Raw genomic sequence first — 72089 nt, forward strand, 5'->3', positions numbered from 1 at the left:
TGGAAGTGTAAAATAAACCATTGGTACGGCGTACCACTAGTCCTTCTCATTTTTACAGATTGTACATTTAGTTCAAATGCTCAAGTTGAAATGCATCCTAGGTGCTCTCTCTTTCTCCCAAGCCAACTAAAGAATCGAGTCAGGCTGGACATGCAAGTACTGCCAGTTTCCCAAGTCACAGCTAGGCGGACACACTCACACACATAGCATCTGTGGCTCTGTGGTGGTTAAGGTGCCCAGGATGCAAACATGTATCAGTGGCAGAGCCTTTCATAGGCATGATGGAGCAATTTCAACTCAAAGAGCTTGCAAAGCACGGCAAATCTGTGATGGTTAAAGTGAGCAACCCAAAGCACCCATGTAAAGGTGTGTTTATATCCAAAATGTCTATTATCTTAACATGCAAAAAATGAAGTTGCTTTAAGTCACAATTCATATGATTTGAACATCATGAATAGCAGCGAGCTGGAGGTTTGCAACAAAGTATCTGCATATCTATCTATCTTTGTTTATTACACACACAACTTAAATCACCAAAAGTACAGTGGGGTTAACTAGATTTTTCAGGTTCACATTATCTTGCATTCTGGGATTTATAGTTCACTATTCAGGATGTGAAAATTAAAGCAACAATTATATTCTTTACTTGGATTACTGGTCTGTCTCTAATCTACCTTCACCGCGCTGGAGATGAGGCCTCCACATCTGCATGTTGTGCTCTAGGTGAAGCCTCTGGGGATCGGGATTGGGCACAATACCCCTGGTGTGGCTTCCAGACCCGGATAGAAAACGGGACTATGGACAATACTCCAGATGTACACAATGCCCAACTTTTCTAAGCTGTCTATTTGAGCAATTCCTAATGAAATGGCACTCAAGCTTTAATTTTGTATGTATGTAATGTATGAGGTATGCAGGGAAAATAGGGACACTTTAAATCAAAATGTGAAAAACATTATACTTGCTGTCATGTGTGATGGCATATGTCCTAACAGAGAAGGCAACAATAAACACAGATACCAATACTCGAAATGGAGTCCTTTTGTCCAAAATCCACCCTAAGCAAAGAAACCATTCAGCACCCACTTTGCCACCATTGCACCTTGCAAATCTCAGTAGAACACCAGGGTACACCCCTCTCCATGGTCACTCCTTGACAGTTCTTCTGAGACAGGATGACCTGTGGGTGCAATGCCATTTTGGACCATGCATTCACATGTAAAGTGAATGGCCACCTACCCACTACATGCAAACTCAGCACCCACCAATGCATATCACAAAGGCTGCAGTACAGGTAGCCAGACACTGTTGGCTTATTTCATCACACTAACAGTAACAAGAGAACAAACGTACATTGCAAAACTGCAAAACAAATGGTCTCCTCTTAGCGGCATCCCTACAGTGACTTATAAAAGCAGCAGTGCTACAAAGGGAGATGGGCAGTTGTGTGGGAAGGATACTGCAGAACAAGGGAAGATACCTCTTTCTTATGTATCCCGTAAAGTCTGCACAAAAGAGCTGTAGCCAATGGCCCAGACTTCCCAGTCTCGCATGTGCAAAAGGTTCCATCTCCCTCCCCATCTTTCACGCCGTACTAAACAGACAATAGTTTTCACTGCAATCCCTTCCAGGCAGAAAATGCTTGCTACCCTTCGCCCAACATCCATTCACCAATTCGAACGGGGGGAAAGGTGCAGGGCATCTGGGCTCGCGGAAGGGGAGCTTTGATATGAACAAGCCTCCTCCAGCATCTCCCATGTTGTCATTTTATGTTCTCAATCTCCAACCATACCAGTGTCACTACAAAAAATCTGATAGCTCGAACCATCCCAAAATGCCCCATTGCATCAGCCACAGACCGCCAGATATGAATCCCAAACCTACGGGACACCAACTGGTCAATCCATAGTCTCCCCATGGCTCTAATTTTCTCGCCCAAGCTGCATACGCCACCCAAGTCCACTGACAGCCCACCCTGGCACTGATGCAGTCTATGGGCCTACTATACACTGGATTAATCTCCACACCATGCCACCCACTTCCCCCTTCGTATATCATGCAAGGCCTGCCTAAAACACAGACATTCTAGCACAGAGCGAGGGGGACAACAGGCTAACCGCAGAGTAAATACATCAGACAGTCAGACTACGAGGTTCCTGGGCCTTTATGCATACATGCATTCCTGCATGAGGCTCGCCTCTCACTGTTGTTTGTCTTTTTATAACCTCTTAACACAACTCCCCCTGACTTGTTTCCGTCTTCTGTCTGTCTTTCCCTTCACCCCAAGTAAAGCCGATGGTGTCTGTGTACTTATTATCACTCAAAACCACCTCTGGATAAGGGATGAAATGAACCGCCCACCCGCTAGAAGCACAGATGATCATCATGACTGAGGATGTGTGGGGCAGGATTTTGGGGTTATAGAACATGACTGAGATATGCAGAGTGTATCGAAAGTGGCTGAGGTTATGCAGACTGACAGGTGAACAAGTGCAGAGTTACTGTAGTTCCGGGTGTTCATGGGAGTATGGCAATAAATGGTGAAAGGTTCAGAGATCATTTTTCAATACAAAAATACTGTGGGATCCCAGTTGATGGTATGTGTTTCTAGTGACAAGACGTGCTTGGGGCACGTAATCTACAATGAAAAAGGTCATAGAGTCTAGCACTGTCAGGTTTTCATTAAAAATCGAAATAACTTTGAAGGCACTCACATTATTAAACAAATACAAGACTTTTGGGTAAAGGCCCATCTCGAAATGAAGGCATGCATAGGTTTTCCCTAATATTAGACTTTTTCAATGGTTAACTAGATTGAGAATATGTGGGCCCAGACTAAGAGGCTGCTCCTTTAGAGGTGGAAAATTCTGGTTCTCATGGTACTCAGCTGTGGAGAAATCTCTTTTATGGGTTAGAACCCCATTTGGAAATGTTATTCGTAAAGAAAACTCAAAACTATACTATTCATACAGCTTTGCAGATATCGCTATGCAGCACTTGGAAAACACCGGACCAAAGCGCTTCACAAGTGCACACGCATAAACCTGCACTGCCATGCCACTAAGGTAGTCACAGTGCGAAGTTATGCCTCGTGCATTGCGCTTGAAATCAACAATATGCCTATACCAAAGTAGTGCTGTGGAAATGCATTGAGACTAGAGGAGCTTTGCGGCACAGCAAGTCTTTTCATCAAAATGATGGCATCAGTTGTGTGATTGGCGTCTTACTACACGCAGAGCTACATGCTCAAATACCGCAAAAACATACCAAGGTGCACCCATCTCTAACATTGAAAAAAAGCTGTGGTTTTACAGCGGCACCCCACTGCAAATCAGGGACAAGTCTGCCAACTGGCACCGCAATATTGAATTCTGTTGCAACAACATGTGTGCCTGTGTGTGTCGAGAACGTTCTTTGTCAAAACGCTACTTGTGTGCATGCTCATATCTGCTGCCCATTCATTGTGAATTGCTCTGATTTCACTACATTGATTCCAAACAATAAGGACTGCATTCTGCAGCTCTATTGTTTCTCCTTGCCATTTTCCTACAGCTGGAACTTTTGCTCTTTTATGGTTCTCACGTGCTTCCCGCGCTCATGTTTATGCTAACAATCTACTTTAATTGATTCAGCCACTGCTTTTATTTGAACAATGTAGTTCCTTCAAACTACATTTCCCAGCACCACCGGTTCCTCAAAAACATGTCAGCCGCACGTCAGCGCCAGTGCTTTTGCGAGGCCAGTTAACGCCGAGCTTATAAGGATCCCCCACTGCGTCCTGCATCCATGTGTGCTTGTGTGTGTCGAGAACGTTCTTTGTCAAAACGCTACTTGTGGGCATGCTCATATCTTCTGCCCATTCATTGTGAATTGCTCTGATTTTACTACATTGGGGGTCATTACGAGTTAGGAGGTAGCCATTAGCGACATGGCTACCCACTTACCGAGTACCGGGTTCCTTAAATGAGGAATTACCGGGCTATTCCAACCTTGGAGGGCCCGGTAATTCCTCATAAAAGGAACCCAGACCCAGTACATCCCCATTCCCATTCGAGCCCCCATAGGGCTCAATGGGTATGGGGATGGTGCTAACAACGGGGCCATTAATAACGGGTCCATTGTTAGCACCCTGGACTGCTCGTGGGACTCGCGGGACTCGCGGGACTGGCCTGCTCGCTGAGGCCGCCAGGTTTTACCTGGCGGCCTTAGCGGGTCCCGCGAGCAGAACTCGTAATGAGGCGGTAAGGGGTTGACGGCTCCAGCACCTTTACCAGCACCGTTAACCCCTTAGCGCCTAACTCGTGATGACCCCGTTGATTCCAAGTGGTAAGGACTGCATTGTGCACCACTATTGTTTCTCCTTGCCATCTTCCTATGGCTGGAACCTTTGCTCCTTTCTGGTTCTCACGTGCATTCCATGCTCATGTTTCTGCTAACAATCTCCTTTAATTGATTCAGAAACTGCTTGCATTTGAACAGTGTAGTTCCTTTGAACTACATTTCCCAGCACCAACGGGTCCTCAAAAACACGTCGGCAGCGCATCAGTGCTGGTGCATTTGCGAGGCCAGTTAACGCCATTTTATGGCCAGAGTGTGGCGTGCATGCTTAGACCTAGTACTGCTTCTCCACCAGGTACTACATTTGCTTGCTCCATACATTTTTTGGGACCATGTTTAACATCCATATTACCATCGCCAGGCTGCGTGCCTCAACCATGACATGCCATCCGTCGAATCTGTCCAATTACAAAAGGAGACAGGCTGTAATTCTGGCAGCACATAGCCCCTTGACTACCACCTCGTGCGCAGGGACTTCTGGACCGGCGAAGAACTCAATGATTAAGCTTGTAACACCTCTGACCTCCCCATCTGTGTTACCTGAAAACACACTCCACATCACCTTCATTGATCAAGAACGCAAAACACCAACTCGGTCAAGGCAGTCCCTGCACACTTCTATCCCACTGAGTTCCTAGAACATGCACTGGGGGGACGCCCACTTGAACTCCTGCCCTGACAGCCAGGCAATAAAAGAACCCTCACCAAACCCCTCGCTGAACGACTCCTCATTCCTTCCGTCTGCCCTGTCCAGTTTATCATTGGCAGACCTGTCCAATTTTTTTATTTAAAAAAAAACAACATTTCACACACAACACCACTTTGTGGGATCCACTATTGAGTGTAGAGGTTTTTCATTCTTTTTTTACCATTTACTGTGTGCCCTCAGTGGTTATTTCTTCAGGGATGTTAAGTGACTTCAATTCAGCAATCCCACTAAGTCAGTGCCTCGTCTGGGACGCACAAGGGAAGCCCTTATTTATATATTTGTATGACAAGTTATACTCTGGATGATAAACCCTTATATAACGCCCCTCTCTTTGAATCCCCCTGACCTCACTGTGCCAAGAAGTAGGTTTGTTTTGCAATTTAAAAGATTTATTGGAAACTTTAAACAATATATATATCACATTTTTATAATAAATTAATATTTGATATCACACTTAAGTATATGATGTAGATCAACAATGGATAATCTTACACTAGCACACTTATTTTATTACTTAGGAGTTGGTATGGAAAGAACAAGGTAGCTGGGAATGCTTTATGGTTTCAAGGAGATGCAAAGATGAATAAAAGGCAGTACAGAAATAAACTTGATATCATTTCAGCAAAAGATAATATGATTACTTTTTCTCTGACAATTTACTCCCCCCCTATGCAATGTAAGGAGATGGAAGTAACACACACAGTCTTCAGGAATACAAACACAGTACAATCCGAATTCAGTTCCCCCCTAGCAAGCCGAAAGCACCAGGGATGATTTTTAAACACAGGCCCAAAATACTCTAATGTGGTGGCATGCAAAGAAGGGAAAAATATGCTAAAAATGATTTTAATTTCCTATAAGAGATTTAGGGTGGGTGATAGCTACTTTAAATTAGTTCAGGATCACTTTAGCAATGCTCTATGAATGAGTGTCAGGTTGCAAACGAATTTCAGCAAAGGAAAGCAAGAAGCTGCAATTTTGACAAGTGAAGAAATTTGAGCCAAATCGCAAATCGCGGCACTTTTTCCGAGTGCGTTGAGCGCGATAACGGAAAAAGTATAATGAATATAAAGTCGGTTGGAAAGCATAGAACCTTAGCTTTAAAATGAATAAATCTAGCTTCTAGCACAAACGGTTCCAGAGATACGGAAGATTTTGTGAAGGTGTTTTTTTCAGAAATGAAATAAGGATTCAAAATGGCAAATGACACTTTTACAGGTCTAAAATCGGAGAAGGGACACATGATTCTATGGTGCAGTTTTGGACAGGTTAAATGTTTTGAATCAGATTATTTTAAGCTAAGAGATGGGTTCTGCACAGTTCTAGCTGGGTACTCACACTATAAATTTGAAAGGAATGGCCTCGTCACGGATCTGGTCAACAAGGTTAGCTGCGGTTCTCTCTGCTCGGCGGGTCAATCAGGCACCGGCTCTGTTCACAGCGGTCTGGTCTGGGTCTCTGGTTCTGCTCACAGTGATCTGGTCTGGTCTCTCTGGATACAGCACTGCTTTCTGGGTATTGGTTCTGTTCTGGATACATAGGACTCTTAGTAAGCAGCAAACCGCACAGCCCGGTGGTTGAATAGTTTGCAAAAGATGTTGAGGCCTGCTGAAGAGTTCAGCTCTTTGGAGTTTTTGTTCTGGAGTTAGTCTGGATCTCTGGAGTTCTGGAATCTGGAGTTCTCCGTCAGCGTGCTGCGCAGGAATTCAGTTGAAGGTTGGAAAATGAATGTCCCTGTCTAGCTTCCAGTGGCTCTTTTTATGTCTTTTGAAAATGGGTGTGGACGCTAACTTTCTATGCCCAACCCACTCGTGATCTGATAGGTCAAGGATTTCTCTTTGACCTGATTTGAGAAGGGAGCAGTGAGTCAAAGTGAGTCAGAGTCTTACAGTCTATTGAAGAAACGCCCCTTTGCTTTTACTTAGAAAATGAATTTTTCATAAATAACAGGTTTCCTAGATACACACGTCATTGAAATTACATACACATTTCACAGATTAATTTAGGATACACTCTCGCCCAACTCTGATGTTTCTAAGAGCTTGGATTAAGAAATGACATTTTGCGCTTTTTGGTTGGTTTACCAATATTGGATTTTTACCAAAAATGACACAGATGTACACCGCCTTTCTGCACATATTCAAGAAAATTTTAATTTTTCTAGCGTGAACCCCGTGTCTGCAATTTCCATAATTCATGGGGTTTTGCCTCAGAACATGGTACAGAGATCTAACACCTCTTAAAATGTGCACAGAAAAATCACAAGAATAATGATATTAATTATATAATTTTGACAAGTCTGTACTATGAATTATCCATCTTTTTAAAATTATGCTCTGGCCAAGAGGGGTGTGGTTTCCCAAAGCACATGGTGGAATTTATGGTTTGTCCACTTCCTCCAACTCAAGTTGCTCACAGAGGCACTGCCCCTCCCTGTTTCTCTCAAGAGGAAGCCATTTACGACCCCCCCTAATTTAACATTTGCCTGAGCCAAGGAAGGCCCATTGTTCAGTTTCCTGCAGTCCCCAGCTGCTCCTCCCCTAGTCCAATCAGGGAGGTGTCATCTCCTTTTGGTGGGGGAAGCAGAATGCAGCCAGGCCTGGGAAGAGTGGCTGAGCAAGTTTCAACTCCTGTCAGGGGTAGTTGCCGGGCAGAATTCACTCTATTTAGCCAGGCTTCAGCTAAATGTCACTTTTGTTCCCAGTTTTTCTTCATCCAAATCAAACTTACAATTTTTACACATGCAGCTAGAATACTGATTCTAAGTTCAAAACTATGACATTTAACAGTTGCAAACTATGTGACACTCAACAGTAGGTCACTCATTTATTTTAAACATTTAGATTTTAGTGTCTTTCAGTAACTTAGGCTGCTGACATCCACAGCTCAGCCAGTTTCATTATGAACATTATTTTAGGCTCTTTCTTTTCCCAGATTTTGTATGCACACAAGAATACATTATGCCAATTGTCTGCTGGTGTTCATTGAGATTTTTGAATATCTTGCAATGTTCAAAATAGGCATTTTTAGCTTGCATTTCAGAGAAACAAAGGTGATTTCAAAGTGCTTTTTGAGCCAACCGGCACTGCTGTTTTAGCTTTGGCACACATTTCACCCATGGCACTCCTGGCCCATCACGCTCAAACTGGTGGGTGGCAGGTCAGGGGAACATTTTGGGGTGCGCCAAAACTGCGTGGTTTTCCTGGATTCTGGCGCAATGTGGGCTTTTTCGGCCATCTTGGATTTTCTAAGCCCACAGCACCAAATGTTGCAGCATAATAGTCCAAACGTGGGTCAGGACACCCAACAAGCCCCCCGCCCGACTGCGCTTTGATTTCAAGTCAAGGGGGAGTCGGGTGCAAAGGATGTTTTGATCCACGCGCTGGGATGTCCGCATCATCTTCTTCCAATTCCGCAGATGGCACAGTTCAGCATCTTTTCCTCCATCCAGTTGGATCGATCGGTTCTCCTCGCTAGTCCTGATGGGAATATTGGGTGGTACCCCGGCCCCCCGGATCTTTGCTCTCGGTCCCCGGGTCGTCCTCCTTGGTCAGTCTCCATGGTTTCATCTCTCCTAGGATGATAAAGCAAAGTGGCAATACACATTCGTAGACATTTTTCCACCACTACTAATGGTGTGGCGAACATATACATTTTATAAATCATGATACATGTTGCAGTCTTATTTTAAAAACAATATATAATCAGGAGACATTTTCCTTCAAGAATCATAATATTTTAGAGACCATATGTGGGATATTTTAGGGTTGGAACTGAATTACTCTGGAGCGGCCCCCTCTGGGATTCCAGAGGACTCCTCCAGTTGCTGAAGAGTGTGCCTGGGATGGCAACACTTTAGCTGATTGATGTGCACCCACTTGTCTTCCTCCTCTGCCAAACTGCCTTTGGGGGGGAGGATCTTGTATGCAATTGGGGAGATCTTATCTATAATTTCAAAGGGTCCCTTCCATGTAGGCAAACATTTTCGCTGTTTGGCCTGGTTCCTTTGGAAATTGTATAGATAGACCCGGTCTCCCACATTATATACTTTCCTGAAAGATTTCAAACCGTAATGGGTCTTCATGCTATCAGCTGATCTTTCTAGATTCCGCTGAGCATAGGCAAAAGCATGTTGGAGGTGTTTCCTCAAATTCTCCACATACTCATGAGTTGTGGAGGCATTTGACAATGTCTGCTCTTGGGTCCTGTAGAGCAAATGCTGGGCAAGCACCATCTTGTGTCCAGTCATCAACTTGGTTGCAGATGAAGGGGTAGATCTGATGGCCATTAGGACCAGAGGTAATCGGATATCCCAACTTGGCCCAGAATCTGCCACAAACTTTTTTAATATGCTCACAATGGTTCTGTTGTATCTCTCCACTGCACCAGAAGAGGCTGGCCGGTAAGCAATATGTAGCTTCCTTTAGACCTCCAGTATCTCCCACATCTTTGTCATTACCTCGCTGGTGAAATGGCTACCTCTGTCTGACTCAATCCTTTGAGGTAGACCAAAATGGGAAAAGATGTGGTTAATCATCAGGGCAGCTGCTGTTTCTGCCTTGCAGTTTGGGACCGGGAGACATTGCACCCACTTGGTAAACAAGCATGTGACCGTCAACATGTACTTGTTTGCCCTAGACGAGCGAATCACAGGGCCTACGAAGTCGATTTGCAAATCTGACCATGGCAGTGTCATCCCCCTCTTTTGGAGAGGCGCACGGTGTTCGAGGGATGTCGGCTGTAATTGTGCACACACAAGACACCCCTTCAAGTATTGGTCGAGGTCTTGCCCCATGTGTGGCCAGTATGCAACCTCTCTTAAGATTTCCAGTGTTGTGTGAAACCCCCTATGCCCGGCAGTGGCCGCATCATGGCTTCGGAATGAGGTAGGCACCACCCACTAATCGGGGCCAGCTTGGGATTTCCTTACCAACAAACCGTCTTGGTTTCTGAAGATTTTTGGATATTTCATCAACACTCTTAGGTCCTCTTTCCCAATGTAGATGGTATCCGTCAGGGGAAAGTTCTCAGGGTCCTCAATGTGTTGGTAAAACTTACCAATTATGGGATCCCCCTTCTGAGCCGTGATCAAATCAGCATCTGGGGTCTCCTTACTCCATTGTGCAGATGAAAGATCATTGTGAGAATTTGTCTGGGACCTAGTGATAGCAGTGACCTGGATTTCCCCCAACAGGGACTCAATCTCTATTAGATCACCTTGGATGTCCCCGGTTTTGGCCAGCTGATCAGCTTAGTCATTTACAGTTTTGTCTGGTCCCTCTACTTTGGAATGACCCTTGATCTTTTTCCAGTAGATGGTCATCCCATTCGAGGTGACCAGATCATCAATGTTTTGGATTAACTTCCCATGTTTCAACGGTTTGTTATTAGCACATAACATGCCTCTGGTTTTCCAATTAACCAGGTGCTCCACAAACCCGTTCCGTGCATAATCTGAATCTGTGATTATGACCAGTTCGTGGAGTTGATGTTGGACAGCAGTGAGGATGGCCTGATGCACAGCCATCACCTCTGCTACTTGACTACTTTGGGGACCGATTCTGTACCCAGCAGAGGGTTCTGGAGACTCATTCACCCATGCATTCCCTACGCCGGCCACCAGTTCTTTTTCCCCGTTGTTGTCAACATTGTAAGAGCATCCATCCACATAGACAGTGGGCATTCCCTCACACTTGTCTTCTTCAAAGACTTTGTGTGGGGAACTAAGGGATGCCTCCATGTTGTCCTTGATTTTTAGACTTTCGTCCTCGAGACAGTTTTCTCTTGCACAATCATGCAAGTCAGCCAGACCTTGCGCGAGGGGACTCTTCTTGTTTTGGCCATATCTGAACTCCACAGGAAAGCCTTGCATTGACATAATCCAGGAAGTAATTCGGGAATTACTCACATTTCCGGCTCAGATTCTGTCACTTTGGAGATATTGCAGAGGCAGGTGTGGAGTCTCCACTATGATGTGTTCCCCCTGGATGTACCGGCGGTAATTCTTCAATGCCCACACCGTTGCTAGGAGTGCCTTCTCACAATCGTTGAATTTTTCCTCCACAGAGGATACATTTTTGCTCGCATAAGAGATTACTTTATTGGTCTTGTCATGCTTTTGGTATAATACTGCCGTCAAGCACGTATTAGAGAACCCTGTCTCCAGGAAAAACTCCTTATTTCTGACAGGATAAGCTAGGCAGGGCGCTTGTGAGAGGCTTCTTTTAAGCTGTCTTACTGCCTCGGATTGTTCTGGACCCCATTCCCACTTGACCCCCCCCTTCAAGAGATGAATCAGGGGTCTGGTGATCTCTGCGTAGCCCTCAATGAACTTTCTGCTGTAATTAGTCAGTCCAAGGAGGCTCCTTAGTTCCCGCAGAGTTGTGGGGTCTTTCAGTTTCTGAAGTGCTTACACTTTCTTTTCCTGGGGACAGAGCCCCTGAGGAGTAATCTCATGCCCCAAGAAATTAACACGGGTTCTACACCACTGTGCTTTCTAAAAGGAAAGTTTGGCTCTGGCGGCCCTCAACTGTGTCAGAACATAACGGATCTCTGCTATATGTTCCTCCACAGATGACCTTTGATGAGGACATCATCTACATAAGCCAAGTTACCCCTTGCACCCAGGTCGGGCATGGCCTTGTGTAGGAAAATGTTGAACACATTGCCGGAGTTAAGGTACCCAAAGGGAGTCGGGTCCATGTGTACTGCTGGCCCCCAAAGGAAAAAGCCAGTTTTTATTGGAACTCACTACTGACAGGCACGGTCCAGTATCCATTGGTCAGGTCTATTGCAGTAAATACCTGTGACCCCTGAATCTGCCCTTGGTCAATGTAGGGCAGAGGCCATCGGGAAGTATGGACCCGTTTGTTGAGTTTCAGTAAGGGACTCCATGGATGCGAGAGGCAAGTGATATTGCTTCACAAACACTGGAGTCATGCCAGGGTCTGTGGGAATTGTTGTTGTGTGGATGTCGGTGCGACCACAGTCATATGAGTGTACCGCAAAGAGATCTTGGAAATCCAAGAAAACTTGTTTCAACTTTTGCTTCTGTTCCAGAGTCACGCAGGCATCAGCTAGGTTGACTCTCTCTTCCACCATCTGTCTGAAGCCTGGAAAGACTTCTGGTTTTGCTATCTCAGCGGCCTCCTCCAGCTGGGTGGAGAAGTCCCTGGTAAGAGTGCTGATTTGGACTGGAGGCTTCAGGTGGGAAAGGCAGCCCTCATGGACCTGGAAAATCACCTCATCCCCTCTGAAGTTGCAAGTCACATCTTCCTTACCATAAGGGCAAGAAGTGTACACAAGGAAGTTCCCCCCATGCCGGGTAAAGATCCTGTCTGGTTTTGTATTGTCATCACTGTCACTGTCAACACAGTCCTTGGGGATTGGTCCTAACAGTTCATTTCCTAAATCAATGGAGAAATGTCGGTCATCAACCGCCATTCCAATAATGGTGCCAGCGGCTAGAGTAATACTCAGTAAGTCGCTGTTATCCACCTCTATTGGAATGGTGTCATGTTCTATGTTGACTAATGGTGTTAGGTTTACCCCCAACCCTTGCTGTTGGAGAGAAGCATTTAGATGAATATAAGCATCAGGGTTTTTCAATGTTTTCATCTTTTAACTTTCACTCCCAGGGAGAATTGTCAGGTCCTTTCTGGGATGGTGACTTCCTCTTCAACATGAATTTCAACTGCATAAGGTAGCGATTGAGCAGACCTAAATGCTTTTTCTGGATCATCAAAGCCCATGGAATTATCCGCTAATCGGGACCAAGCTTTGAAGTTTATTAGGTCCAAACTAATGGCAAAGCGATTGAGAATGTCACTGCCTAAGTAAAAGGCTGCAGTGATGTCTCGCACGACCCAACAATTATGGACTATGCTCTTGTTGCCAATGGAGATTTTGAGCTTAGACCTGCTTGGCAGGAGATGTTTCGAATTGGGTGTTTCCAGATCCATTTCCCATTTGTCTATCAGTTTGAATGTGGGAATGGCTGGATCTTTTGGGAGTTGGCGGAACTTGGCTTAGCTGATGAAGCTCTTACCGATGTTCATATACACTCGGGCGAGAACAGAGTCCTTCCCATCATTTAACTGAACAGGGATGAACAACTGCTCTCCAATTTGCTGAACATCAGCCAGGCTCTGAGCTGATTTCACCTCTTTCTGGACTATAGGAGTGGGAGTTTCTGATTGTGGATTGGTAAAGAATACCACCTTAAACTGGAAGGAAGGTTGATTTTCAGAAATAGAGAGGACCCCCCATCACCAGTCTGTTGTCCTACTGCTATTACTGTCACGTCTGGAATTTGGTTGTTCTGGAAGTGAAATTCTACTTGGTCAGATTTTTGTTCAACCATGTGGCAGGTGCCGTTTAAACTAACATGGTTGACACTCTGTTTGAATTTTATTGGTCAGCTAGTCTGGGTCCAGAGGACCTTGTTTACGCAATCTATTAGGGGTGACAACCTTCTCAGGAGATCATTCCCTAGTAAACAATGGGTGCCCTCTGGAATCACTACTATGACTGGGTGTTTCACCTTGTGTCGCCCAATTTTGATGTCCAAATCTGCAGTCCCCTCGACGGGAATTTCCTTCCCGTCAAAGTTCTGCAGTTGTCCAGGAAGAGAGGTGAGATGAATCTGGTATTTCTCCCCCTTTCCTGCATTTAGTTCATCAAAGGCCCTTTTGGACAGAAGAGTAGCTTGGGATCCAGTGTCCACCAGTGCCAAAATTGTACCCTGCCCCTGTACTTGTACCGGGGCATAGTATCTTCCCTCCTTCTCCTCAAGGGGGCACAGATAATGCACATGTTTGGACATCTGGTGGGCTCATTTTCTGGTTTTGGACATTGGGAGGGGAGAGATTTGGGCAGAATTCTGTGGAGAGTCATGGGAATCTGCAATAAAAAGTTGGCAACTTGAAAGAGGATATTCGAGTTCCCCTGGTTCCGGTCCTGGGCTGCCCCACCCTTTTTGGAGGCAGTCACCAGAATGGGTTTGAACCCGGGGATTTTGATGCTGTTGGTTCTGGGATAGAATGATGGGTGGCGACAGCTCAATCCCCACATCTACCCAGTCTATTGATGCGGTTTTGGGTTCCCCTGGTTCCGTTTCTGGGCCGCGCCCCCCCTTTTGGAGGCAGTCACCAGGATGAGTTTGAACCAGGGGTTTTCGGTATTGTTGGTTCTGAGATAGAATGATGGGCGGCGACAGCTCAATCCCCACATCTACCCAGTCTATTGATTCGGTTTTATGTTCCCCTGGTTCCGGTTCTGGGCCGCCCCCCCTTTTTGGAGGCGGTCACCAGGATGGGTTTGAACCAGGGGTTTTCGGTCTTGTTGGTTCTGGGTTAGAATGATGGGCGGCGACAGCTCAATCCCCACATTTACCCAGTCTGGGTTGGAATACCTTGGGACCCATTTTTCCTTGGGATGAGTTCCCCCATCTCTGAAGGAGAAGATTTTTTTCCCAGGATCCTCTGAGGATTGTGCCTCCTCCCTGGGAACTGGTGGGTTATCGGGGTGCTGCCCCCGTCATTGTTCTGGAGCACCAGGCCCAGAGTTTGGGGCATTCCGCGGTGGCATGCTCATCTGAGGGTTCTGTTGAGCCCTCAGTATGTGACCCAGATCCCGTGCCATATTTTGGACCTGGCGCTCTAACTGTGAAACCCGCTCAGGCTGATAGGGGGTTCTGTTTTCTCCCCTGGGCTGATCACGGGAAGGGTAGCTATCCCTTCTCTGGTAGTACCCCGAATTGGGAAGATTTGTGTACCCCTCCACCCTTGGATCCCCTCTCCCGGATTAGGTTGTCTGGGCTCAGGGAATTGGGGAAAGAAGGATGGATGATTTGGGGGCTGGAAGTTGGGTGGATACCTGGGGAACAAGTTCTGCCCCGGATTTGGTGAATTTCTGCCCTCCTGGGGGAAGTGTGGAGGGAAGTTCCCTGGGTTGGGCGCTTGGTTGGATGCCCCCCTTGGGCCGGAGGAGTCCATACATAACCCAGTATGGGTCGGTTTCCCTTGTAACGGGGACTTACATAATCAGGGGAGCGAGGGACCCCATTTGTGGGACTACCTCCTCGACTCCCTGTCTGTGACTGGGCCGAGGGCCTTCTGGGCTTAGAATTATTTGGTGCCGGCAGGTTTTTAGGTCCCCTCATCTCCAAATCTAAAACGGGGACAACCTTTACCTCTGCCACCTTGGCAGCAGCAGCGGTGCTGTTGGTTTTGGGGTTTTTGGGCTGATTCTGATTTCCCCCCGGTTTCTGAACCTCATAGATGCGGGTGGCTTGCTCAATGACACAGTCTAAAGATCTTTTCTTGTGAAAGTCTCTCATGAGCTGGGTCATTATGTATTTGGGTAAGGCATGGAAAAACGTATTAACAAATTCTTTACTGTCCGTGCGTACCCTTTTTGTAGTCTGCGCAAAAGCACGCTTTAACTCCTGCACAAATTCTTGTGGGGCCTGATCCTCCCTACATTGCAAATTGTAGGCTGCCTTGCGAGCCTCTTGGGGATTTCTGTGAACAGAAAAATGTTTCAAGATGGCCGCCCTGTAGGTGGACCATCTTGAATGAGTTTGGTCCTCCAGCCCCGCAAAGAAACTGGAGAATTCTGGTGAGAAAGTCCATTTTACATACTGAATGCAGCTACTGCTGTCTTTCAAATGGAAAGTCTCCATCATTTGCTCATAAAGCTCCAAGTGTTCCCAAACAGAATACTTGGCGGTCTTGTGATAAGGGGTGATGACACTCCTTATTGCCTTGATCTGCTTTAAGGGTCCTTAAGCAAGGCCCTTTTTTGCCTTATTGGCCTTTTTGGTTCGGGTAACCCTGGTCCACTCATCCTCTGACTCAGAGGCACTGCTCCCAGAGTTGCCCGTCTGATCTTCCAGGTTTTCCCGGATTCTGCAAGCCTGGGAATGGCTGGCAGAATGTGGGGATCTAGTCTCCTGTGTCCTGGGCCGCTCAGAGAAATCTTCAGATCCCTCCTTGCTGCCAGGGTTTGATGGGTACCCCCCACTGACCTAACTGGGCAGAGGTTTTTAGGATGCCCTTAGTGGGTCTACTTTCCTGGGGTTCCCCACTAAATTGCACTGTGCTTGGGTGCCCATACCCGGATGCCCGCCCATCCATTCCTGGGAGGTACTGGCCTATGAACCCCATACGTTTGGCTGGATATTAATCTGCCATCCCTGTGGCCCTGTGCTCATGTGCGCCAGGGCACATGGGGGTGGCAGAGTCCAAGGACTGGGAGAGATGAAGGCCTCTGTTACTAGGGCTCCTGAGGTTATGCTCAGGTGTTTCCCTTTCCCAGCGAACTTCATCTCTGTCATCCCCTGCTCCCTGTTGCAATGCAAGAGCCTGCGCTTTCAGTTCCTCAGTTAAGGCCTTACTAGACTCTATCATTCTCTCCTGCATGGCTACCTGTTTCTGGGGCCTATCATTGTGCTGACAGAGAGCCTCATTTTCTCTCTGCGCCTCCTGATTGGTCCTGGAATACTGGGCCAGTCTTTGCTGCAGGGTGGTTACCTCCTGGGTACCATCCCTACTGGCCTGCTCCTTTCTTGCCAGAGCATCTTCCACCCTCCTGGTGTGCTCTAACAAGTCGTGGTGCTCTTTTTGAAGGTCACCCAGTCCCTGGATGGCCAGGTGATTTTCTTCCATTTTCCTTTTAAAGTGGCATACTTCCTGGACTAAGGTGTCCCTTTCCTGACTAAGAGCCTGCATCTGTGCCTCCAGGTCGTCCCTCTGCCTTTGAATGGCACCAGCCTTCTGGCGTTCTAGATCAAACTCTGCCTGAATATCCAGGTCTTTCAAAATCAATTTATTGCTTTTCCTCTTTCTCTCTGTCTAGTCGGATTTGCAGGGTGGCTACCTGCTCTGTGCACGCCCTGTTAAAATCTAGTTGTTGCTCCAGCTTTTTCTGGCTCTGCAGTAGGGAGTCCAAACCTTCTTGGTACTCCTTCTGCAAGGCCAGAAATCTGGTATCCTGGTCAGCCTTTTCCTGTTGCAGGATATCCATATCCTCCGTTATTTTAATAATATACTGCCTACTATCATTTTCTGACTCCTGGCTCCTCGGCAACCTCTGCTCAGAAGAGACCAAGTCAGATTGGGCCTTCTCTAATGCCATCAGTTGCCTATTTGCCAGATCTTGGCCTTCAGCACATTTGTCCTGTATGGCTCCCATATATAAATATAACTATGCTGCTACCCTGGCAATCTTGTTGTGCTCATCCTTGGCCTTAGGGGCCATATATAGTTCACTCAGGGCCTCATGTAAGGGACCCTGATCTATCCATATATCTGACCCTGTTTCAGTGATCTGGGGTGCGATTGCCTGCAACCAGACCGCCTGGTCCTGATGACCCCACTCACCTCTCACAAATAGCTTATGTAAGAGGTGTTCTCTGGCTATTTTGATATCTACCAAGGTCGTCATTCATTTGATTTCCTTCCTGACGTACAGAAGTTTGTATTTTCCTTTGAGGGGGTTTTTTACAGTGTAACACGACGTGGTGATCCAACAGAATTTATATATCCTGTCAGTTAGCACACTGTATTAATCTACACAAGTGATAGATCTAATCCAGAATCCCCGGCTACGAGCCCCCACTCTGTTAAGTGACTTCAATTCAGCAATCCCACTAAGTCAGTGCCTCGTCTGGGTCGCCCAAGGGAAGCCCTTATTTATATATTTTTATGACAAGTTATACTCTGGATGATAAACCCTTATATAACGCCCCTCTCTTTGAATCCCCCTGACCTCACTGAGCCAAGAAGTAGGTTTGTTTTGCAATTTAAAAGATTTATTGGAAAATTTAAACAATATATACATATATCACACTTTTATAATAAATTAATATTTGATATCACACTCAAGAATATGATGTTGATCAACAATGGATAATCTTACACTAGCACACTTATTTTATTACTTAGGAGTTGGTATGGAAAGAACAAGGTAGCTGGGAATGCTTTATGGTTTCAAGGAGATGCAAAGATGAATAAAAGGGGGGCGCTGCTGAGCAGCCGGCAAGATGGCTGCCTAGCTCATCAGCTCTGTGTCCCGACGGCAAACTATCCGTCGGAATCAGTGGATTCCTCCACCATCCAGCGTTGGGGACGAGTGCATTATACTGCAGACTCCCTGCCCCGTGCACTGATCCGTGTCCGGGCCGAAAAAGGAGCTCCAGAACGGAGTGAGACCCCTTCTCCCGTGTGACGTGCCTGGCGCCTGCGGCCTACCGAGCTTGGGACGACTGCCACGAGCCCCTGCCCCCTGTGGCCTGCCGGCCCGCCGAGTTGCCAGCTCCTCGGCGAACCTCTACTGGTGGGCGCTGGTGATCGGGCATCGGGCCGAGCTCCTCTCTACCTTCCCGACATGCGCCCGCTTCCCGACGCGTTGTCGGGCCGGCGACTCTTTGCCTTCTTCGCCGTCCCTGGCCCCTCGCGGCCCGGCACGCCGCACGCTGCTCCTGGTGCGGCCCGTCCTCTTTGCCCACCCCTGGAGGGGTTCCGGCACGGGGACCGCACCGCTCACGGCGACCTCAGATCCCCGGACGCTGTACCGCGGGGGCGGTTGGAACGCGCCCCCCGCACTACTGCCATCATCTGGACCCGCAAGCGGATCTACACCAGGGATCACTGTACTCTGTGAGGGACGCCTCATCCCCACAGGCTGGGACCGCAACATCTGCCTGCACATCACCACACCTGAGACTTGCTTCCGGCCTCCACACTCTGTCCCCTAGCTGCCAGCTCAACTGCAACCCCACGGAGTCCTGACACTTTGCCTGCAGGTGAGAGATTTGGGGCCCAGGACTGCCATATACTGTGCCCCTGGGGGGCCTACTTGCCCGCACCCTCTGCGCACGTGGACCACGTGCGCTTTCCACAAAGAGGGCGGCCGTGGCCTACCAGGCCCACCATCATTCACGCTGACTTGTTTGGGTGTCCCCCCCCGGGCTTCATGATTCCGCGGCTCCTTTCGCAGGGGCAACCAATCCTCCCTGCTTGGCGTGGCTCACTTACTGGACACCCCTGCGGAACCCTGATACCTGTGTGCCGAATCACTGGATCCCTTTGACTGTGCTCCTGGATTGCACCGCCCCACGCCAGCTTCACTCTGCCCGCTCTTCCCACGCTGGTGCTACCCTGGGCGCTCCATCACCCCCTCTCTCATACTGCGCAGACACTGAGCTGCTCTTCACTGCTGGTTATCGCTACCTTGCCCTGATCTACCCGGGTGGCGTGCGCTGGCTGTCATTCACCTTCCCTGGTCGGGGTTACTCGAGACATTTAGCCCGCCGCCCCAGGGTGAGCCTGCAACCCTTGAACCTACCGGGTCGGTGTACTGGTCACCCAGACCCCTCACATTAAACGTCCCAGAGCAGACCGGGACCCTAAGATCCCTCTGGTCCCCCGAGACCCCACTGGTATACTGCATCATCTGCCCTGCTGTTCTGGGTGGGCCTTCAAATATGTCAGGCAAGGCTCGCGGGGCTAACAAGGCCAGGGCGATGGACAGGTTTGCTAAATCACTTGCCAAGCAGGATCAGGGAGAGGCCGTCCCCCCTCCGGACGAACCTGATGTACCCTCATGCCCTCCTCAACCCGACCTCACAACGCTAATGGAATCCATGGCCAAAAACTTTGCAGCATTTCATGAAAAACTAGATTATATAAATGCAAATGTCGCCTCTTTACGTACTAAGCTGGACCAACACGGCACTAGACTGGTTGAGGCCGAGACCAGGATCGGAACCACTGAGGATGAGGTACACATGCTCCAAGGCACGGTCTCCGACCTAGTGCGGGACATGAAACAGGTCAAGGCGAAGTGCGATGACCTAGAGTCCAGGTCCCGCAGGAACAACATCCGCATTGTGGGGGTTCCGGAGTCGGCCCTCAAGGGCAAGATGGAAATCACAGTCGAGACCCTTCTGAGAGACCTGCTGGGGAATCCACAACTCTCACCTTTCTTCACCATCGAGCGGGCTCACCGCTCGCTGGCCCCGCGTCCTAAGCCGGGCGACTTCCCCAGACCAATCATAGCCAAGGTGCTCAGCTACAGGGATAGAGATCACATCCTATGGCTAGCCCGCGAAAAGGGGGAGTTGAGATTTGAGTCCCAGACTGTTCGTATCTTTCCTGACTTCTCGGTCAATGTTCAAATGGAACGCAGGCAATTTAATGGCGTGAAAAAACTGCTGCGGGAAAGGAAAGTGGAATATGCCATGTTATTCCCTGCAAGGCTGAAACTCACCCACCGTAATAAACTTTACTTCTTTACGGTCCCGGAGGAGGCGGTCAAGTTTATTGAGTCTCATATCCCTGTCCCTGATCCGGCAGACAATCCTGCTGACGAGGGTTGATTTGATCTGCCCTGCACTCATTACTTGAAGCATGTACTGAACCAATCCAACGCTTACCGTCTGAAATTTCCTTGTCATCTCATGTATTTTTCTCTTGTGCATCCATTGTCTGTCGTAACTTGATTTGAAAGCCTCACGAAACCCATACTGGCCACTAATGTGTGATATACCTGATGCGACACTTTGTTTGGGCTCTTCCATCTCAATACCCCCCCGCCTAGTGCATCCCGTACTGGTGACCCCTCCAATACTTAACATGGTCACTGCTGCACTGTATTTCGAGTAGCCCATCGTTCAACCGCCCAATCGGGCTCACGGCAGCAGCTCCCCCGCTGCAGCTGCAGCACCTCGTTTGGCTTGTCATGTTCACTGGTTGCACCCCTGTTGGGTGCTGGGGCTGCCCTTGCCCCGTTGGGCTCGGCACAGGTGCCCTGGAATTCTGGGTGGGCTTTTGGGCACTGCTCCGGTTGGGGGGGCAGTGTGAGAGGGGGTGGGGACACTGTTGGGGTATTATGGCAAAAATGGCAGGACAGTGGTGGCTACAGATACAGCGCTAAGGGCCACTGAACTGATGGTCGGCATTTATGTAACACTACTCGGATCCCCCCTAAAGGGCCACTGAATGGCTATTAGGCTAATGTCCTGGAATATCAGGGGGCTCAGCAACTTCACAAAGGCACGCCGGATCACTGCTTATGTCCAGAGGCACGGGTCAAAATACTCCTCCTGCAGGAAACCCATGCACTTGCCCACCTCTCATCCTCCCTCGCCCCCTAATGGGGCTCCAACAAATACTACACGGTGTTCTCCTCGCAGTCCAGGGGTGTCCTCACTCTGATCCATAAGTCCTTGGAATTCTCCCTTCGCACCAGCCACATTGATGCCCAGGGTAGATACGTCAGCCTCCATTGTCTCCTGGCGAATACCGAATGCCTACTGGTCAACACATATGCCCCGTGTATTGATGCACCCGACTTTTTCAACCACATCCTTGACATCCTCCTTAGATATGTTGAGGTCCCCATTATCTGGGGGGGACATGAACCTTATTCTGGACACGGACTTGGACAGATCTGGTGTCGCACCTAGAACTCTGTCCAGAGCCGCGCGTTGCCTACATACACACATGATCACTGCGGGATTGGTAGATGACTGGAGGGTACTCCACCCCCTGTCGAAAGAGTTCACGTTCTACTCTTCCGTTCACGACAGCCACTCCAGGATTGATCTTTTCCTCCTCTCTGCCGGGCTCATGGGCAAAACGCTCACCACTCAAATTCTCACACGCACACTGTCCGACCACTCCCCGCTCAGACTGGACATCGCCCTACAACCGGCCCTCCCCACCACCCTAACTGGCGGTTCAAGTCAGACGCACTGCATGATATTATTTTCAAGGCTGACATCCTCTCGGACATCTCCCTGTACTTTGATAACAATAAGCGCCACGATACTATGGATGGGGTGAGATGGGAGGCCTTTAAGGTTTGCATCAGGGGCATGTGTATCTCTAGGGAGGCTGGTGTCCTGAAGGACATTAGAAACTCTCTGCGCCGCTCCGAGACCAAACTCAAGGAGCTTGAGCGCGAATATGCGGCCACTCCCTCTCCACCCAAGCTCGCGCAAATACAAACTGAACTAGAGGCGTTTGAGGCCTATGCTCTCAGTGAGATACGTTATCTAACCCGACCAGTTGCGGCTCAGAAATATGGCCGGGCCGTACCCTTGTGCGCCTCGCCCGTGTCGAGGGAGGTAGAGCACGGATTACCAGTGTAGTCGACAGTGGCGGAGTGCGACACTGGTCCGACCGCCCCATTCTTGATACCTTCGCAGATTTCTATGCGACCCTCTACGCCTAGCAACCAGAGCACAGCCCACAGGACCTGGACGATCTCCTGGACCGTATCCCAATGTCCCTTATATCCTTAGCCACTAAAGAACAATTGGATGCACCCTTTACCCTTGACGAGATCACTGCTGTCATCCCCGCCCTCCCTAAAGGTAAAGCCCCCGGCCCTGATGGTCTAACTGTCGAGTTCTATCAGGCACATGTAGCCCTCCTTGCTCCACATCTCCACGAGGTCTGGGAGGAGTCGCTGAGTCTATTAACCCTCCCCCGATCCCTCTGCGAGGCTGTCATCACTGTTCTCCCCAAACCGGGTAAGCCCTTGGATGAATGTGGCTCCTACAGACCTCTGTCCCTCATCAACACCGACACCAAAATCTTTGCCAAAGTCATTGCAAATAGGTTCCTCCCCATCATGAAATTCCTGATACACCCAGACCAGAGTGGTTTTGTCCCTGCCCGTTCCACAACATTAAACATTCAGCGGCTGTTTAACGTTCTCTCTAGAATAGACCCTAGAGCCAATGCTGTGGCTGTGACACTGGATGCCCAAAAGGCGTTTGACATGGTCTCGTGGCAATACCTCTGGGCGGTGCTGGAGAGGATGGGCATTGGTCCATACATGATGTCCTGCATTAAGTTGTTGTACACTAACCCCGTGGCCAGGGTCCTGGTTAATTCTCACCTGTCGGCTCCCTTTTCTCTCCACAGGGGCACACAGCAAGGATGCCCGTTTTCCCCCTTGTTATTCGCGATGGCCATCGAGCCCATGGCGGACAGCGTCCGGAACAACCACGTGCGCAAGGGGATTCGCCTGCGCGATACCCCCGAAATTATATCATTGTATGCCGATGATGTGCTGTTATACATCAGAGACCCCTCAGTCCACCTTGACCAGATCATGCGCGAAATTATAAAAATTGGCACCTTCTCGGGCTTTACCATAAATTACACTAAGTCGGAAGTCTTTCCCCTCACTCCCGCAACTTCCCAACCTGCATGCGAATTTCCCCTCAAGTGGCCACCCGAGGGCATCAAATACCTCGGGGTCCAGGTGTCCCTCTCAAAATCCTCATTACTGTCTGAAAACTACGTGGCCGCTGCGAAATACGCCGACGCCAAGATGGAAAGGTGGCGGAACCTCCCCCTCTCACTATCATATAAAAATGATCATAGTCCCGAAGCTCTTATACATATTCACTAACGTCCTACTTTGGCCTGGGAAACAGTACTTTGCGGACCTGCATGCAGGGTGTGCCCGTTTCCTGTGGCACTCTGGGGCCGTGCGCAGAAAATGGCAACACATGACCCTACCTTATGAAAGGGGTGGCTTCAACGCACCTGACCTCACTCAGTACTGGATAGCCGCTCAAGCGCAGAATGCTACATATTGGTACGAGCACCAGGAACCCCCCCCCCCATGTTAAGATCGAGACCCTGGCAACCGAGGAGATAAACGTCATGTCACTGATCCTCTTTCACACATACCGCTTGGGGGCCCCCGCTGACCCAGTGGCCCAGTGGCCTCCACTATTATGGCATGGCGTCAGATTCTGAAGTCTGCCTCGGGTTCCCCCCGTATTACAAATGGCTTCCCCTCTGGTCGTTCCCGGGCCTCACCCCCACACAAGATAAACTCCTCATGCGACACTGGTCGGAACTGGGATACAGATCACTCTCCGACCTGTTCCCTGATGGGAAATTCATCACCCCAGAAAACTGGAAGCCAGGGCACTCCAAGTCTTCATTGGAACTGCTCCAATACTTTTGTCTCAGAGCAGCGGTCCAAGACATGTGGCCTTCATATCCTGCCGAGCCCCCTGAGTCCCCCAAGGTCTGCTACATTTCCGATTCCGCGGGGGCCAAAGGCATCGTCTCCGCCCTATATAAAATGCTAATGGCGCGTGCTGTAGAAGCCACCCACACTGCCCGAGAGGCCTGGAACCGTGATCTGGGATTAGACATTACCGACGAAATGTGGACTAAAATGTGCATGCACACACGCAAGGTCTCTCTTAATTCCAGAGTTAGATGTATTCAATACAAGCTACTCAACCGCTTGTACTACACTCCCTATGCGATTGGGAGGTTCGCCCGCGACCAGTCCCAACCCTGTCAAAGATGCAAATCCACTGATGCTGACCACGCCCACATGTTCTGGTCCTGCGCGACACTGGCCCCGTTCTGGGATGCGGTGCTGGGTACCCTCTCTGAGATAGTGGGCTTTCCTGTCTGCCCTGACCCCCTGTCCCTTCTGTTCGGTCTGTGGGAGGGGGCTGAGATGAAACGGGAGGCTAAGTTTTTGAATGTGGCAGCGAGTGTGGCCAAGAAATGCATCCTGCAATGCTGGAAGCGCAGATCCCCCCCTTCCCTGGAAATGTGGCTGAAAGCCCTCACATGGACACAATCTTGTGAAGAAGACTATATTAACATGTTGCCCAGTAAGGCTCGGCCTAAGAATATATGGACAGAGTTCTGTAGCTACCTGAATGGTAAGGTGGATCTGGGGCTTCTATCCTCTCCCCCATCTCCGGATCCGGGGACGTTGCAAACCACACCATAAACACCTGTAGTGTTATTAATCGCTGTTTGAACTATATGTGAACCTCTGTTTAACATGCCCTTTACTATTCATGATTTAAGTGTGTTATGTATGTTGCTGCTGTGACCTGTAATGTGCCTGCCACTACTGCTTGCCAATAAAGACAAGTTAAAAAAAAAAAAAGATGAATAAAAGGCAGTACAGAAATAAACTTTATATGATTTCAGCAAAAGATAATATGTTTACTTTTTCTCTGACAATTCACTCCCCCCTATGCAATGTAAGGAGATGGAAGTAACCTGCACAGTCTTCAGCAATACAATCACAGTACAATCCAAATTCAGTTCCCCCCTAGCAAGCCGAGAGCACCAGGGATGATTTTTAAACACAGGCCCAAAATACTTTAATGTGGTGGCATGCAAAGAAGGGAAAAATATGCTAAAAATGATTTTAATTCCCAATAAGAGATTTAGGGTGGGTGATAGCTACTTTAAATTAGTTCAGGATCACTTTAGCAATGCTCTATGAATGATTGTCAGATTGCAAACAAATTTCAGCAAAGGAAAGCAAGAAGCTGCTATTTTGACAAGTGAAGAAATTTGAGCCAAATCGCAAATCGCGACACTTTTTCCGAGTGCGTCGAGCGCGATTACGGAAAAAGTATAATGAATAGAAAGTTGGTTCGTTGGAAAGCCTAGAATCTTAGCTTTAAAATGGAAGTTAAATCTCGCTTCTAGCACAAACGGTTTCCAGAGATACGGACGATTTTGTGAAGGTGATTTTTCAGAAATGAAATAAGGTTTAAAATCGGATAAGGGGCACATGATTCTATGATGCAGTTTTGGACAGGTTAAATGTTTTGAATCAGATTATTTTAAGCTAAGAGATGGGTTCTGCACAGTTCTAGCTGGGTACTCACACTATAAATTTGAAAGGAATGGCCTTGTCACGGATCTGGTCAACACGTTTAGCTGTGGTTCTCTCTGCTCGGCGGGTCAATCAGGCACTGGTTCTGTTTAAAGCGGTCTGGTCTGGGTCTCTGGTTCTGCTCACAGCGATCTGGTCTGGTCTCTCTGGATACAGCACTGCTTTCTGGGTACTGGTTCTGTTCTGGATACACAGGACTCTTAGCAAGCAGCAAACCGCACAGCCCGGCGGTTGAATAGTTTGCAAAAGATTTTGAGGCCTACTGAAGAGTTCAGCTCTTTGGAGTTTTTGTTCTGGAGTTAGTCTGGATCTCTGGAGTTCTGGAATCTGGAGTTCTCCGTCAGCGTGCTGCGCAGGAATTCAGTTGAAGGTTGGAAAATGAATGTCCCTGTCTAGCTTCCAGTGGCTCTTTTTATGTCTTTTGAAAATGGGTGTGGACGCTAACTTTCTATGCCCAACCCACTCGTGATCTGATAGGTCAAGGATCTCTCTTTGACCTGATTTGAGAAGGGAGCAGTGAGTCAGAGTCTTACAGTCTATTGAAGAAACGCCCCTTTGCTTTTACTTAGAAAATGAATTTTTCATAACTAACAGGTTTCCCAGATGCACACGTTGTTGAAATTACATACACATTTCACAGATTAGAGCTTGGATTAAGAAATGACAACATTGTGCGCTTTTTGGTTGGTTTACCAATATTGGATTTTTCCCAAAAATTACACAGATGTACACTGCCTTTCTACACATATTCAAGTACATTTTCATTTTTCTAGCGTGAACCCCGTGTCTGTAATCTCCATAATTCATGGGGTTTTGCCATGAATTATGAACATGGTACAGAGTTCTAACACCTCTTAAAATGTGCACAGGAAAATCACAATAATAATGATATTAATTATATAATTTTGGCAAGTCCGTACTATGAATTATCCATCTTTTTAAAATTATGCTCTGGCCCAGAGGGGTGTGGTTTCCCAAAGCACATGGTGGAATTTCTGGTTTGTCCACTTCCTCCAACTCAAGTAGCTCACAGAGGCACTGCCCCTCCCTGTTTCTCTCAAGAGGAAGCCATTTACGACCCCCCCTAATTTAACATTTGCCTGAGCCAAGGAAGGCTCATTGTTCAGTTTCCTGCAGTCCCCAGCTGCACCTCCCCTAATCCAATCAGGGAGGTGTCATCTCCTTTTGGTGGGGGAAGCAGAATGCAGCCAGGCCTGGGAAGAGTAGCTGAGCAAGTTTCAACTCCTGTCGGGGGTAGTTGCCGGGCAGAATTCACTCTCTTTAAGCCAGGCTTCAGCTAAATGTCACTTTTGTTCCCAGTTTTTCTTCATCCAAATCAAACTTACAATTTTTACACATGCAGCTAGAACGCTGATTCAAAGTTCAAAACTATGACATTTATCAGTTGCAAACTATGTGACACTCAACAGTAGGTCACTCATTTATTTTAAACATTTAGATTTTAATGTCTTTCAGTCCAATTTAACTTAGGCTGCTGACATCCACAGCTCAACCAGTTTCATTATGAACATTATTTTAGGCTCTTTCTTTTCTCAGATTTTGTATGCACACAAGACTACATTCTGCGAACTGTCTGCTGCTGTTCATTGAGATTTTTGAATATCTTGCAATGTTTAAAATAGGAATTTTTAGCTTGCATTTCAGAGAAACAAAGGTGATTTCAAAGCGCTTTTTGAGCCCACCAGCACTGCTGTTTTAGCTTTGGCACACATTTCACCCATGGCACTGCTGGCCCATCACGCTCGCACTGGTGGGTGGCAGGTCAGGGGAACATTTTGGGGTGCGCGGTTTTCCTGGATTCTGGCGCAATGTGGGCTTTTTCGGCCATCTTGGATTTTCTAAGCCCACAGCACCAAATGTTGCAGCATAATAGTCCAAACGTGGGTCAGGACACCCAACAAGCCCCCCCGCCCGACTGCGCTTTGATTTCGAGTCGAGGGGGAGTCAGGTGCAAAGGATGTTTTGATCCACGCGCTGGGATGTCCGCATCATCTTCTTCCAATTCCGTAGATGGCACAGTTCAGCATCCTTTCCACCATCCAATTGGATCGATCGGTTCTCCTCGCCGGTCCTAATGGGAATATTGGGCGGTACTCCGGGCCCCTCGGATCTTTGCTCCCGGTCTCCGGGTCATCCTACTTGGTCAATCTCCATGGTTTCATCTCTCCTAGGATGATAAAGAAAAGTGGCAATACACATTCGTAGACATTTTTCCACCACTATTAATGGTGTGGCGAACATATATATTTTATACATCATGATACATTTTGCAGTCTTATTTAAAAAACAAGATATAATCAGGAGACATTTTCCTTCAAGAATTATAATATTTTAGAGACCATATGTGGGATATTTTAGGGTTCGAACTGAATTACTCTGGAGCGGCCCACTCTGGGATTGCAGAGGACTCCTCCAGTTGCTGTAGAGTGTGCCTGGGATGGCAACACTTTAGCTGATTGATGTGGACCCACTTGTCTTCACCCTCTGCCAAACTGCCTTTGGGGAGGCGGATCTTGTGTGCAATTGGGGAGATCTAGTCTATAATTTCAAAAGTGCCCTTCCATGTAGGCAAACATTTTCGCTGTTTAGCCTGGTTCCTTTGGAAATTGTATAGATAGACCCGGTCTCCCACATTGTATACTTTCCTGGAAGTTTTCAAACCGTAATGGGTCTTCAGGCTATCAGCTGATCTTTCTAAATTCCGCTGAGCATAGGCAAAAGCATGTTGGAGGTTTTTCCTCAGATTCTCCAAATACTCATGAGTTGTGGAGGCATTTGTCAACGTCTGCTCTTCGGTCCTGTAGAGCAAATGCTGGGGAAGCACCATCTTGCGTCCAGTCATCAACTCAAATGGTGACATTTTGGTTGCAGGTGAAGGGGTAGATCTGATGGCCATTAGGACCAGAGGTAATCGGATATCCCAACTTGGCCCAGAATCTGCCACAAACCTTTTTAATATGCTCACAATGGTTCTGTTGTATCTCTCCACTGCACCAGAAGAGGCTGGCCGGTAAGCAGAATGTAGCTTCCTTTTGACCCCCAGTATCTCCCACATCTTTGTTATTACCTCGCTGGTGAAATGGCTACCTCTGTCTGACTCAATCCTTTGAGGGAGACCAAAACGGGAAAAGATGTGGTTAATCATCAGAGCAGCTGCTGTTTCTGCCTTGCAGTTTGGGACCGGGAGACATTGCACCCACTTGGTAAACAAGCATGTGACCGTCAACATGTACTTGTTTCCCCTAGATGAGCGAATCACAGGGCCTACGAAGTCGATTTGCAAATCTGACCATGGCAGTGTCATCCCCCTCTTTTGGAGAGGCGCACGGTGTGCGAGGGATGTCGGCTGAAATTGTGCACACACAAGACACCCTTTCAAGTATTGGTCAAGGTCCTGCCCCATGTGTGGCCAGTATGCAACCTCTCTTAAGATTTCCAGTGTTGTGTGAAACCCCCTATGACCGGCGGTGGCCGCATCATGGCCGTGACTTAACAGCAGGCTTCGGAATGAGGTAGGAACCACCCACTGATCGTAGCCAGCTTGGGATTTCCTTACCAACAAACCGTCTTGGATTCGGAACATTTTTGGACATTTCATCAACACTCTTAGGTCCTCTTTCCCAATGTAGTTGGTATCCGTGAGGGGAAAGTTCTCAGGGTCCTCAATGTGTTGGTAAAACTTACCAATTATGGGATCCCCCTTCTGAGCCGTGATCAAATCAGCATCTGGGGTTTCCTTACTCCATTGTGCAGTTGAAAGATCATTGTGAGCATTTGTCTGGGACCTAGTGATAGCAGTGACCTGGATTTCCCCCAAACTCAAACTCTATTAGATCCCCTTGAATGTCCCCGGTTTTGGCCAGCTGATCAGCTAAGTCATTTCCAGTTTTGTCTGGTCCCTCCACTTTGGAATGACCCTTGATCTTTTTCCAGTAGATGGTCATCCCATTCGAGGTGACCAGATCATCAATGTTTTGGATTAACTTCCCATGGTTCAAGGGTTTGTTATTAGCACATAACATGCCTCTGGTTTTCCAATTAACAAGGTGCTCCACAAACCTGTTCCGTACATAATCTAAATCTGTGATTATGACCAGTTCGTGGAGTTCATGTCGGACAGCAGTGAGGATGGCCTGATGCACAGCCATCAACTCTGCTACTTGACTACTTGACTACTTCAGGGACCTATTCTGTACCCAGCGGAGGGTTCTGGAGACTCATTCACCCACACATTCCCTATGTTCTTTTTCCCCGTTGTTGTCAACATGGTAAGAGCATCCATCCACATAGACAGTGGGCATTCCCTCACACTTGCCTTCTTCAAAGACTTTGTGTGGGGAACTAAGGTATGCCTTCATGTTGTCCTTGATTTTTAGACTTTCGTCCTCGAGACAGTTTTCTCTGGCACAATCATGCAAGTCAGCCAGACCTTGCGCGAGGGAACTCTTCTTGTTTTGGGCATATCTGACCTCCACAGAAAAGCCTTGCATTGACAGAATCCAGGAAGTAATAAGGGAATTACTCACATTTCCGGCTCAGATTCTGTCACTTTGGAGATATTGCAGAGGCTGGTGTGGAGTCTCCACTATGATGTGTTCCCCCTGGATGAACCAGCGGTAATTCTTCAATGCCCACACCGTTGCCAGGAGTGCCTTCTCACAACCGTTGAATTTTTCCTCCACAGAGGATAAAGTTTTGCTCTCATAAGAGATTACTTTATTGACCTTGTCATGCTTTTGGTATAATACTGCCGTCAAGCACATATTAGAGAACCCTGTTTCCAGGAAAAACTCCTTGTTTCTGATAGGGTAAGCTAGTCAGGGCGCTTGTGAGAGGTTTCTTTTGAGCTGTCTTACTGCCTCGGCTTGTTCTGGACCCCATTCCCACTTGAACCCCCCCTCTTGAAGAGATGAATCAGGGGTCTGGTGATCTCTGCGTAGCCCTCAATGAACTTTCTGCTGTAATTAGTCAGTCCAAGGAGGCTCCTTAGTTCCCGCAGAGTTGTGGGGTCTTTCAGTTTCTGAATTGCTTCCACTTTCTTTTCCTGGGGACAGAGACCCTGAGGAGTAATCTCATGCCCCAAGAAATGAACACAGGTTCTACACCATTGTGCTTTCTGAAAGGAAAGTTTGGCTCCAGCGGCCCTCAACTGTGTCGGAACATAATGGATCTCCGCTATATGTTCCTGCACAGATGAACTTTTGATGAGGACATCATCTACATAAGCCAAGTTACCCCTTTCACCCAGGTCGGGCATGGCCTTGTGTAGGAAAATGTTGAACTCATTGCCGGAGTTGAAGTATCCGGAGGGAGCCCGGGTCCATGTGTACTGCTGGCCATCAAAGGAAAAAGCCAGTTTTTATTGGTCCTCCCTACTGACAGGCACGGTCCAGTATCCATTGGTCAGGTCTATTGCAGTGAATACCTGTGACTCCTGAATATGGGCCAGCCCTTGGTCAATGTAGGGCAGAGGCCATCGTGAAGTATTGACCCGTTTGTTGAGCTCCCTAAGGTCGGCACAGAGTCTCCACTTGCCATTTGGCTTCAATATTCCCAGCACCGGATTATTGAATGTGCTGTGTACTGGACGGATTATTCCCCGGGACTCAAGGTTCTAAATTATTTCAGTAAGGGACTCCATGGATGCAAGAGGCAAGCGATATTGCTTCACAAACACTGGAGTTATGCCAGGGTCCGTGGGAATTGTTGTGTGGATGTCGGTGCGACCACAGTCATATGAGTGTACCGCAAAGAGATCTTGGAAATCCAAGAAAACTTGTTTCAACTTTTGCTTCTGTTCCAGAGTCACGCAGGCATCAGCTAGGTTGACTCTCTCTTCCACCATCTGCCTGAAGCCTGGAAAGACTTCTGGTTTTGCTATCTCAGCGGCCTCCTCCAGCTGGGTGGAGAAGTCCCTGGTCAGACGTCTGATTTGGACTGGAGACTTCAGGTGGGAAAGGCAGCCCTCATGGACCTGGAAAATCACCTCATCCCCTCTGAAGTCGCAAGTAACATCTTCCTTACCATAAGGGCAAGAAGTGTACACCAGGAAGTTCCCCCCATGCCGGGTAAAGATCCTGTCTGGTGTTGTATTGTCATCACTGTCACTGTCAACACAGTCCTTGGGGATTGGTCCTAACAGTTCATTTCCTAAATCAATGGAGAAATATCGGTCATCAACCGCCATTCCAATAATGGTGCCTGCGGCTAGAGTAATATTCTGTAAGTCGCTGTTATCCACCTCTATTGGAATGGTGTCATGTTCTATGTTGACTAATGGTCTTGGGTTTACCCCCAACCCTTGCTGTTGGAGAGAAGCATTTAGATGAATATAAGCATCAGGGTTTTTCAATTTTTTCATCTTTTAACTTTCACTCCCAGGGAGAATTGTCGGGTCCTTTCTGGGATGGTGACTTCCTCTTTAACCTGAATTTCAACTGCATAAGGTAGCAATTGAGCTGACCTAAATGCTTTTTCTGGATCATCAAAGCCCATGGGATTATTCACTAATCGGGACCAAGCTTTGAAGTTTATTAGGTCCAAACTAATGGCAAAGCGATTGAGAATGTCACTGCCTAAGTAAAAGGCGGCAGTGATGTCTCGCATGACCCAACAATTATGGACCATGCTCTTGTTGCCAATGGAGATTTTGAGCATACACCTGCTTGGCAGGAGATGTTTCGAATTGGGTGTTTCCAGATCCATTTCCCATTTGTCTATCAGTTTGAATGTGGGAATGGCTGGATCTTTTGGGAGTTGATGGAACATGGCGTCGCTGATGAAGCTCTTACCGTTGTTCACATACACTCAGGCGAAAACAGAGTCCTTCCCATCATTTAACTGACAGGGATGAACAACTTCTCTCCAATTTGCTGAACATCAGCCAGGCTCTGAGCTGATTTCACCTCTTTCTGGACTATAGGAGTGGGAGTTTCTGATTGTGGATTAGTAAAGAATTTCAGAGTATTTCCTTCCAGTGTGGAATGCCACCTTAAACTGGAAGGAAGGTTGATTTTCAGAAATAGAGAGGACCCCCCATCACCAGTCTGTTGTCCTACTGCTATTACTGTCACGTCTGGAATTTGGTTGTTCTGGAATTGAAATTCTACTTGGTTAGATTTGTGTTCAACCATGTGGCAGGTGCCGTTTAAACTAACTTGGTTGACAGTCTGTTTTAATTTAATTGGTCAGCTAGTCTGGGTCCAGAGGACCTTGTTTATGCAATCTATTAGGGGTGACAACCTTCTCAGGAGATAAGTCCCTAGTAAACAAGGGGTGATCTCTGGAGTCACTACTATGACCGGGTGTTTCACCTTGAGTCGCCCAATTTTGATGTCCAAATCTGCAGTCCCGCCGACGGGAATTTCCTTCCCGTCAAAGTTCTGCAGTTGTCTAGGAAGAGAGGTGAGAGGAATCTGGTATTTCTCCCCCCTTCCTGCATTTAGTTCATCAAAGGCCCTTTTGGACAGAAGAGTAGCTTGGGATCCAGTGTCCACCAGTTTCAAAATTGTACCCTGCCCCTGTACTTGTACCGGGGCATAGTATCTTCCCTCCTTCTCCTCAAGAGGGCACAGATAATGCACATTTTTGGACAACTGGTGGGCTAATTTTCTGGTTTTGGACATTGGGAGGGGAGAGATTTGGGCAGAATTCTGTGGAGAGTCATGGGAATCTGCAAGAAAAAGTTGGCAACTTGAAAGAGGATATTCGAGTTCCCATGGTTCCGGTCCTGGGCCGCCCCCCTCTTTTTGGAGGCAGTCACCAGAATGGGTTTGATCCCGGGGATTTTGATGCTGTTGGTTCTGGGATAGAATGATGGGCGACGACAGCTCAATCCCCACATCTACCAAGTCTATTGATGCGGTTTTGGGTTCCCCTGGTTCTGGTTCTGGGCCGCCCCCCCCCCTTTTTGGTTTTGGACATTGGGAGGGGAGAGATTTGGGCAGAATTCTGTGGGGAGTCATGGGAATCTGCAAGAAAAAGTTGGCAACTTGAAAGAGGATATTCGAGTTCCCATGGTTCCGGTCCTGGGCCGCCCCCCCCCTTTTTGGAGGCAGTCACCAGAATGGGTTTGATCCCGGGGATTTTGATGCTGTTGGTTCTGGGATAGAATGATGGGCAACGACAGCTCAATCCCCTCATCTACCCAGTCTATTTATGCGGTTTTGGGTTCCCCTGGTTCTGGTTCTGGGCCGCCCCCCCCTTTTTGGTTTTGGACATTGGGAGGGGAGAGATTTGGGCAGAATTCTGTGGAGAGTCATGGGAATCTGCAAGAAAAAGTTGGCAACTTGAAAGAGGATATTCGAGTTCCCATGGTTCCGGTTCTGGGCCGCCCCCCCTTTTTGGAGGTGTTCAGCAGGATGGGTTTGAACCAGGAGTTTTCGGTATTGTTGGTTCTGGGTTAGAATGATGGGCGGCGACAGCTCAATCGCCACATCTACCCAGTCTATTGATTCAGTTTTAGGTTCACCTGGTTTCGGTTCTGGGCCACCCCCCTCTTTTTGGAGGCGGTCACCAGGATGGGTTTGAACCAGGGGTTTTTGGTCTTGTTGGTTCTGGGATAGAATGATGGGCGGCGACAGCTCAATCCCCACATCTACCCAGTCTGGGTTGGAATCCCTTGGGTCCCATTTTTCCTTGGGAGGAGTTCCCCCAGCTCTGAAGGAGAAGATCCTTTTCCCAGGATCCTCTGAGGATCCCTCTTCCTCAAATTGGAAGATCTGTACCACCTCCACAAAGTGGGTCTGTTTGGGTACTTTGTTTCTATTACCCCCCCTTCTGTTCCTTGGGTGGCATACTTTCATGGGTAGGAGATTTTGTTTCCGGTTCCTGGGTTTCATGGGGCTGTTTACAAGTGGGGAAGGAAGCTTCCTCCAAGGCTTTACACCCGCCTTCCCCTTGTGCCTCCTCCCTGGGAACCGGTGGGTTATTGGGGTGCTGCCCCCGTCATTGTTCTGGAGTACCAGGCCCAGAGTTGGGGGCATTCTGCTGTGGCATGCTCATCTGAGGGTTCTGTTGAGCCCTCAATATGTGACCCAGATCCTGTGCCATATTTTGGACCTGGCGCTCTAACTGTGAAACCCGCTCCGGCTGATAGGGGGTTCTGTTTTCTCCCCTGGGCTGATCCCGGGAAGGGTAGCTATCCCTTCTCTGGTAGTACCCCGGATTGGGAAGATTTGGGTACCCCTCCACTCTTGGCCTCTTCTCTCCCGGATTAGGTTGTCTGGGCTCAGGGAATTGGGGAAAGAAGGATGGATGATTTTGGGGCTGGAAGTTGTGTGGATACCTCGGGAACAAGTTCTGCCCTGGAATTGGTGAATTTCTGCCCTCCTGGGGGAAGTGTGGAGGGAAGTTCCCTGAGTTGGGCGCTTGGTTGGATCCCCCCCCTTGGGCCAGAGGAGTCCACACATAAGCCAGAATGGGTCGGTTTCCCTTGTAACGGGGACTTACATAATCAGGGGAGCGAGGGACCCTATTTGTTGGACTACCTCCTCGACTCCCTGTCTTTGACTGGCCCGAGGGCCTTCTGGGCTAAGAATTATTTGGTGCCGGCAGGTTTTTAGGTCCCCCATCTCCAAATCTAAAACGGGGGCAACCTTTATCTCTGCCACCTTGGCAGCAGCAGGGGTGCTGTTGGTTTTGGGGTTTTCGGGTTGATTGTAATTTTCCCTCAGTTTCTGCACCTCATAGATGCGGGTGGCTTGCTCAATGACCCAGTCTAAAGATCTTTCCTCGTGAAAGTCTCTCACGAGCTGGGTCATTATGTATTTGGGTAAGGCATGGAAAAACATATTAACAAATTCTTTACTGTCCGTGCGTACCCTTTTTGTAGTCTGCGCAAAAGCACGCTTTAACTCCTGCACAAATTCTTGTGGGGCCTGATCCTCCCCACATTGCAAATTGTAGGCTGCCTTGCGAGCCTCTTGGGGATTTCTGTGGACAGAAAAATGTTTCAAGATGGCCGCCCTGTAGGTGGACCATCTTGAATGAGTTTGGTCCTCCAGCCCCGCAAAGAAACTGGAGAATTCTGTTGAGAATGTCCATTTTACATACTGAATGCAGCTACTGCTGTCTTTCAAATGGAAAGTCTCCATCATTTGCTCATAAAGCTCCAAGTGTTCCCAAACAGAATACTTGGCGTTCTTGTGATAAGGAGTGATGACACTCCTTATTGCCTTGATCTGCTTTAAGGTGTCCTTAAGCAAGGCCCTTTTTGCCTTATTGGCCTTTTTGGGTCGGGTAACCCTGGTCCACTCTTCCTCTGACTCAGAGGCACTGCTCCCAGAGGTGCCCATCTGATCTTCCAGGTTTTCCCGGATTCTGCGAGCCTGGGAATGGCTGGCAGAATATGGGGACCTAGGGCCTCATTACACGGTAGGCGGTAAGGGTTACCACCTTACTACGAGGTCCCTTTGCGGGTTGGAGAATTTAACGCCTGCTTTTTGCAGGCATTAAAAACCAACCCGCAAAAGGACCAGTGAGCTAATTACAGTACCGCAATTTGCGGTGCCGTAATTAGCACCTTCCTCATTCCCATTATGCCCTATGGGGCAAAAATGGGAATGGGGAAGGGCAATGGGGGAAGGGGGAATTACCGCCCCACCAACCTTGGAATAGGGCGGTAATTCCCCTTTCCACCAAGGCGGTGCCGGTATTTTACCGGCATGGACCAAGGTGCTAATAGCACGTTGGTCCACCGCCATCTGTGTAATGAGGCCCCTAGTCTCCGTGTCCTGGGCCGCTCAGAGGAGTCTTCAGATCCCTCTTTGCTGCCAGGGTTTGGTGGGTACCCCCCCACTGACCTAACTGGGCAGAGGTTTTTAGGATGCCCTTAGTGGGTCTACTTTCCTGGGGTTCCCCACTAAATTGCACTGTGCTTGGGTGCCCATACCTGGATGCCCGCCCATCCATTCCTGGGAGGTACTGGCCTATGAACACCATACTTTTGGCTGGATAGTAATCTGCCATCCCTGTGGCCCTGTGCTCATGTGCGCCAGGGCACATGGGGGTGGCAGAGTCCAAGGACTGGGAGAGATGAAGGCCTCTGTTACTAGGGCTCCTTAGGTTATGCTCAGGTGTTTCACTTTCCCAGCGAACTTCATCTCTGTCATCCCCTGCTCCCTGTTGCAATGCAAGAGCCTGCGCTTTCAGTTCCTTAGTTAAGGCCTTACTAGACTATCAGTCTCTCCTGCATGGCTACCTGTTGCTGGAGCCTATCATTGTGCTGACAGAGAGCCTCATTTTTTCTCTGTTCCTCCTGATTGGTCCTGGAATACTGGGCCAGTCTTTGCTGCAGGGTGGTTACCTCCTGGGTACCATCCCTACTGGCCTGCTCCTTTCTTGCCAGAGCATCTTCCACCCTCCTGGTGTGCTCTAACAAGTCGTGGTGCTCTTTTTGGAGGTCACCCAGTCCCTGGAGGGCCAGGTGATTTTCTTCCATTTTCCTTTTTAAGTGGCAGACTTCCCGGCCTAAGGTGTCCCTTTCCTGACTAAGAGCCTGCATCTGTGCCACCAGGTCGTCCCTCTGCCTTTGAAAGGCACCAGCTTTCTGGCGTTCTTCATCAAACTCTGCCTGGGTATCCAGGTCTTTCAAAATCAATGTATTGCTTTTCCTCTTTCTCTCTGTCTAGTCAGATTTGCAGGGTAGCTACCTGCTCTGTGCACGCCCTGTTAAAGTCTAGTTGTTGCTCCAGCTTTTTCTGGCTCTGCAGTAGGGAGTCCAAACCTTCTTGGTACTCCTGATGCAAGGCCAGAAATCTGGTATCCTGGTCAGCCTTTTCCTGTTGCAGGATATCCATATCCTCCGTTATTTTAATAATATACTGCCTACTATCATTTTCTGACTCATGGCTCCTCTGCAACCTCTGCTCAGAAGAGACCAGGTCAGATTGGGCCTTCTCTAATGCCATCAGTTGCCTATTTGCCAGATCTTGGCCTTCAGCACATTTGTCCTGTATGGCTCCCATATATAAATATAAATATGCCGCTACCCTGGCAATCTTGTTGTGCTCATTCTTGACCTTATGGGCCATATATAGTTCACTCAGGGCCACATTTAAGGGACCCTGATCTATCCATATATCTGACCCTGTTTCAGTGATCTGGGGTGCGATTGCCTGCAACCAGACCGCCTGGTCCTGATGAGCCCACTCACTTCTCACAAATAGCTTATGTAAGAGGGGTTCTCTGGCTATTTTGATATCTACCAAGGTCGTCATTCTGGAATTTGATTTCCTTCCTGACTTACAGAAGTTTGTATTTTATTTTGCAAATCAGACCGTTTCCGTAGAGTGTTCCTTTGAGGGGTGTTTTTACAGTGTAACACGGAATGGTGATCCAACAGAATTTATATATCCTGTCAGTTAGCACACTGTATTAATCTGCACAAGTGAAAGATCTAATCCAGAATCCCCGGCTACGAGCCCCCACTCTGTTAAGTGACTTCAATTCAGCAATCCCCCTAAGTCAGTGCCTCATCAGGGACGCCCAAGTGAAGCCCTTATTTATATATTTTTATGACAAGTTATACTCTGGATGATAAACCCTTATATAACGCCCCTCTCTTTGAATCCCCCTGACCTCACTGAGCCAAGAAGTAGGTTTGTTTTGCAATTTAAAAGATTTATTGGAACATTTAAACAATATATATATATATATCTCACACTTTTATGATGTATTAATATTTGATATCACACTTAAGAATATGATGTTGATCAACAATGGATAATCTTACACTAGCACACTTATTTTATTACTTAGGAGTTGGCATGGAAAGAACAAGGTAGCTGGGAATGCTTTATGGTTTCAAGGAGATGCAAAGATGAATAAAAGGCAGTACAGAAATAAACTTGATATGATTTCAACAAAAGATAATATGATTACTTTTTCTCTGACAATTCACACACCCCCTATGCAATGTAAGGAGATGGAAGTAACACACATAGTCTTTAGGAATACAATCACAGTACAATCCAAATTCAGTTCCCCCCTAGCAAGCCGTGAGCACCAGGGATGCATTTTAAACACAGGCCCAAAATACTTTAATGTGGTGGCATGCAAAGAAGGGAAAAATATGCTAAAAATGATTTTAATTCCCTATAAGAGATTTAGGGTGGGTGATAGCTACTTTAGGTTAGTTCAGGATCACTTTAGCAATGCTCTATGAATGATTGTCAGGTTGCAAACGAATTTCAGCAAAGGAAAGCAAGAAGCTGCTATTTTGACAGGTGAAGAAATTTGAGCCAAATCGCAAATCGCGGCACTTTTTCTGAGGGCGATTATGGAAAAAGTATAATGAATAGAAAGCCTGGAATCTTAGCTTCAAAATGAAAGTTAAATCTCACTTCTATCACAAACCGTTCCAGAGATACGTACGGTTTTGTGAAGATGGTTTTTCAGAAATGAAATAAGGATTCAAAATGGCAAATTACACTTTTACAGGTTTAAAATCGGAGAAGGGACACACAATTCTATGATGCAGTTTTGGACAGGTTAAATGTTTTGAATCAGATTATTTTAAGCTAAGAGATGGGTTCTGCACAGTTCTAGCTGGGTACTCACACTATAAATTTGAAAGGAATGGCCTCGTCACGGATCTGGTCAACAAGTTTAGCTGCGGTTCTCTCTGCTTGGCGGGTCAATCAGGCACCGGTTCTGTTCACAGCGGTCTGGTCTGGGTCTCTGGTTCTGCTCACAGCGATCTGGTCTGGTTTCTCTGGATACAGCACTGCTTTCTGGGTACTGGTTCTGTTCTGGATACACAGGACTCTTAGCAAGCAGAAAACCGCACAGCCCGGCGGTTGAATAGTTTGCAAAAGATTTTGAGGCCTGCTGAAGAGTTCAGCTCTTTGGAGTTTTTGTTCTGGAGTTAGTCTGGATCTCTGGAGTTCTGGTTCTGGGGTTCTCCGTCGGCATGCTGCACAGGAATTCAGTTGAAGGTTGGAAAATTAATGTCACTGTCTAGCTTCCAGTGGCTCTTTGTATGTCTTTTGAAAATGGGTGTGGATGCTAACTTTCTATGCCCAACCCACTCGTGATCTGATAGGTCAAGGATTTCTCTTTGACATGATTTGATAAGGGAGCAGTGAGTCAGAGTGAGTCAGAGTCTTACAGTCTATTGAAGAAACGCCCCTTTGCTTTTACTTAGAAAATGAATTTTTCATAACTAACAGGTTTCCCAAATACACAGGTCGTTGAAATTACATATACATTTCACAGATTAATTTAAGATACACTCTCGTCCAACTCTGATGTTTCTAAGAGCTTGGATTAAGAAATGACAAAATTGTGCGCTTTTTGGTTGGTTTACCAATATTGGATTTTTTCCAAAAATGACACAGATGTACACCGCCTTTCTACACATATTCCAGTCAATTTTCATGTTTCTAGCGTGAACCCCGTGTCTGCAATCTCCATAATTCATGGAGTTTTGCCTCAGACCATGGTACAGAGTTCTAACACCTCTTAAAATGTGCACAGAAAAATCACAGGAATAATGATATTAATTATATAATTTTGACAAGTCCGTACTATGAATTATCCATCTTTTTAAAATTATGCTTTGGCCCAGAGGGGTGTGGTTTCCCAAAGCACATGGTGGAATTTCATGTTTGTCCACTTCCTCCAACTCAAGTTGCTCACAGAGGCACGGCCCCTCCCTGTTTCTCTCAAGAGGAAGTCATTTACGACCCCCCCCCTAATTTAACATTTGCCTGAGCCAAGGAAGGCTCATTGTTCAGTTTCCTGCAGTCCCCAGCTGCTCCCCCCCTAATCCAATCAGGGAGGTGTCATCTCCTTTTGGTTGGAGCAGCAGAATGCAGCCAGGCCTGGGAAGAGTGGCTGAGCAAGTTTCAACTCCTGTCGGGGGTAGTTGCTGGGCAGAATTCACTCTCTTTAAGCCAGGCTTCAGCTAAATGTCACTTTTGTTCCCAGTTTTTCTGCATCCAAATCAAACTTTTTTTTTTACACATGCAGCTAGAATGCTGATTCTAAGTTCAAAACTATGACATTTAACAGTTGCTAACTATGTGACACTCAACAGTAGGTAACTCATTTATTTTAAACATTTAGATTTTAGTGTCTTTCAGTCCAATTTCACTTAAGCTGCTGACATCCACGGCTCAGCCAGTTTCATTATGAACATTATTTTAGGCTCTTTCTTTTCCCAGATTTTGTATGCACACAAGACTACATTCTGCCAACTGTCTGCTGGTGTTCATTGTGATTTTTGAATATCTTGCAATGTTTAAAATAGGCATTTTTAGCTTGCATTTCAGAGAAACAAAGGTGATTTCAAAGCGCTTTTTGAGCCAACCGGCACTGCTGTTTTTCCTTTGGCACACATTTCACCCATGGCACTCCTGGCCCATCACGCTCGCACTGTTGGGTGGCAGGACAGGGGAACATTTTGGGGTGCGCCAAAACTGCACGGTTTTCCTGGATTCTGGCGCAATGTGGGCTTTTTTGGCCATCTTGGATTTTTTAAGCCCGCAGCACCAAATGTTGCAGCATAATAATCCTAACGTGGATCAGAACACCCAACAGGGGTAGCCCCCATAGCATGTATGGGCTTCTGTCCTTCGGTGTGGGGTAATGGATTGTTCTGTCTGTATAGGGCTAGGATTTAGGGCTGGTAAAGATCCAGACCCTAATGTTGAAATGAATTGGCTGTTGACCACCTGCTGCTTGGTGATGATCGTAGCTTGTCAGTGTCTCAGAGGACGTTGGGGCCACATTTCTAACAGGAGCTATTTCCATGGGTCAGGGGACCGTTATTCTTTTATTGACCTTCACAAGAAGGGTGTAGTCCACAATTCATAGATCACTTGTTGCTTGAAAAGGTTTAAAAATCAAATTCGTTGTTGGGGGCTCCTCTTGGTTATTTCAATGGATCTGGATGTGGTCTCCCGTCGCTTCTTTTGAAGGTCTAGTTTCTTGGGTTAGTGCCACTCTATTCCAGTCTAGTTAGGGTGGTGGAGTCCAAAGAGCAGCAGAATTTTAGGAGGGTCCTTCCTCCACAGATAACATTCACTTTCTTAGGGCCTCATTACACAGTAGGCGGTAAACCATGGTGTTATTAGCACCATGGTTGCCGCTGGTACCATACCGGTACCACCATGGAGGAAAGGGGAATTACCACCCCATTCCAAGGTTGGCGGGCCGGTAATTCCCCCTTTCTCCATGGCCCTTCCTCATTCCCATTTTTACCCCATAGGGCATAATGGGAATGGGGAAGGAGCTAATTACGGTACATCAAATTGCGGTACCGTAATTAGCATCAGTGTCCCTTTGCGGGTCCCAACTTTAACAGCTGGTCTACACCAGCCTTTAAGGTCGGGTCCCGCAAAGGGACCTCGTACTAAGGCGGTAAGAGTTAACTGTCACCTGTACCCTTACCGGTGACCGTTAACCCTTACCGCCTTCCGTGTCATGAGGCCCTTAGTGGTATCCCAACTTGTTTGGGATACCACTAATGCCCCATAGGGCAGAAATACTTGACTTGCTGATGTAGAACATGGCCGATGTTCTGGCTGTTACAGAATCCTGGCTTAATGAAGCAACACCCAGTAGTGCCACCCTGGCCCTCCCGCCTGACTTTCTGATTGCTTGTGCTGATCACTCAGGCCAGAGAGAGGGGAGTGTACCTGTTCTCTTTTACAAAAACCTAAACATTCATGTTATTGCACATGATTATCCCGAAGGTTGCAAAAGCAAGCTTACTAAAATTAAAATTAATGACAACACCTCCCTTGCTATCCTTATGCTCTACCGACCCCCAAGAGAGATGCCCCTCTTTGAGGAGCAGTTTATTAATCTGCTCAACAACAACTCTATACATAACTCCCCTGTGATTGCTATTGGGGATTTCACCCTCTGGTCTAACGATCCTCATGTCAAACCCGCAGTATCTCTTCTCGAGGCCCTGGGCACCTTTGGAGTTGAACAAATTATTAGTGTCCACACTCATACAGGGGGCACACCCCAGACTGGGTCCTCACTCACCAAGTATCGGCTTACAACATCACTGGATCGCCATGCCTCTGGTCTGATCACCTTCTTGTAGACAACACCATCTCTCTCTCATGAGTCCCTTCAAGGCACAATGTTGGACAAAGACTTCTTAAATCTACTAGGATAATTAAAGACATCAGTGCTCAGAAATGATCTGACTGTCTTGTCGCTAGGCATTCCCCTCTTGACTCTTTCAGCAACTCTGATCTTTCCAGCTATCTGACCACTACCATTAATGAGGCTATAAATGACCTCGCCACGGAAAAACATAAATTAGTTAAACCAGAAGTGAATGGAAACCCTTGGTTTAGTGAAGATATCTTGCACGTGAGGCACCTTAAAAAGGTCGGCAGAAAGGAAATGGCAGAAGCACCCCTCTTCTCTCATTCTCCTATCGTATAAACACACAGCTAAACAATTTACAGCAGCAATAATTGAGGCAAAATCTGCTAGTTTCAATAACAGAATTGCCACGGCCAATCAAGCTCCAAGGAGCTCTTTTCGGTTATAAAAGAATTTGAGGGGAAAAACACCTGCAAACCAGCACCCTTTAAATACGCTGCCTGGTGCGAATTGATTCACAAGGAATTCTCCTCGTAAATCTCTGGCCATCAGTAGGCTATTTTGGCCAAACAGCACACTCTCCCTACGGACAGGACCATGCTGCCTCCCTCGCTCAGTCCAACTGCGACTCAAAGTATAAAAAACTTTGCTCAATTTGAATTTAGACAATGCTCTGAAGCCCAAATTTCTAAGATTGTGGCTAACTTAAAACCTGCTACTTGCCAAGTGGATAGCTGTCCCCAAAACATCTTTAAGGAATTCATGAATGTCCTGCCCCTTGGGTTACCAAATTGGTTAATCTATCATTCATGGAAGTCAGTGTTCGCTCATCTCGCAAACAAGCTTGGATCACTACGCTCCTGCAAAAGAGCAATCTGGATCCCTGGCCTATAATTAATGTCACCTTCTTGCTAAAAATCTTGTGGCCTATTCGCAATTTCAAGAGTTCTTGGAATGCATCAACATCCTTAACCCCCGGCAGTCTGGTTTTAGAGATAAGCATGGCACAGAAACTGCCATGCTGCATCTTAAAGCCAATCTGGCAACATTATCGACCTGGGCCAGCCTGCCCTCCTAATGCTTCTGGAACTCTCAGCGGCCTTCAACCTGGTCGATTATTGCCTACTCATGAACAGGCTACAGGAACATGCACACTGCATTGATTCCGCTACCCAATGGAATTCTTCCTTTCTCTGACCTAGGGCCGCTAGAGTGACTGTTGAAGGCAGTAGCTCCACCCCATCAGCCATCACCTGTGCACTTGTGCACTTCCACAGGGGTCTTGTATCTCCCCTTCCTTGTTCAATGTCTATGTCATGCCCCTGCTCTCTCTCCCGAATGACATTGGTGTCCGGTAAACCAACTATGCTGATGACACCCAGGTCATCCTGGAGCTATCAGGCATCTATGCCCAGGATGCACTTGCTATAAACACAATCTATGACTCAATTCAGATTTGGATGATGACTAACTCACTTGCCCTCAGTTCAGGTAAAACTGATCAATGCCTAACTACTCAGTCTGCCCCTGAGGACAATGAGCGAAGGAGGAAGTAAGGGAGAACCAGGTACATTTCTATCCCATGACACAGAGACTTCATATTATCTTTTCTTCAATTTAGAAATCGTAAGAAACAAAGATCAAAAGTACTATTCCCATATTTTCTCCAATATTTTCAATGTCTGCCTGACCAAGCACAGAACTTGCGTGTGCCTATAATAGTCGCAAATCAGTCCATAGTCCTTCATCTTTTTTTACAGCTCCCGCTTTACTTCAGATAATTTTCTCTTATATCCTATCTGATGGGTCTCAGTGACTTAAAAAACTACACACAGGCTATAAATCCTTTAGTCGCAAGCAGTGTAAAAACTCTGGGGGTTACTCTTGCCGGCAAGCTTTCTGTGAAGCTGCATGTTGCCCATGTTCATGTGTCCTGTGGATACATTACCAAACTGATAGACTTCCTCCACTCTTACATCTTATTCAGCAACATTTCCCTGCTGGCCACTGCTCTTGTGAATTCCTGCCTAGACTATTATGGGAATACACATCACATACCAACTTCACATCACTGCAGATAGACCAGAATGGAGCTGTGAGGGCTGTCCTTGAGAGATCATGTCACCGAGGCAAGGAGGGGGCTTCACTGGCTTCCTGTTCAGCATCGCGCGACACATAAACTACTCCTCTGACTCACAAATGCCAGAACCACGAGGCACCTCAATACCTCATAGACCACCTAATGCCCTCCTGTCCCAAAATCCCAAGACCAGGCACAGTTAGTGCAGCCCAGGCTCAAGTGGACTACATTTGGTGGATCTATCTTTGATGTCCAGGAGCCTTCTGCCTGGAATAAGCTGCCTCTAGCCCTCAGATCAGTGAACTCTTGCAAAAATTTTAAGTAACTGATCAAGATACATTTGTTCAACCTTAAACCTTGTTAAGTTACTTGCTCACCTGGCTTGACCCGTCCCCTGGTCCCCTTCTTTGGTGTGTTGTCTGTCTTGCCTCGCACTGTGTGCGCATTGAGTCCCATGGGCGAGCTGCGCTTTACAAAAATGATAATAAATAAATAAACATAGCATGTTTGCCACTATCAAGAAAAGCTTTCAGATGTCCTTTGATTCTGAAGCAAACATATATTCCCAATTGTTATTTTCTTTTTTTACACCTTCAAATTGAATGTATTGATTAAAACGTTGTCTACGGATGTATTTCTTTTTCATTGTAGCAGTATCAGCTCGAAACTCAGCCTACTCTTGCATCTCTCACGCCTCCAGATACCTCAGATATTTCCTCCCTCTTGACCTACTCCTCTTCTTCTGCATCTCTCAACCCTTCTCCCTCACTCCACATCTCATCTATCTCCAGTTCAGTTCCCCATCATTTCCACACTCTTCAACTCCACAAGAATTTTCTTTCTTTCCTGCTGTGCTATCTCTCCCCTGATGGCTACAAGATCCGCTCTCATGGTGGTGTAGCCTTGATCTTCCCACAGTGGATCCCTGCTTCTATCATTCCTATGCACAAATACTCCTCCTTTGAATGCCTGGCATGCAGGCTCTATATCTCTCCTGGCCTCTCTCTTACTGTAGCCACTATCTACAGGCTGCCTGGTCAGGTCACCCTCATCCTCTGTGAGTGAGTTGACCACTCCTCCTCCAGCCTCGGCTCCACCTCTCAACTTTTCCTCGGAGACCTGAACATCCACCTGGATGCTACTTGCTCTTCTACGGGACTCTTTCGCAATCTCTGCGACTCTCTCTCGCTATTCTTCCCTCTGGCCTGATTCACTCTGCAGGGCACACCCTAGATGTTCTGATTTCCTCAGACCTCTCCTTCACTAACCCTCTCAAGATGCCTCTCTCTTGTAGAGATCAATTTCTCCTTTCCTCTCACCTCTCTCTCTCTCTCTCTCTACCCCTCAGGCCAAGCGGACTCCAGAACTGCCACCTACCTTCTTGGTCATTCAACCCATGAAGCGAGTGCCAGTTAAGGCTTTTGCTGCTACTTTAGCTGCACCTTTGCCTGACTCACACCCTGACACAGCCCTAGCCATCCTTCATCTCTCTATCTCTAACACACTTGATGTCCTTGCCCCTGCATTGAGGATCCATTTGAAGACCAAATCCAAGTGCAAATCTTGGCACAATTCCGACCTCGTCACCCTTAAACGCAAGTGTAGGGTGACTGAGAGCAAGTGGAGGGCATCATGCGCACACCCTGACAAACTGGCCTGGGGTCTGCTCCAAAGGCAATACAGACTCTCTGTCCTCACTAAGACGAGAGCCCACATCCAAGCCTGCATCTCTGCGGCCTCTAACAGCTCAGTCAAACTTTTTCTTCAAAATCTACAAGGAGCTGTCCAATCCTGGTACTGTCTCTACCTCTCCTGTTCCCTCAGAGGTCCTCTGCACGGTCTTGGCTTCTCATTTCATCACTAAATCTCATGACATCCTGTCCACCCTCTCTTCTCTACCTCCTCTTCCTCCTCTTCTACTGGCCTGCCTGTGTCCGCTTGTCCTCCTTTTTCCTCCTTTCCCTTGTTCACCCCAGACGATGTTTCTAGACAAGTCCGATCTATGAAAGCCTCGTCAAAGCAGGTTCTCCCCTGTTCATCCAGAAGCATCAAGGAACACATTGATACCCTTGCTCCAGCCAATTTCTGCAATCACTCCTTTTCCACTGAAATCTTTACCTACCCATGAAGCACTCCCTTGTGCACCCATTCAAAAGAAGCCCTCTGCCGATCCTTCCTCTCCGGTTAACTAACACCCGATTTCTATCACTCCTTTCATGGGCAAACTCTTGGAAAAGCTGGCCATCTCCCAGCTTAATCGGCACACTGAATCTGTTGGTTGTCTCCACGACCACCAGTCTGGCTTCAGAGCTTCCAGAAGCACACAAACTACTCTGCTGGACACCTGTGAAGACCTGCTCTGTAACCTTGACTCTAACTATCCCTTTGTACTCATTCTCCTGAATCTTTCTTCTGCTTTTGATGTCGTCAACCATGGCATCCTGCTCAATTGCCTCTGTGAAAACCTGGGTATCACTGATCAGGCCCTGGCCTGGCTGACCTCCTTTCTCACTGAACGACCCTCTTAGGTCCAACTGGGTTCTTTCCTCTCTTCTATCTCTCTCTCTCTACTTGTGGTGTTCCCCAGGGTCTAACATTTCTCCCTGGCTTCAACCACTACCTGGAACCTCTTGCCCACTGCATCTCTACTTTCTGCTCCAACTTTCAGTGTTATGCGGATGACACCCAGCTCTCTTTCAGGTTTCCCTCAGCCGCCTCTTCCCCTTCTCTCATACCAGACTGTCTGGCTGCAATTCGGGAATTGTGTGCCGCTAATGATCTCTGCCTTAATGCCAGTAAGACTGAGATCCTCCTCATCAGAACACCAGCTCCCTCCTTTATTCTCTGTCTCTCTTTCTCTCTCTCTCTGGCTGCCCACTCTGGGCCCTCTTCCTGCTCCTACCCGTGAGGCTAAGAACCTTGCTTTTCTCTTCGACTCAACCTCTCCTGCCCTCCTCACATCTCTGATGTCTCTAAGAAGTCAAACAGCTGCACCTGCTCAGAGGTATTCCTCCCTACCTCACCTTCCCCCAGAAGCTCACTGTCTCCAGACCTCTGGTCCTCTCTAGGACTCTCCGACCTCTACTACTCATCCAGAACAGGACTGCTAGATAATTCCTTAGCCTTAACCCCAATGATCATATTGGTCCAGCTCTGATATCTCTTCACTGGCTCCCTGTGGCAGCAAGGATCAAGTTCAAGACCCTTTGCATAGTCCACAAGGCTTTCTGGGGACTGAGAACACACTACCTCCAACTCTCTCTTCATAAATATCTCCCTTCTCGAGCTCTCCGCTCATCCACTTCTAACTCTCTGAGGGTCAGATGCTTTTCAAAGCAGAGAGTTGGGGGCAAATCTCTCTCTTCGGCTGGGCCCTCTCTCTGGAACAGCCTCCTGTCCTCTCTCGAATTTTAGCAGAACCACCTCTGATTCCGGAAGCAATTCAAGACCTTCCTTTTCACTTATGCTTTCTCTCTTCCTCTCCCCTGCTGATGTCCTGACTTCTCTACGCACTGGTCACCTGGCTATGCTATGAACTCAAGCCCAGGCTCCTGCATGTCCATTTGCCCTTGCACTGCCTCTGGGATCCCAGCACTTATGGTCTGTATCTGCAACCCTACAGTCCCTCCACTCTGTCCTTATGAGCGGCTCGCTGTCTGCACTTATTGAGTTACCTGCACTTCCCCAGCACCCCACACCCTCAGCACTTCTCCCCTTCCACTCACACCAGAGCTGCAGAGGGAGCAGGAGCTCCTACCGACTGCTGGAGCAGTGCAACCTTCACCAGATGGCCTCCCTTGATTGTGGTAAGCCGCTGGGCCTCCACAGCACTTCACTGCAAGGAGAACCTAACTCCGCCTAAATTTGAAATTCAATATCAGCCACCCCTGCCACACTTCTGCGCTCACTACTCCGGTGCATCTAAGCACCCAGAGCCTCCTGCACCCATCCCGGCTTCTTCGTGTGCACTGGCCACACCACAAGGGTTCCATCCTCCAAAATGGCCGCCTGGGGTTTCTAAGGCACCCTGTGCTTCCTGAGGCAGCCTCTGCCCACCCACCGATCCAGGATTGACTGGAGCCATCCAATTTCTGGAGCCCCATTCGCCGGCTGGCGAGAAGCCGGCCCGCCTCCTAAGGCACGCTTCTGAAGGCTCCTCGTCCTGTCCTGAGCCTGTCACGAGCCGGACAGAGCTCAGAGCCGTACTTCATGCCGAACTGGCACTAGGAGCTGCCCTCCAGCCATCCTCGAATCAAGCTTATAACCGGGTAAGAGAACTCTCCACACCTACTGACTAAACTAGGAGCTACCCTATTTGTACCTCCATCTGCTGCATGCATAATCACTAAGCAATTGTACCACTCTGTAACGGTAATATCCAGCTGTCTTCATTATCTGGCTGGCCCTCAACCATCCTCGTGCCATTGGCTATCCCATGCCCATGCCTACTTCTGTCATGCAATCTCTCAGCTTTTTACCTCTCATCCACCTCGATTGGCCATACTGTGCTGCCTGATATCTGACAGTAGTTATATGCTATGTTACTCTGCTCCCTGCTCTAAGCCTGATACCTAGCCACAGGCTGTTACCTCGTGACTATGTTATGCAGATTTAATGTGACTCTAGAACATCTTGCCCTTGCTGCTCATGGTGTCACATCTACCCCAGTTGCACTCCGCACTACCCAGCTCATTGATCTAACAAATTAGACTTAGACCGTTGCATTTTGTACTGCCTTGCCCTAGGTACCTGACATTTGAATCGAGTCAGGCTGCATTCTGCATTATCTTACCTGAGGTGCTTGTCACTCGAATCTAGCTGCGCTGTACTTTGTACTATTCTACCTGATGTGCCTGATATTAGATTTCAGCTCCGCTGCAATTCTGCACTTCTTTACCTGATGTGGTTGACATTTGATGTTATCGTCAATGCACTCTGTACTGCTTAGCCTACAGAGCCTGCCGTCCTAGCCTGCTGCATTGTTGCATTCTCCCCGTCCACTTAGCAACCGCTACATTGGCCTGGTGCCCTACCCCATGCAACTTTGGTACCATGTTACCACGCCTACCTGCTCAAAACTTCCTCCCCCCGCTACCAGGAGTACTCCTCGTACTGTGGCTATCCACCTGTGCGCCTTACTCATCACCCCCTAGCACACTGGCGCCCTCCACTTTGTACATTACAACCATGTCTCCTACATGCAGACTTGCTGACACTTGCCCTAGCGCTGTCCCCCAGCATCCTAATATTTATCTCAATGCGCCAGCCCTATGGCTCAACCACTTTACTAAAAAACCTACACCTAATCAACCGTGCGCTACCGCCTCAAGAAATATAAGACTAGGCTGTAGACTTATGGGCAAGAAGGGTCACCCTGCGCACCCTAACGCATCTCTGAAAATCATGAAGCCTAGCTTGTCTTCACAAACTTTCACCACACCTACACCCTAAGGCCTACAGACTAACCTTGCCTCCTCAGGCAACACCAGTCAGATTAAAACAAAATCTAGCAACACTGGCCTTATTAAGGCAGCCATGATCAACGCTCGGTCCCTAGCAGCCCACGCCCTGGACATTGAAGATCTCATCAAGACTCAGGAGCTTGACTTCATCGCCATCTCTGAGACCTGGCTGCACCGCACCTCTGGCCCAGCTCTCTCTTTGGCTATCCCACCTAATTATGCCATCACCAGATGCGACTGCATCGCCAGAGGTGGAGGAATCGCATTCATCTACAAAAACTCACTACGACTTAGAACTTTACTGAGTACCAAGTTGGAAACCGCTGAGCTACTCTCAGTCAAACTCACACTATCGGCCAACCAAACGTCCACCATCCACCTAATCTACAGACCACCTGGCCCCCCTACCTCCTTCGTGGATGACATCGCCACTCTAGTACTTGACAAAGCGAAAACAAACTCTCAAATGATTATCCTTGGTGACCTTAATTTAGGTTACCAAGACCCTAATGACCCTGCGGCACTCGATCTTGCCAACACAGATCTAGGCTTCTCCCACCACATACAAAAACCTACCCACAATAAAGGGTGACCCTTAGACTGGCTTAGCGACACTAATTGCAACATCTGCCTTCTATCCAGTGTTCCCTGCGCTTGGTCGGATCCCCACATCATCACCTTTAGCATTGAAGCAGCTTAACTACCAGCGCCTCCTGTCACCCCAGCCACCCTCACCAGAAACAAAAAGAATATAACCACAGAAAAACTGCTCCTCCTCATCCTCCCCACTCTCAATAATGCCACCAACTCCTGCTCTGACCCTACTATCTTAGCCAACATCTACAACCAGTCAGTTCTCACAGCCATAAACTCCATCGCCCCACTCAAACTTAGAAGACCCAAACAACACGCGTACCTAAACTCGTGGTTCACACCACAGCTTTGAGTGCTACGTAAAGAGAAACGTAATGCAGAGTCACGATGGAAAAGTCACCCCTCTGACACACACAAGGACAGCCTCATAGTTGCCATCCTTAACTATAAATAAGCTCTTCTCCAGGCCAAAAAAGACTCATACAATAACCGCATTGCTTCAGCACAATCTAATACCAGGGAACTATTTAAAATTCTCAAAGAACTAGAGTCATCTGTTGCCACCCCTGACCCAAGTCCTAAAGATAGCAACTGGTGCACTAACATCCAGAGAGCACTTCTAAGTAAAATTGCCACCCTTCAAACTAAAATCAGAAATAAACAAAAGTCTTTACAGTTGGACCTTCACACCCACAACTAGCGCCCAACACCAAGATAACCCATCTGTTAAACCATTCACCTTCTCCCCTCTTACCATCCCTGAAGTAGAAAGAATCATAAACAACCTTAAACCGTCCAACTGCCGAGGTGACCCTTGCCCAGCTCCTATCATCAAGGAAGCCTCTCACCACCTTGCCCCTTTCATTACTTCGTTCATAAATGCCTCTTTCAAAACGGGTACAGTCCCTGACAACCTCAAGGATGCATGGGTAATCCCACTACTCAAAAAACCATCCCTTGACCCTAACATCCCAACCAACTTCAGACCAATCACCACGGTCCCGTTCTTGCTTAAGATTTTTGATTGTGCAGATTACCTGCAGATCCAAGACTACCTTGAGTCCAACAAACTCTTGGGGGTAAGGCAATCAGGCTTCCGCCCCAAACACGGCACTGAATCAGCCCTTATCGACCTGAAAACTCAGATGAAGTCACAAAGGACAACGGGAAGCTTGCGCTACTCCTTCTACTGGATCTCTCTGCGGCATTCGATTTGGTCCACCACCGAATACTTTGCCAACATCTCAAATCTGCTGCTTACTTTTCTGACTCTGCTAATGCCTGGATCCACTCATTCCTTAGCAACAGATCTATGCGGGTATTCTCAACCTCAGCATCAGCAGGCCCCTCTCCCATTCTCTGCGGCGTCCCTCATGGCTCTTGTGTGTCGCCTACACTATATAATGTTTTCACCAAGCCCCTCTTCGATGTGCTTGACTGTCTGGGTGTATCTTACACGAACTACGCGGATGACACCCAGATACTCATTCCCATTACTGGTGACTACACAGCCGATACCAAAGCCCTGAATGATGTCTACTTGGTCATTCAAGCCTGAATGGCTCAACATGAACTTTGCCTCAACGACGATAAAACGGAGCTCTTACTACTAGGATCCACTTATCGTCTTAACAAACTCAACCAATCCTATAAGTCCTTCACGAATGACGGTAACGTCATCAAGGTCTCCAAAGACACCAAAACACTGGGAGTTTATCTGGACTCCACACTCTCCCTGAACAGACAAACAAATGCTGTTAGGTCGGCCTCCGCCTACACACGTAAACTTTTTACTGCCTGAAGACCATTTTTGAACTCGCACAACTGTACCACATTGGCCAGAACACTTATCATGTCCAAAATAGATTACTGCAGCACCCTCTACCTAGGGACCAGTCAGACCAACCTCAACAAACTTCAGACTATTCAGAATAATGCCATAAGGGCAGCTCTCAATATTCCCAGACGGTCCCGTATCTCTACATTTAGATCTGACCTACGCTGGCTCCCGGTAAAGCAAAGAATTGCCCTGAAAACGCTAGCCCTGACCCACAAATGCCTGAACAATGAGGCCCCACCTTACCTCACATCGCGTCTCGCACTTCACTCCTCATCCCGACCTACTAGATCAGCCCAAGTGCACAGCCTAACCCTGCCTAGATTCAAACGCCAAAAAGCGGGAGGCGTGAGTTTCCCTGTTCTAGCTTCCAAACTGTGGAATACTTTGCCAATGCACATAAGAACTGAACCTTCTTTCCTAATGTTCAAGAACAACGCCAAAGCCTGGAGGTTCACCCAGATAGCATAAGGTTCCTGCTAGCCGGTCCCTTACCTGAAATATTTTATCTTGTATATATGCCTCACTGTATTATTCACTATTTTGTACTCTATATTTATGTACTACCAGCAAATCTGGCCCTTGTATATACTTTGTTGTAACCTATCTTTTAAGATTATGCGCCCGGTTGCCCATGGGCCTGGTGTGCTTTACAAATAAACAAACAAACAAACTTCCCTGCACTCTCACGATCTGAATGACACAAGGACTAGTAAGAAAGATGTTTTGTCCTCCCTCTGGTGGACCCTCCTTGTCTTGTCGCACCTAGAAACACGTGTGTACAGGTGCGTTATAAATGCCATATCATATGAAAACTCTCTGATTTATCACCTACTTAAGATCTCCCAATACCTACCGTCACTTTCCGGGTGTCACCTGCCCAAGATAAGTTCAAACTCGTGCAACACCCTTCATCTCCATAGACTTAAATGGGTTATCATCCACCAAAAATATTGTTTTTCTTCTTCCTTGAAGACTCACCAGGGTCAGGGGTATGTCTTCCATTTCTCATCCTCTCCATCAATCTCATTTCCCCTACCCTTCCATTTCTCCCTCTGTCTCTAGCTCTCTCATATTTCCATTTATCTATCGCCCTCCCTTTCCTGCTATAGCATCTATCCTGTTCAACTCATTCCTTCCTGTCACCCTCTCCAGCTGTCCCATTTCTGCAAACCTTCCATCTCCTGGAGGATAGCTAATGGGTTAGGCGCTTGTCCTGACCCCTGGCACAGCCTGCACTTGGAATGTTTGAACCCTGGCACAGCAGACTCGCCCCTTCATCCAAAGTCAATGAACTCAAAACCATTAAATGGTGTTATAATAATTGCCGCTATTGTTACAGCGCTGGAGGAATCCTGCATGAAGGCCAATGGTAAAAACCGGATATTGTGATCATCCCTCCCATCTCGCTAACCCTTGCATTTTGAATCGCCAGTCATTTGGGGACTATGTCATCTGTGACCCTTCGGCTGTGTGCCGCTCTGCGCCATCTCTGCATGGAGTCCGCTCTGATTCCAGCCTTTGAGTGGCGAGACTCGACTGAGGCCGCAGTGCAAGAGTCTGCCGGCCACAATGAGGTGTATGGAGTTCTTCTCCTGCCCCTAAATCCCATATATGACATAGCCTTCTCTTGAGACCAGAGGGAGAACTCGAATACCGGAGGCTGCTGTGTTACGAAGTTAGTAATTCTTATAAACCGCATCACTTAGACAAAAGTGCAATTTTTGCTTTTCTTGACATGGTTCAGAGTTCCTTTAACATACAGCCGGCATTGCCTATTAATATCCTAAAAGAACAACGTCTCTTTTCAAGCATGCAGCTGTGTAATGAAGTGCATCTTTTCTGCATTCTTAAAGATTACGTTCTAGGCCAGAATAAGAAATGACAACCGTTTGAAGAGCATTGTTTGCTCCTATGGCATGCCCATCATGGTGAACAGAGTGCTCAGTACATTTATACATTCCCTCCCCCCACCCACACACGCACGTGTAAACGGTGCACAACTGTATGAGAGACATACTGAACATAGATGATTCAGTCTATGCTAGGCCAGCACAATGCAGACCTAACACTCATTAAAGTGACATCTCGATTAAATATATACAGCTTTCCTTGACATTTTGATGACGACACATGCTTTTCTGCATCTGTTCCATTGCAAATTAGCACTACACTGCCTCCTCAAGCCAACAGGTTACTAACTTGTTTTCCCGGTCCAAGTCATTCCATTTAAACGGCTGGAAAATCCCAAACTTTATTGTGGGGGGAGGGGCAGTGGGGGTTCAGCTGCTATTGCAAATACCTCTGCCCATGCAGAGCGACAGCAGATGGCTCGTTAGACAGTTAAAGACTGTCAACACGGCACGCCTGGAGGCAGCTCCCGGGTTTCTCCATTGACAGGGCTGGTGCAGCCTGCCCTGGCTGTGCCTGCTCCCACACGGTACACACACTCCTCTCTCGCCCCACAAGTCACTGAGAGTAGAACTTCAGAGTGGGTACCAGTCCAGCCGGTGGCGGCGGTGGGTGGCCCTGGGCCCTGGTTAGTGGCCATGCCCTGGATGCCCATGATCTCTTGTCTTCAGCAGATTCTGCCCTGCCGCCCGTGCAGGACTAAATACACCACTGGCATTGTGGAGAGTTAACTTACTAAACTTAGTAGCGTGCTAGTAGTAGTCGATGACTAACTCTACTATGTTAAGTAAGTACCGTACCACATACCATCTATAGACCCACCAGCGGGCAGGCGCCATCCTTGTTCTCACCTCGCTTAGTCACAGGCTACTGACTTTCTGGTGGCGTGGGCTGCCCCAGGCCTGGCAGCCTGGCAGTGCTGGCAGTTCACAGTCGGGCTGAGTTGGGAGTCTTGATGCCTTGTCGGCTGAAGCGTGCGCTGCCCTGCCCACCCTCCCCTCCCCCCTCTCTGGCTCCTGCTGTTCTATGTGCACACTGAGCAGGGTGTGCCAGGCTCCAGCCCAGATCTGGATCCTGTGAGGGCCAGGTGGTGCCTGGCCTTCTTGTGCCTGTGCCCTGCCCTGGCGCTGGCCATACCCAGTCACCCAACACTGAGAGTACTTTGCTCGGCACTCGCTTCCTTTTGAATGTAAACTCAAATGGAAGCGAAACCAAAATACCAAAGGCCAAATGGCCTGCTCTCGGTGCCTGGTGGACATGACAGGGGAGGACAGACTAAGGAGTGGACTGGATGGATTAGGAATCAGGATATACTGTCTGTTGTTGTAGCAGAGATCACTGCTGGGCACAGTGGGAGCAGGGCAGGTGGTATCGGTGGGGCTGGCCTCTAATGTAACTTTTAACAAAGAAAAGGAAACAATAAAACAGGCCCAGGCAGCCCTGCGCACAACATCACATGATGCAGCTGAGAGTGTGCCTGCCTGGAAATAAAAGAATATATATCTTTCTTTGTGAATTTTTTGCAGCACCCGACTGTGTAAATAAAAACTGGCCCACACACATTGATATCTGATTCGGCCCGCACCGAATACCCGACTATTCAGTCTGCGCATGGGGACAATGAGCGAAGGAAGAAGAAAGGGAGAACCAGGTACTTTTCTATCCCGTGACACAGAGGCTTCATATTATCTTTTCTTCAATTTAGAAATCGTAAGAAACAAAGATCAAAAGTACTATTCCCATATTTCCTCCAATATTTTCTATGTCTGCCCGACCAAGCACAGCACTTGCGAGCCCATAATAGTCGCTAATCAGTCCATAGTCCTACCTCTTTTCTTACAGCTCCCGCTTTACTTCAGATAATTTTCTCTTATATCCTATCTGATGGGTCCCAGTTGGGGCTTCTGCTTGCAGTATGGTGCGGTGTGTGTTTTGTCTACACTGGACAGAGTTTTTGTATATTGTTGTCAGCTCCGGTTTATAGCAATCAAGATCTACCTTTGCTTACTGTGTGAAAACAAAAATAAGATATCGAGGCTGAGTACTCCAAAAGGAAATACACCAAACGCGGGTTACAAAGGAAAATACAAAGATCTTTATTTTATACTGAACAGTTTCAAAGGACAAAGCAACAGATAGCTATCGGCCCTCAGTACAACACAGCGAACTCCAGCTTGGTTCAGTGTGCTCAGTGAGTGGGACTGTACATTAGAATAGTCACACTTTATATACTATCGAAAACATGATGTTCAGCCCACCTACAAGTTAATATAAGTTAATACATCACGGATCTAGGGTTCGTGCCGAGTTCATACCTCTATACATTTAAGGTTTACCTTTAATACGTTCATCAACAAGTCACAATGACAACAGTATGTCTTAGGATTCCTCGTTAAGCCTTCTCAAAACTTTCTGTACAATATAGTTAAACAAGTGTTCACATTTCGGTATTTGAATATATTGTGTTCAACATGTGCTCGCGGATTAGCTTTGTTGGCACAGGTAATCCTCCACACACAGGTCAACGAAGGACAAGGTCTCAGTTCATGACCCCAACATGTGGCCTGCAGGCAGATTACATATTAGCTTATACACAGAGGTCAAGATGGCCATGTTACATTCGGAATGACACTGTCCACCATCTTAGAACACAGGGTGAGTTTAGAGAGAAAGTCTAAAATGGCGGATAGACCTAAAATGGCAGTTTACACTGATCTAAGGTCAAGACCTTGCAACGCGGATTCCTCCCCAAGTGGCTTATAAGCAGCTTGGCGTAGGCCAACATACATATATTCATACAGTATAGGAGGCACAATATGATTTCCTGTTCTACAACTGTGCCATATGAACAAAGTGTTGCTCGGAGTGGCACCAACTTCTTTCTGTTCTTTTCAGCAGCTTGGAGTCTGCCTGTTATTCCTAGAGCCACATATTTTCCGGGTCTCATCTGGTGGTGTGCTGCCTCTCACTGATTTCTCCTTTGAGCGTTACATCACAGGTGCCTCCCTCCAGGTGCCTCCTTCAACAGGTTTTGGTAGTGGTGTATGTCTCTTTTTCCCTTGCATTAGCTAAACATCTCTTATGTGTTATACATGCCACAAATTAGCCTGAGCAGAAGCCCTCACTTTCTCTTTAACAGCCATCAGAGAGGTTTTTGTTCACCCCATCTGATGGAGGGATTCAGGAGATGGAACCATTGTGTCAAGATAGTACCGAAGTAGAGAAATCAGAACCCGAAGAGGAGGCCTGGAAGTTATATCAACACATCTCTCTCCCAAGCTGTACACAAGGCCCTGGATATTGAGATAGCTGCACTTTCGAATTTATTTAATGACACCATCATGCATCTGTTTGCCTCAAAGTATCCCAGCATTACCACCACTCTCAGTCAGACACCGGGTCTGGGAGGCACAAAGCAGGGTCAAGGTCCGCCAATAAGATAGCCCTTTCTAAAAGGGAACACCAGGAACCAGCTAAGGATCCCTGTGGAGGTTTTCTGAATCCCGGCTCAGACCATACATGACAGAGTTGGTACAGGAACTCATAGGACACCACGGCCTGGAGGAAAGACATAATAAGGCCAAGTGAGCCAAGGCCTATCACCTAAGGAGATGGATTTAGGCTTGTTGCCTGCCATATTTGTGAAGATTCAAGGGATATTTCTTCAACATGGATGTTGAACCCTTTGACACTGAAGAAGGTCTTTTCTCCATGATGCATTAGGAAAATCCATGTTTCATGCTGATTGTGATGCTCATTCTACCTCTAGGAAATTGAGCCCTTACCAGTGTTAGAATGTATTTCTATACTCTGCTCTGGTGAACAGGTGTTTAGAAGTGTTAGTGCAACATGGAACACTTCTGTGAAGTTAGCTAAAACAATTGAAGGTAGCTTGGAGAGCAGCCAAGGTTAAGTCTCAAGAATAGTGGGAGTGATCTAAAGTCTTGGAGGAGCAAACACAGTAGGATGACAGAATTACCCTTAGACAGTAGTTCATAGAAAATATAGTTTTTTAGGCCCAGAAGAAACACAAGTGAATAATGGCAAACTCAGCGATATCACTACTTAAACACACACTATGTAAAATATAGGTACAATCACTTTTTTCGGTCAATGCGGTAAAGTGCGTTTTCCCGCCAAAACGTGTTGGGAGGGAAGTCAAACTTGCATACATTGGCCAACTCCAGAGATGGATATCCCTATCGTAAAATGTCCAGCCCTACAAATATTGGAGTCTTGTGCCCAGTTTCAAAATTGTACATAAAAATGCTGTGTGATTTCTAAAGCTTCAAAAGGACAATATTCAATGGGAAGGAATTGTTAGCAAGAGGATTCAGCAGTGTGGACATTTGATTCCTAGAGTCAGAACAGGATCTGCTGCGGAGAACAAAGCTGTCCCCAACTTTCAGTTGGCTTTAGGAAGCAAGTGCCACCCAAGTCAAGGCAAGGACCATGAGGGATATTTTGTACGTAAAAACGGGTTGGATGAACTAGGGGCCACCGGTAAGTGGTATGATTACGTACCACTCTTAGCTCATTCTTGTTCCAAATTTAGCAGGCTTGGAGATGGTCACCTGGAGCATGGAGCATTATTTTCACGCCTTTGCATACAGAGTGCATACGTCAACACCTACTTTTGAATATTTCTGTGGTTTAACGCAAGTACATTCAAAGGTAAATCTTACATTTCTGGTGCCGTCAGGCTAGTGCCACTGTAAATGTTACATTTCTGGTTCCGTCAGGCTAGTGCCACTGATTCCCCTACTAACACCTCTCATCACCCTCCATCAGGGACATGGCAAAGTGGACGCTTAACTACAAAGGAGCATGACTGGACTCCCATTGTGCATCTTTCTAGGATATGTTATGTGCATAGAGATCACCTCCCTACCACCTAGAATCTCTGTAACTTGTTTTCCTGTCTGTGACAAACCGATCCCAATTGACTCATCCAGTTTTCCGGGGCAAAGGTACCCAGAGATGGAACTTTGTCGGTATTTCACATGGGGTTCATGGCCACCAGATGGGTTTGGGGCAGAACAGTGAAGTGTCCAGGGGTTATATTTGGGGTGCTGATAATATTGACATATGTGTTTGCATACACACACACATATATATTTATAACAATGTATAGATTGGCATTATACTGATTTTTGCTCTCAGCAAGCTGTATGATGGTGTCATCATATCCCTGCAAATGCATTCATAATCCTGTTTCATTCAGCTTCAGACATGGCCATATAAAATACGATTGACCCATATCTCAAGGAAGCAAAGAAACAGGTGGATATTATGTTTATACAGGCATGTATGAAGTTGAACAAGGGCCACTTGAACAAGAGCCACAAAAGTGACATTTAAAGCTACACTAATTTAAGAGTATGACATTATTTTTAGTCTAAACTTGGATTTATTGAGGCTAACCTTTAGGCATTTATAATAATCCATTACTCATCTAGTGCTTTCTTCAAAGTATTTTACAAAAAACACTCATATCAAAACATTATTTATCTATTACTTTATTTCTAACGTGTCATAGCCCGCAGGCATCAGGTCCCGTAGATAGACAACATAAGGAAGAACAAGACACACAGAGTCGACAGCTATTTATTTGAAGAGGATAGTTGTAAAGTTTTTTTCGAAAGGTGGTGTATTTTTCTTCAGATCGCATGGATGTAGGAAGATTGTTCGATGCACCAGCAGCTCTGGCACAGTGAAAAAAATAGCAAGAGGGCATCACCAATTGATTTTCCCAGGGCTTTACCAAAACCTGTCACATCAAACAATCAATGCATTGAGGTCAGCAGTGTTCTTCAGGAATGATCAGGGGTTTTCTCCTGTAAGAATATCTTCTGGTGTGTAGGCTGCTTAAAGGCATCTGGTTTTCTCACCATCGTTCTGCTTCTAAGTGCTTCTAGGATGTTGAGTGTGTCTTGAATTTCTTCAGAGATATGCCAGGTAGACCAGAACGGTCACTTCAGTCACTGTCAGCCAAGCTAATTATGCAGATGTGTTTAGTTTCCTTTGGAGGATTGGCAGATGTCAGGACAGTGAATCTTTTGGGTAGATCATTCTCTCTCATCTACTGTTATTGAGTTCTCATGTATTGCAGGCTGTGTAGTTCTCTGTTTATGAGCATACAAGTCACAGGCAGTCAACAGTCGACTGACGAAAATCCACAGACCAACTGTTCATTTGCTTTTGCAAACCTTTTTTCCTAGCTCTTCTCCCTCTCCAGCTAGGTTGGTTTGCTGTGTTATGTTTCAGGATGGGGTTGACATCGTTGGGGTCCACTCTCATAGAAAGGGTACTGCACCCAACGTGTTTTGGTCTGGATTCTAGCTGTGTGACATTCGTAGGTTAGCAGACTAGAACAATGACAAACCCATTGATCATGCTCATCCATCTGTCATGGATGGGAATTGAATATTCAGACCACGAAGCTGTGCCATGACACAACAGCATGCTGATTAGTACTAGCATTTGCAACAGACAGTATGAATTCTATTAATGACATGGAGGTGAGAATGATCCTGCCTGTTACTTCCCACCATTATTTTATTTCTGTTACAGCAACGAACGGTTTCAACATTGGTCCTTTGCTCTTCTGAGACTTGTGACAGCTTTTCTGGTTGCCCTCATTGGTTATGGTTCTCATCCTGCCAAAAGGAGCAACAGATTGATCAGACAAGCACACAGTGGAAAAGAGGAAGGACTATGGCAGATTTCGGACTGCTAAAGTCACTCAAGGTCTGGGAATAGTCGGGAGGGCATACAAAATATTTGGGGAATTATGGGAGCAGTAATTGTGCCAATTGTACTTAGTGGTATTTGTTTAACAATGATGCATAATACCTCTGTGCTATTAATAGAATCCAGAGTCACCATTTCAGATGAAAGGACTATACCACAGTGACCCTATTTTGCTTGCATCATGTTTAAAGGAAGTGTTGCAGATTCGGACAGATGGGGATGTTGAATGCCCATAACCAGAACTTTGGGAATAGGGTAGGGGAACTGGAGATTGGCACTAATTTCCCAACTATCGTCATGCACACGCAAGAATATCCACACTTTGTATAATGCAGCAAGTGTAAATCTCTCATGTGATATCAAACATTGCCTATCCGCCAAAAGTGCAGGAAAGCTACGGCTACGAATAAACAATGGAACAGGTAGAAATACACCAACTACTGGACCAGGCACAAGTCGTCTTCAGACCTATGAGAGGGACAGAGACGGCACTTCTCTCTATCATGGAATGACCTAAAGACCAACACAGACTCCAACACAAACTGCACTGATACTACTTGACCTCTCCGTAGCGTTTGACACATTCAGCCACAACATCCTAATCAAGAGACTGTAAGAAATAGGGATCACCGATAAAGCACTGGTCTGGATTAAATTGTTCCTTTCTGAAACAACAGAAACAGTATGAATAAAACCATTCATATCAGTGATGTGGGACACCACCTGTGGAGTACCACAAGGATACTCCCTATCCCCACTCCGCTTCAACATCTACTTGACCCCACAAATCAACCTCACCAAAAGGCATAGCCTCACCTGCTACAACTACACAGATGACACCCAAATCATATACAAAATCAAAGTCCAAGAGGAGAACACACTAGTAGACTGTCAGAAAGAACCTACGACTGGATGAACACCGCGTGAGTTTGCGTGCTGCAAACTCAACCCAGGTAAGGTAGAAATCATGATCATATTGAAAAATCAGGAAAGCAACCAATACATTCCATGGCCAACAGATCTAGGAACAGTGCTCACACCATCAAAAATAGTCAAAAACCTTGGAATCCTAATAGACAACAAGCTTACCCTAGAACCACAAGTAAACACAATCATTCTTCTTCCAGCTTAAATCAATCTTACCATTCCTCTCCCTTATGCCCAAAACACTAGCCATCATTTTGCTCATCATGTCCAGAATTGTCTATGCTAACAGCCTATACCTCGGAATCCCGGATTATCTACTGAAGAAACTACAACGTATGCAGAACGCAGCAGCCAGACTCCTCCTTAAACTCTCAAAAATAATCACATCACTTCTGCACTAAATATGCTTCATTGGCTGCCAGTCAATAAATAAATCACATTCAAAACAATGTGCATAACACACAGAGCAATGCAGAGCAGAATTCCTACAAAAGAAAATCACCATTTACCAGCCGACCAGTACCCTTAGATCCAGCAACGACATCCGCCTGGAACCAAACCGATACACATGGAAAACACTTGGTGAACAAGAATTATCCTGAATTGGATATCCCTCCCCAGAGAAACACGAAACATGAAGCACCATCTAAAATGTAGAAAACCCTTAAAAACCTGGCTCTTCAAGTCAGAACCAGATGAACCCCCGTGGAATGAACACACATATGGCAAGACGGAGGACTAGAGCATACCATGACAAGTTCAGGGAGGTGGAGAGACTTCCAAGTGGAAGGGAGACCCGGCGGGCCTCAATGGAAGTTAACGAGAGAGATGAGAGTGCATAGGTTGAACCACAGACATAGGGAAGTGTTGAACTGGAAAGGGTGGCAATCTGAACAGATAAACCAAAGCGACCAGGTAGTTCAAGGGCACAGGCAAGAGCACCCCCCCATCAAGAGTCCCAGGAAGCCTATAGCGATCGCGGCAGCACACCAGAATATGACAGGGGCCAAAGTGATGAAGAAATACATTATTTAGGACACAGGGTGGAGGTGGAAGTGGGGTGGAGTAGGTATGACCACTAAATAGCCCTGCAGACTATCCACAACACTGCACAGAATATAAGAGGATGATTCCCCCAAAGTGAAACACAATACGCGACAATGGCAGGGAAGCATACAACAGGTGGCCAAAGCATAAGAGGTATGATATAGCGCCACCATTAACCAACCCACAAAAAATCTCATCCCTCTGCTTAGACCTCTCAAATTCTAAACATAACACAACTATACCTATATTGCACAACAAACCGTATGCATGTCACTACACCACAACAACGAATCAAGCCACATGTAGCCTTGCAAAACAGAACATGACATAAAAATCACACCTATGCTCAGCGAATTGTGTAAACCAAACTGAAGCTGCCAACAGCACATCACAACTCTCTTGCACTTTTTCCAGCTCTGTCCCACAAACTTACCTTACCCTGTTGTTTTTTAGATCCACCTTAGTGCCAGGGGACCACTCCGGTGGTGATAGTGTGCTGTGTAAATATCCTTTAATATAACATAGCATAACATGTGTGTTTCAGAGGGAGGGAGACTGGATGCCATGCTCATCACCTCAAAAGCAGAAAGGGGGAGGGGGAGCCTTTTTGCCACTTGTGCTTGCATCAGCCCAGCCTGGAAAGATGATTCACACAGATTAGCAAAATCTAAAAATGCCCTGCACAAGTGTACAGCAGTTGACATTGGATGCCTATTCAATGCCTTCACAAAGCCACCTCTATTGGCATTGTGAATTCTTGTTGATATCATACATATCAAACCCACATATCGGGCTAAATTCGTGTCCCATGCTGTGCTCCCCAGATTGTATTGCAATAATAGACTTTATCTTTGTTTGCTATCCCTTAAATCAGTGTCATATGTTCGAAATACCACGTGTCGCAAAATTAGAGTGCACACCTTTTCAAATACAATATGCACAATCCTTGCAGGAACTTGTCCTACATCTCTTAAAATTGCTATGATTTTAAGGAGTTTCTAAAGTAAAACAAAAATACATGTGCCATTTAAAACAATAAAGTAAATGGGCAAACCATTTTCGGATGTGCGCTATGCAAATAATACATTAGGTTCGTTATATAGCTCCTCATGGTAGATTCCCCTCACTTCTGAGCACTGTAATGACAGCTGCTATTATAACCCAGAGTTAAGTTAGTCAAAAGTCCTCTGTAGGATGAAGCGATGAGTAATCCTGCCCTGAACAGAGCTTGCAAAGTGTAGTTTTATTGACGCTCATCCATCATGCCAGCCAAGAGAATATCTACATTTGGGAAGTCATCCGATGATCGGCGTTAAGAGGGAGGAGGCAGGGCAGCAGATAGAGGTGAAACATTCCATCAAAGGCTTGAAGCACAATCAAGCAGACAGGCAACACTGTGACAGCCAGACACCCCAGAACAGAGACTAGCCAGACGGCAGGCTGATGGGGTCATCTATTGCTCGCCGGGGCAGCAGTGGAAAACCGTGTGGAATGTTTGGTTACTTTGCAGCCCGGGCAACGCCGGGTATATTTGCTAGTAGTGTTCTATTGCTCTTTCCCTATCTGGGTTCTACATGGGTTTTTACAAAGATCTTATGGTTTGTAAAGTGTTACACACATTTTAAGCTCGATGTAATGTAGTAGCACAAACGCCCTTGACAGCAGAAACTGCATGGGAGCTAAATGTAGATCTAAATTAGGGAGGCTTGGCAGGGGAAGATACTGATCTTGAAAGTCTGAGATTAATTATTTCAGCAGGAAACTGTAACGTGTTCTTAATGAAGTACTGAGGGCTGTGCAAACGCAAAGTGGGGGCGCATGGAAAATATGATGTATGCGATTTGCAAAGAAAATGCAAGACATGCTGATAGCATAATATTAATTATGGGAATTGAGCAACCCTCTTTTAAAGGCTCTTAGTCCCTGTCAGAACCATAATTTTGATACTAAAATAGGACAATTGTCACGTTCTCCAAACTGGACCAAGTAATGGTCAAAGCTGATGGGATTCAAAAACACTAATTTACAGGGCCCCTCTCCGAAGTAGCTTTGGGAAAAAAAAGAGTAGACGTTATTCTTTTAAGCAGTGTCTGATTTCTTAGTCACCTTACAAAACTCACCACTAACAAATGAACAGCGAATTAGTGATATTGACAAAACTGAGAGGCTGGTGTTCTTCCCCACACAGATTCTGGGACGGTTACTGGCAAGTGGTGAATTTTGAAGCACCGAAGCACCTGGTACTAGCAATATTGGCCAAATTGAATATATTTTATATGAAAAGGTCCAGAGGTTTGGGTTTCAACCCAATCCATTTTGGGCAATATCAGTGACAAGTAAAGTGACTTAGAGTAACATTATTGAAAAGTGTTTAGGTTGTAAAGACCACATCGTCCTACAACTCCAGAGGGATGACAATATCACACTAGCTCTGTTCACCATCAACTGGATTCCTCTTCCTAAGTGCATCACACTCAAATACATATAAATTAATCGCTCTGCCTACTAATGCCTATTTAACCAATGAAACTGCTCTAGAAACCTTGGTTCTTTGTCCAGTTTTATTCATAAATCACCCCATTCAACAAATCACCCCATTCAAGGAATCACACATGGTGCTGAGCACGTTCATCGCATTGATCTCTAGAATCTGGATCCGCCAATGTCCCAAGATCAATGATATTTCGGACAACCTCCTCTTCAGACGAGCACTAAAAGCTTGGCTCTTACACCAAAAATTACTCTCCTGAACTTGATCCAAAACATCTGGTACATTAATGTTGTGATACAACTGTGGGGGAATTTTGCTTGCCACATTTTCTAAAAATAGATGGATAGATTTTATGAGATTTAAAACAAGCTTTCAAGAGTTATGTGGTATTACACTAATATATTTTGGGTAGATGGAACGGGACATACATAATTTCAAAGTGCATTGCTCCCACCTCCAAGACATGGTGGAAAATGGTTGCAAATGGTACATTTCAAAGCAAACAGAGCCACTGATATGGGTTCAAATTGGTTAGGATTTTAAATAATAACTAGTGCTTCCTCCAAAAAGTTGTTATTGAAAATTGTGCTTGATGGCCAAAGTATGTTTGCCATTGGTAAATAGAACAACCTGTTCCCCTATTGTCCCCTGCTTTTCTGTACTAAGACCTACCCTGGACCATGAGACTTTCTTTGGAGCCTAGATGTCTCCTAGACCCAGTCACATGACTGTGCTGCTTGTGGAATAGTGAGGAACTGCAGGGTGCTCAGTGATGTTGCTAACAGGGGCCTTTGCCCATGTCTGACAATTGAATCAGCCAAAGAGGAGAAAGCAGGTGAAATCAGCACCCAATCCAGAGATTTACCTGCTGTTCTGTTCTACTACTGATACACGGTCACTCCTTGGAGTTCTGTCTCAAATGCGCTCTCCAGGAGATCCTGGCACTTTGGCACATGCCCTCTGGGCTTAGCAGAAACATACTGTAAGGATTCCTGGCCCATTCTGCACACAGCAATGCCCAACATTCTTTTGCCCTTTGGTGCGTGGGATGGCACTCCCCGAGAATTATTTTACGTTTCATAACGATTTCTATCGACAGATACACAGAACAGCAATTTATACATGGAGAAACGAGAGTAATGCACAATATATGCATTGCAAAATCCATATAAAAACAACTTTAGACTATACAAGCATTATATAATCGATGGCATTCTAGTAGTCTGGACAATAGCCAACCATGAAGTAACAGATCACAGCCGATTATAGTAGCATGGACATTAATTTTCTAGACATTACTAGTTGGGTGGATCAATTAAATCATACGTTAAAAGTTATACCCTTCTACAAAGAAACAGACAGGACCTCATTATCATTATTTACCAGTTTCCACCCTACACATGTATGTGAAAAGCTGCCTTTTGTCTAATTCTTAAGGCTTAAAAGGAACAGCTCGGAACAAACAATCTTTTGTTAATGAAGCTGAAAAACTGGGAACTAAATTGGTTGCACAAGGTTACCGGAGTTGCTCCGCACTCTCTACCCCCGCTCCATATACTTTTCCACTACCCCTGTCCCATGCACATGCGCATTTTCAATGTCAGTGGGCCTAGTAAGATTGTTGTTTTGTTCTCCACCGTTCCCCTCCCTTGCCTTGTCGCGCTTTGAAACTCTTGTGTACGAGCGGGATAGAAATAAAATATCAACATCAATACCCAAAAAGACTGATTCAATCAAGAGAGCTAAAAATAATGACAGAGATGCTGTATATAATAATTTCGAACACATGAAAAAAATCAGATGATGTAGTATTTGTCAGCACGTTTACTGAGTTGTCCAACAGGCTCAGTAAAATCATGATCTGGAAAACTACTGGAAGGAGGAAAATGCCCTTGGAAAAAGCCTATTGGTCGTTAGGCATTAAAAAGACCAAATCCTGAAGAATGGCATCAGGTGGGTAAAAGAACAGCAACATAAGTGAACAGGACTGTGGGGTTTAGAAAGGAAATGTCAGGACACACACACTCTGCGGCCAATTTAATTATTGTAACAAAACTTGCATAAGTATAGAGTTGAATTTTGGATTGTCAAGACCGTGGCATCAATAGCCTTTTACCAATTGTAATGTGACAATTGTCGTTTATGCCATTTGGTGCCCATGCAAACTGCAATATCTTGCCAAAACAAAAAGGAAAGCTAAATTAAGAATAACAGAACATAAAAGCTGCATCAAAAATAAAATCATTACAGCACCATCGGTTGAACATTTTAGAGTCAAAGGGCATGCCTTTCTAGATTCCAGATGGACCATACTATACCAAATTATGAAAGGTCAAGACATCATGAATGATAAAAATGGTCTTGTTAAAAAAAAAAACGAGAATGTATTTTCAAGACTAAAAGTGATAAAAGAAGTCTGAATGAGTGTTTTGAATGGTGCAAAGTTCTGTCATTAATGTATAGTAACTGTGATACCACAGATTGACGGTCTGATTGATACTGACACAGCTCTATTGTAATTATTAGAGTAAGGGACCTATCCATGCATCCCTATCTCACCCTGTGATTTTACGTGGTGATCATCTGTGAGGTAGAGTACTGCAATCAGAAACTCCATGATGTGTTTGCTACAAACGGTCCTTTGGCAAAAGAGCAGACTGGAACGGAAGATAACGCTTTACAGTGATGCTCTCAACACTAAGGTGAATGAGGTGGTCCTTGTATAATTAGGACAACTTGTTCCATGACCTGTCATTACAGACAATGAGTGTAAAAGGTCCCCTCTAATATATGTGCTCTAGGCAAAACAAGTGACTGATTCTGACAATAATTTTGATGAAGGAAAACATGTGATTGCACATTTAACACACCATGGCAGTGCTCTGGTTTCATAATGTTTTTTTGATGGATGCAAGTAGTTGACTGGCTGTATATGTTCATGTCGTTACAGGGATGGCTCCAACTAATAAGGATTACTGGCCACATGTACACAACTCGGTTGAAGTAAATAAAATGAAGTAAAGTAACACTGAACAATTATAGATCACTAGAGGTACTAATAAACTAGCAATATTAATGCTGAACACTGTATGTGTTGCTCCACAGGTGGGAGGTTGAAAATGAGATCGGAACATCATAACCGTTGCTTGGAAAGAAAAGAGATGCCATAAGACTTCATATGTTCAAGGTCTGGAAGGATTCATTAATTGAGTACCTAGTATTAATGTTTGAGGGCTGTGCCTGATGACTTGGCTGCACGGATAATTAAACTCTATGGAGTTGTTATTGCTAAACGAGTAGTTGTACATGTAAAACGTGTGTAGTTGATATTGACATTAGTTCTTGTCCCCTGAAGAAGTTTCAAATAAACATGTTTTTTTGAAGGAACGAAACAGGGCGGGTTGTGATGCATAATGCATTGTTGTTAGGCTGATCCTGATTTACAAGAAGGGCAATAGAGCAGACCCAAATAATGATAGGCCTATTTCTCTCTTGGATTTTTCTTGCAACATTTTTAATGGCTTCATCATAGAGAAGTTACAAGCATGGGACAGATCAACAAATATTGTTGATGTACATCAATATTGTTTTAAAAAGGGCGCTAATACTTTGCTAAATTGTTTTATCATCCAATTATTTGCTAATCAAATGGTGAATACTAACAGAACTCTCTACGTGGCCATTCTTGACATTTCAAGAGCTTTTGATTGCATTAATAGATCTTTGTTATGGAAGAAAGTGGCCACATGGGGTTGTTCAGGGGCCTGGATTAACATCCTGATTGCCCTTCACTCAAAAAATAGGCTGAGAGTCTGCTTAGACTAGCAGTACTCTTACAGAAAATGGATTCCTGTGGATAAGAGGATTGTGCCAAGGCTGTGTATTAGCCCCATTTTTTATTTAGCTTATACATTTTGGAATTTAATAGGGCTTTTGAAAATATTTGAATTAAACCCCCAAACTTGGTACAGTGGTTTTAAATTATTTGCTTTTTGCTGATGATATTGTTTTATTTGAGTTTACACTGGTTGGATTGCACAAGGCTTTATCTGCTATGAATGACTACTGTAAACATCTAAAATTAGTTCTTACCGCCGAGAATGGTATGTATCTGTTAGACCACTAAAAAAGGTGGATCATTTCAATACATGGGGTAGATACAACAGCCAAGTGAGTGAAACAGGGTCCCCTATATTCCATTGTTTCAATGACTTTGTCAATAATTACCCTGTTGTGTCAGTTGGACAGAGGATTCAGTACATTTTTGTTATCACCAGTCTTACTTTCTTATCATCAGAAGCGTGTTCCTAGGCTTCTGAGAAAATAAAGATTAGTGATCGATTCCTGGCTATTCGCCATATGCTGGGTATTCTTTCCCTTGATTCGTGAATTGCCTGTGGTTGACTGTGTTTATATCAAATCTTCCTGGTTCCCTCTGAAGGTTCTTTGTTTACCCGTTTTGAGGAGGCTATGATTTTAAAACTCTGCCCACTCTTAGACACATGGTGTAACACGTGTGTGAATCTATTGGGTGAAACTGGTTCATCAAAAAATAATTATCCAATTTCCCACTTTGTGTAAAATAAAAAAAATGTAATGAATCGGTTACTGACAGAGATTTGTTAATGCATATAAACGTTTTAATCATTTTGTCCACGTCATACAATCTTTTACAGGGTAATTCATGGGATAAATGTGTGCCAAAATTTCTGGCGCAAGCGTGAAAAAGCTAGCGCACGCATGCAAATCACACGTGTGTGATTCATGGAAGGCCCTGCGTGTGTTTTTCCCAGGATGTGCACCAAATCTGCGCTTACCTTACACGTCACTGCAACTTTCCTAACGCGTGCGCGACCGGAATGGGGAAAGCGCACAACTTCTTACGCACACACCTGAAAATGGGGCGGGACACGGGGAATGGGGAAAAACGCGTGAAAATGTAGGCGTAACGTGGGAAGCACCGCTGGGAAACACACGCAACGCCCACATGCTAGTGAACAACACGTATTCATGGAATCGAATAGGGAAAACCTGCGCACGTCAAAACACACGCACACGCACAAATACGTCCGCCACACGAAAGGAGGCGGAAGCGCCACCGCGCAGCATAAAAGTGCAGGCAAACAACAAACAAGCATATACAGCTACAATGAATTTTCCATTCCTCGCAGCAGTGATCGTGGGATACCGCACGAGGAGGAGAATAGCCAGGCCCTGCATTCTTTTGCCCAGGACCAGCCTTTTTGGGATGCCTGATGACCTGGTCTATGGCAGGTATATGTTTCCACCTCATATCATCCTAGAGCTGGTCAGGGAGTGGGATGATGAACTCACATCACCCACCCTGTGCTGCTAAGCATTGAGCCCCTTCGAGAAGGGGCTCAATGTACTGCATTTTTTGGCCACTGGGTCATTTCAGCGGACAACTGCCATAGTGGGGGCGTCTCACAGGCCACGCAGTCACGTTGCCTACACAAGGTGTTGGCAATCATCACTGTGCACTGCTCAGTCCATAGGCACATAGACATGCTCAGAACACAGCAGAAAGGCAGGCGGTGGTCCTGGACTTCTACAGGGTAGCACACTTCCCCAAAGTGCTTGGTGCCATAGATTGCACGCATGTGGCCCTACGTCCACCTAGGGCCACTAAAAACATCTACCGCAACCACAAGCATTGGCATTCCATCAACGTGCAGGTTGTATGTGATGGCAAGGGAATAATCACCTCTGTCTATGCAAACTATCCTGGGTACACACATGACAGTTTCATATCCAGAATGTTCGCCCTGAGCCGGGCCCTGGAAGCTGAGAAGCATGGCGACACATGGCTCATAGGTGAGTACAAATGTCTGTGCACATGCATGCATGTCACACACAGACAAATACACAAGCCCACCTAATGACAACCATTATCACCTTACCAGGGGACAGTGCCTACCCTCTGAGCACCTGCATGATGATGCCAATACGGAACCCCACCACACTACTCCAGGTAAGATACAACGCAGCCCATATTGCAACCATGGGCATAGTGGAGCTCACATTCGGAGTGCTCAAGTCACGCTTCCCCTCCCTTGACCGCTCTGGCGGACAGCTACTATATGCACCCCCAGTAGCGTGCAGGATCATTGTGACAGCATGTGTCCTGT

The sequence above is a fragment of the Ambystoma mexicanum genome, chromosome 3q (genome assembly GCF_040938575.1).
Source record: "Ambystoma mexicanum isolate Mex_15411 chromosome 3q, UKY_AmexF1_1, whole genome shotgun sequence".
NCBI classification, from domain to species: Eukaryota; Metazoa; Chordata; class Amphibia; order Caudata; family Ambystomatidae; genus Ambystoma; species Ambystoma mexicanum.